The sequence below is a fragment of the Arachis ipaensis genome, chromosome B6 (assembly GCF_059453495.1).
Source record: "Arachis ipaensis isolate K30076 ecotype BB chromosome B6, ASM5945349v1, whole genome shotgun sequence".
Lineage (NCBI taxonomy): Eukaryota > Viridiplantae > Streptophyta > Magnoliopsida > Fabales > Fabaceae > Arachis > Arachis ipaensis.
This window is the reverse complement of record NC_142441.1, coordinates 109,252,481-109,324,569: the sequence shown is the minus strand read 5'-3', so window position 1 is coordinate 109,324,569 and position 72,089 is coordinate 109,252,481. Positions and strand designations below refer to the sequence as shown.

Genomic DNA, 72,089 nt, shown 5'->3' with positions numbered 1-72,089 from the left:
CTAGTCACTCAGTGTTTATTGGGTTTATTCACTCTATTTTTTCTTTTTATTCTTAATTTCTACAGCTTTGTTTTTCATCTAACCAATCAACACTTATAGAATATAGTCATACCAAAAAGTCATGAGGTCTTAATTAAGGTTGTAATGGGGCCAAGGTAAAGGTAAGGATTTATGTATATGGTTAAGTGAGCTAATAAGTGAATCCTTAATTAGACTAAGATCTCACCTAACATACATATTTAGTAAAATAAAATTTCTTTACCTATTTTCCCATATTTCCCACTTGTTGTTACATGCTCATGTTTCACTTTTTATTTTATTTTTTCTATTCCATGTGCATTGTTTTCATTGGGGAATTTCCTTTTTGTATTCCCTCTTATTTAGATGCTGAAAAATAACTCTTTTTTTTAATGCACATGATAATTAAATCACTTAGATTTTCTCATGAGCATGCTTCCCAAATTTTATTTTATTCCCTTTTTACTTCTCTACCTTTTGCTTCTATCATCCATGTTCCCAAAAGGTTTCCCACATTTAACTCTATTCATAGTTTTCTATCTTAAGCTAACTAAGGATTCACTTGGGGTTTCCTTTGTTTTTCTGCTTAAGGCTAGTAATTTGGCTAAATAGAATAAAGGCGTTTTAAAAGGCTCAAGGGGGCTAACAAGGGTGATGTAAAAGGTGGGCTAATTTGGGGTGAGTGAGCTAAAATCAAATGATGGCCTCAATCATTCTCTTGGTATGTATCTAATTTATATTCTATAATTGGACATATAGATTAAAGCAAAGGAAAGAACATCAGAATAAAAAGAAATGTAACACAGAAATGAAATTATAGTTTGAATACAACCATACAATTTAAGCTCAAGACTCACAGGCTGTGTGTTCTCTAACTCAAGCATCATATATCATTCATATATTGTATGCAGGTTTAGTTAAAAATTCCCATTATTCTCTTGAAAAAAAATTATTTAGGGTAGCTTTTAAAATTTTAATGTTCCTCCTTGATGAAATGTTGTCAACTAACATGTAATGCTATATATACAAGGTGTGGGTTGTTTTGATTCTGTTAAAATTTCTAGTTTACTTCCTTTTTATATTTTTCTATTTAAACTATACTATCTTTATGCTAAAAAAAGTAAACTATACTAATTAATCCACTAATGAATCAGAATTGCTAACTAAACTAAATGACTAAAATGAGCTAAATAACTAAAATATGAAAAAAAATGCAAAATACAGAAAATAGAGTAAAATACACAAGTAGCAATGTATACGTACTCAGAAAATAACAATAAAAGAAAAAGAGAAAAATACAGAAAAATATCCAAAATAAAAGAAAAAGTATGTAGTAATTCACCAAAATAAACGTCAGAGATGGCGACCTCCCCACACTTAAAATAAAGCATCGTCCTCGATGCTCAATCAAGCCTGGTGTGAAGGAGTGTCATCAATGGTAGGGATGGTAGCTGGGGTCTCCGTGGCGGTGGTGGGCTGGGGGTCTGGCTGCTGTGGAGGTGGGACAGACTAGATCGGGATCTCTGGATCTGCAGCCTCTATCTGGGGCATAACCTCCTGATGCGGGGCAGCCTGCTCTGTGGCTGCCTGCTGATGAGTCTCCGCCTGGGAATGAGGCTCCTCCTCGCGCCCATCCTCCTCCTCGTGGTCATCCTCTGATGGCTCGGAAGGGGTGTCGGGCTCGGAGGGGATGTCGGCGCCCTGTCTGATCATTAGCTTCAGATGGGAATAGCGTCGCCTACTGCGGCGCTCTAATCTCTCATACCGGCGCCTGTTATGGCGCTTCATCTGATCAAGCTGGCGGAAAAGACAGTGCACGAGGCGATACACCGGCTCAGAGGCGGGTGGAGGTGTAGTGGTGGCAGCAGGGGCAGCTGGGGCAGCTGTGGATGAAGAGGGTCCAGCAGACGGAGGGGCTGTCTCGTCAGTAGCAGTGACAGGTGGTGGTCTGTAGCCCAAGGCAAGGAAGTTCCTGCTGTGCGGGATGATCTTCCTGCAGTCCGCTGCTGGTGGTCGCTCATCGGCATCCGCCCAAGGTACATCAGCCTGACGGCCTAGCCGTGTAACCAGGTAAGGAAAGGGGAGGGTGCCTCGGACGTGGGCCCTGGCCATATAATGCCGGATAAAACGAGGCAGATAAATGTCCTTACCCTCCAGCACACACCAAAGGAGGGTGATCATGGTAGCCGGGATCTCCGTCTCGTGAGTACTCGGCACTACAAAATTACTCAAGATCTGATGCCATAGCTGAGCCTCATCATTCAAGTACACTCTCTTGATCCCTCTAGGCATAGTGGTGTTCTGACCCATCTCCCAAGGAACAGCAGGGGCGAGAGCTATCCTTGCCTTCACGGCATCCCAGTCAAACTGTATCTGGCCCATGTCCTCCTCAGCCTGTGCAAAACCATTCGGCTGATCGGACTTGGCTGGGAGCTGGAGAATGGTCTCTATGGCCTCCTCAGTGACCAGAATTTGCTTTCCCCTCAGGTTCACTGCATCTAGGGTAGTAAGGTAGTAGTTGCAATAGAATTCCCGTACCCAAGATGCATTGACCTCTGTCAGTGATCTCTCCAGGAAGAACCAGCCCCTTTGCTTGATTTGCTCAGTAGTGTATTGCTGGAGGGCTTCTGGAATATTCAAGGTACGTTCCAGGTATAGATTTCTGGAGTTTGCAAAAGTCGGGTACTTTAGCTCACAGTACCAGTTTGTAAATTTTATAGGATCAGTCGAAGGGAGCAGCTGGTCAGCTTTTTCCTGCTGTGTGAAATTCTTCTCCCGCCATGAGGAATCGTGCATTAGAGAAATGATGGACTGGGAGGAATATCCTTTCTTACGCTTGCCAGTAGCCTTGCCTTTACCTTTCCTCTGTGAGGCAGACATCCTGAAAAATAGAAAACTAGGAATGGATAAAAAATAGGAAAGCAAATAGGCAATGTAAACAAAGGAAACTCAAAGCAGTAAGGGAGGAATAGAATAAGGAAAATGAGTATATGAAATGTGATTGAATTTATGTTAAATGGAAAAAAAATAAGCAATATGCCATGGTTAGAAAGTTAGAGAAAAGTGAAAATAATCAGAAAAGAGATCAAAAGGGTTAGTATGGTTAGGATTTGAAAAAGTAATTAGTAAATTAAAATTAGTGAGTTAGGAAGGTAAGTGGCATAGAAAAATTCCATATAACAAGGATTCACAGGTAAGAATAGAAGTACTCATAATTGAATAAAGAAATCAGGGTGATGCTGATTCGAATAGAAATAAAGAAATCAGAAATTGGAATCAGTGAATCACAAAAGCATGTTATGAACCAGGAAAGCAAGAGAGGATAAGAAAGTGGCCCTTAGCATTCATGAAATGGTTTGGGGAAGTAGAGTAAAACAGAGTTGCCAAACCAAAACAAGAATGAAAATAATTTTCAAAAAAATTTGGGCAGCATTCCGGCTAAAATTGGACTGTCCTGGAAAATAAACAGCAGTCAGATCAGTTCATATGAATTAAAAGAAAGCAAGCTGCATGTACATAGATATAAAATAAACAGAAAAACTCAATGTAAACAGCAGCAACATACAAGAAAGCAGCATATGAATCATGATTATAGCAGCAGCAGATTTTCACATAGGATAAAATAGAAGTAAAAACAGTGCAAGTAAACAGACCTAGATCCACTAACCACAGCCTAAGCTACCTAACATCCTAAAAATCCACTACAACATGCAAGTCTAGCTATTCTAATCATGAACATAAACGGAATAAAAATACAGAAAAGTGACGAACGGATAGAAAGGTTGCGTGTCGCGGAACCTGGTAAGCGGAAGGGGTGGAACAGGGAAGAAGGTGGCTGCGGCAGCGTCCGGCGCGGTGGTGGTGCACGGCGACGCAGTGGTGGCTGAGGGGGCAGTGGCGGCGAGGGTTTTGGGTTGGTGATAGAAGGAGGGGGTGTGGTTGGGTGGCGGAGAGGGAGGGGGCGCGGCTGGGTGGCGGTGGTCGCAGAGGCAGTGGTGGAGAGGGGAGAGGAGGAAGGGAGAAGAAGGGAGGGGAGGGGGTGGGGCGACGGCATACGAGGTGGCGGCGGCATCTGGGTGGCCGGCGGTAGCAGCTGGCTAGTGCTGGGTGGTGGTTGGAGGGAGAGGGAGCAGAGAGGGAGGAGAGGGTTGGGGGTGGGACGGGGCTCGCGACTGATAGGGTTCGCGGGCTGGGGGGTTATATTTTCGAATCCACGCGGCCGCGTGGGGCACGCGGTCGTGTGGTTGGGACGAGAATGGGAGTGACGCGATCGCGTGGGGTGCGCGATCGCATGAGAGGGGGGGAAAGAAGGGTGAGGCGATCGCATGGGTCGCGCGATCGCATCGCTGGAAGTTGTGCTAAACGCACGACTCCAGCGCCATTTTAGCGCAAATCTCTGTCTCCTTTTGGGGTGATGTGAAATCCATGCGACGCGATCGCGTCGCTCACGCGGTCGCGTGGTATTGGTATTGGGTGAGTGACGCGATCGCATGTGGCATGCGATCGCGTGGGCTAATTTGTGCAAAACGCACAAGGGCCGCACGATTCCAATCCAACTTTCTGTTCGTTGGATTCTTACGCCTATATATATATCACGCGGCCGCGTGGGTCACGCGGTCGCATGGGTGGTGTTATCCGCGATATGACGCGATCGCATGTGGCATGCGGTCGCGTCGTGCAACCCCTTTTTTTTTAAACTGAAAAAAAATGCAGGATGCAGTGATGGACATGAATGCTATGCATGATTCCAGGTTTAATAAATTAAAATGAAAAAGGAAAAATGAAAGCAATTAAAAGGAAATAAGTTGAAAAAGAGGTGACCATACCATGGTGGGTTGTCTCCCACCTAGCACTTTTAGTTAAAGTCCTTAAGTTGGACATTGGAAGAGTATCCTGTTATGGTGGCTTGTGTTTAAATTCGTCCAAAAATCTCCACCAGTGCTTGGAATACCAATAGCCTCTGGGGTCCCAAACTAAGCATGTGAAGCTTTTGAGCAGCTTCAAACAAATTTTTAGGCTCCTGGGGTAACAAATGTCAGAATAAACCTCAGGATTCCAAGCCTTGCGTTTAAATCCGCCTCCGTCTTGGTCTACATGTCTCTATCCGGGCGGCTTAAAAAGTAGAATCTCACCGTGGTGACCAAACGTTCTCTGTGATCCGTGCAATTGAGTATGATACCAATCCGTGTACTTCGAGATGAAGCGTGGAACCTTATTAAACCTGGTGCACCATCTCTGAGTACGAGCCAATTCCCTCTTACTCTTAAAGCCGCAGAGAGCTCTAAGTTGGCCATCTGTTTCAAGCAAACCATATTCAAGTGAGTAAGTAAAATTATAAGTTAAGGATTGTACCCACTTGAAGCTTGTATTGGGTGGTAATGGCCTTGGGATAGGTGTTTTTGGTGGTTCTGCAAGTTCCGTTTCCTTGTGCTCTTCTGTGAATTCTTCCACTTCCTTGCAAAGATCTTCAATTGTATCTGTATCCTGGTCAAAGTCTTCTATGTCTTCCTCATCACTCGAGTCATAGATTGGAGGTTGAGAGAAATCTACCTCCACATCATCTTCATATTCACTTGGGGAGGATTCTTCAATCTCAGAGAATTCACTTGCGGACGCAAGTTCATCACTAGGAGAACTAGACTTGTGACTATCATCATCAAGGAAATTTGCTTCTTGGATTATTCCGTTTGATTCTTCGTAAACGACTCGCCTAGATCTTCAACCAACTCTTCTTCTTGAACAATGACAGCTTCTTCCACTTGTTCTAGTACGAATTCATTCTCTGTCTTGTCCACTGGAGTCTCTAGTATTTCCTTCATGCTACGCTCTTCATCGGGCTGTCCACATGGGGCTGTGGTTGATCTTTGTATATTTGAGCGCCTAGTGGCCCATTGAATTAGTGCTTGCTCCAGTTGTTGAATGGTTGTTTGAAATTTAATTACTGTTTCTTTTAGGCGATCCTTTGCTTCGCGGTTTGCCAGACTTGGACATGATTCAAAGGAATGTGGTGATGATTGGGGACGATTAGATTGGTATTGGGGTAAGGAAGGATCATATGATGACGAATGGTGAAGAGAAGCTTGTGAGTGTGGTGGTTCGAGGTTATGTTGAAAGGATGATTCATATGCATGGGGTGGGGCTTGTTGGTAGTTACAAGGTTGTTCACCATGTCTTTCAGCTGGGTATGCATTGTAGAATGGTCTTTGTCCAGGATATCTCGGAGGGTGTTGCTGCCTAAACGGTTGATTAGATCCTCTTGGTTCCATCCATCCTTGATTGGTCTGACCTTGATGCACATTCCTGCTGTAACTTCTATTTCCTTTAACAATATTAGAACCAAACTCAAAGCGAGAGGGGTGAGAGTTCATAGTAGCAAATAAAGAGAAAAAGGAAAAACAACAATAATTAAACAAGCAAAAGAAAAATATTTACAATAACCAATAATAAGGCACACGTTAGCAGTTCCCCGGCAACGGCGCCATTTTGACGTCGGGTTTTCTACCAGTAAAGAAATTCATAGAAACGGTTGCGTTGTAGATATAGTTTCTAAACCGGCAAAAATCTCTTCGTACAAACGTGTTGGGTGTCACAAGTAACAAACCCCTTTAAAAATTGTTAACCGAGTATTCAAACCTCGGGTCGTCTTCTCAAGGAACTGCGAGGAAGTATGTTCTTATTATTGGCTATAAAGGTTGTAATCGGGGTTTAGAAGGTGAGAAGCAAGTAATTTAAATGACGAGTGAATTAAATGGCAATTAAGAATAAATAATAACTTGTAAAGCAACTTTTAGCAAGGTAGGGAAATTAGAGGTCCAACTTAGTTATCTATCTCAACAATAATGAAAGTTGAATCTAAACTCCACTTGGTCAACCTTCACCAGGGCAAAGGAAAGTCAAGGGACTAATTAAATTGACTTTCGAATCCTAATTATTTTCTCAGAAAAGGTTGGGATTATTCAAGTTCAGCTCAATTAGCAAGATAACGATTATCAATTATGTTGAGTTTAATAACTGTTGAGTTACTAAATTCTTAACCAGAACCAAAAAGGGGAAAAGTAAAATTGCTGGAATGATAAAGAAATCCTTAGACGGGAAGCAATGGTAACTTAAATCAAAGAGAACAATCATAAACTGAAAATACCTCAATTATCATTAATTTAAATAACAGTCTGTAACATGAGAGAATTCATAAATCAAATTATAATAATCAATTCAAATGTTGGAATAAATAAATAGAAGTAATACTAAAATAAAAGAACATTAAACCTGGATCCAGAGTTACTCTTAAAACAAGAAGAAATCCTAAATCCTAAAAGAGAGAGAGAGAAGATCTCCCTCTCAACTAAATCTAAATCATTGAAAGGTAAAATTATGCGAGCTCTCCTTGAATGGAAGCATTCGCACACTTTATAACCTCTGGTCTATGCTGTCTGTACTTGGATCTGGGCCAAAAAGGGCTTCAGAATTCGCTGGGGGCGTATTCTGTAATTTCTGGTGCGTGGCCTCTGTCACGCGGTCGCGTCATTTGGAGCTTTTCCTTGCCACGCGGTCGCGTCAGTCATGCGACCGCGTCATATACGTACTGATTAAGGCGCGCGGTCGCGTCAGTCATGCGGCCGCGTCGCTGCTGATTCGTGCTTGGCACGCGATCGCGTCATCCATGCGATCGCGTGGATACCAGTTTCTTTAAAGCTCCGTTTTGCTTTCTCCTTCCATTTTAGTATGTTTCCTTTTTCATCCTTTAAGTCATTCTGCCTTAGAAAATCTGAAACTACTCAACACACTAATCACGGCATCGAATGGAAATAAAGGTAATTAAAATAATTAATTTTTAAAGCTTAGGAAACATGTTTTTCACAACATGACATAATAAGGAAGGAAAAGTAAAACCATGCAATTAATGTGAATAAGTAGGTGAAGAGTTGAATAAATCACTTTAATTAAGCACAAAAGAACTCATGAAATATGGGTTTATCACCAGCCTTAGCTGTGTCATCCTTTTTGGAGGGTAAAATTGATTCAGGAATTTGTCTATTAATTGTCTCCATGTTTTTATGCTTGCTGTGGGTTGGTTATTTAACCACCTCTTAGCTTGATCTTTTACAGCAAATGGAAACAATAATAATCTGTAGACATCCTGATCCACTTCTTTATCACGTACTGTGTCAGCAATTTGTAAGAACTGTGCCAGAAACTCTGTAGGTTCTTCCTGTGGAAGACCGGAATACTAGCAATTTTGCTGCACCATGATAATGAGTTGAGGATTTAGCTCAAAGCTGCTTGCTTTGATGGGAGGTATACAAATGCTACTCCCATATGCAGCTGTAATGGGGTTAGCATATGACCCCAGAGTCCTTCTGGACTGTTCGTTTCCACTTATGTCCATGATATGAATTGATATGAATTGCAATTAAATTATTTTTTTATTTTTTATTTAATTAAAAGTGACCGAAAGTAGTAAAATAAAATAAAATTTCAAAAACTAAAAGAAAATAAAATCAAAGCAAATTAAAAACTAAATTAATTAATTAATTAAAAAGATTTTGGAATTAGCAATCAAAAAAGATATGATTGAAAATTATTTTGAAAAAGATATGATTGAGAAGATATGATTGAAGAAATTAAAAAGATTTGATTTAAAAAAAAGATTTGAAAAGATCAATTTTTAAAATTAGAATTTTGACTTGACTAAAAAAAAGATATGATTTTGAAAATCTTTGACTAATTTAATGCAAAATTTCGAAATTTATGAGTAAAATAGGGAAAAGATATTTTTTGATTTTTGAATTTTAATGAGGAAAGAGAAAAACAACAAAATGACACTAAACTTAGAAATTTTAGATCAAAATAAAGAGAACAAATAAGAAAACTTTGAATGTCAAGATGAACACCAAGAACACCTTGAAGATCAAGATGAACACCAAGAACGAATTTTTGAAAAATTTTTAAGTAAATAAAAGCACTAGGGACACCAAATTTAAAATTTTTAGAAAATCAAACACAACTTTTCGAAAATTTAAAGGAAAAACACAAAGAAGACACCAAACTTAGAATTTTAAAGATCAAGAAAGAACTAAGGACATGCAATTTCGAAAAATTAAAAGAAAATAAAATCATGCAATTGACACCAAACTTAAAATATAAAACTAAACTCAAATAAAAGACTCTAAACCAACAAAAATAAAATATTCCTAATCTAAGCAACAAGAATAACTGTCATTTGTCCAAACTCGAACAATCCCCGGCAACGGCGCCAAAAACTTGGTGCACGAAATTACAATCACACTTTTGCAGCTCCGCACAACTAACCAGCAAGTGCACTGGGTCGTCCAAGTAATACCTTACGTGAGTAAGGGTCGATCCCACGGAGATTGTCAGCTTGAAGCAAGCTATGGTTATCTTGTAACTCTTAGTCAAGATATCAATAATTCTCAGATTTGATTGTAAAAAGTAAAAGAACAAGAAATAAATACTTGTTATGCAGTAATGAAGAACAGGTTGAGGCTTTGGAGATGCTTTGTCTTCTGAATCTCTGCTTTCCTACTATCTTCTTCTTCATGCACGCAAGGCTCCTTCCATGGCAAGCTTTATGTTGGGCATCACCGTTGTCAATGGCTACTTCCCGTCCTCTCAGTGAAAATGTTCCAAATGCGCTGTCACCGCACGGCTAATCATCTGTCGGTTCTCGATCATGTCGGAATAGGATCCATTGATCATTTTGCGTCTGTCACTACGCCCAACACTCGCGAGTTTGAAGCTCATCATAGTCATCCCTTCCCAGATCTTACTCAGAATACCACAGACAAGGTTTAGACGTTCCGGATCTCAGGAATGACCGCCAATAATTCTAGCTTATACCACGAAGGTTCCAATCTTAGATTAGAAACCCAAGAGATACACATTCAAGCTTGATTGCATGTCGAATGGAGGTGGTTGTCAGGCACGCGTTCATAGGTGAGAATGATGATGATTGTCACGGATCATCACATTCGTCAGGTTGAAGTGCGAATGAATATCTTAGAATAGAAGCAAGCGTGATAGAATGGAAAACAGTAGTAATTGCATTAATTCATGAAGAACAGCAGAGCTCCTCACCCCCAACAATGGGTTTTAGAGACTCATGCCGTAGAGAATACAATATGAAACGTGTAAAGTGTCATGAGGTACAAGATGAATCACTAAAAGTAGTTTTTATAGTAAACTGGTGACCTAGGGTTACAGAAAATGAGTAAGCTAGGGTGTTTAGTGTAAAAATCCACTTTCGGGGCCCACTTGGTGTGTGCTTGGGCTGAGCATTGAAGCTTTCATGTGTAGAGACTTTTCTTGGAGTTAAACGCCAGCTTTTGTGCTAGTTTGGGCGTTTAACTCCAGTTTTTATGCTAGTTCTGGCGTTAAACGCCAGAATTCTTGAGCTGACTTAGAACGCCTGTTTGGGCCATCAAATTTCAGACAAATATGGACTATTATATATTGCTGGAAAGCCCAGGATGTCTACTTTCCAACGCAATTGAGAGCGCGCCAATTGGGCTTTTGTAGCTCCAGAAAATTCACTTTGAATGCAGGGAGGTCAGAATCTAACAGCATCTGCAGTCCTTTTTCAGCCTCTGAATCAGATTTTTGCTCAGGTCCCTCAATTTCAGCCAGAAAATACCTGAAATCACAGAAAAACACACAAACTCATAGTAAAGTCCAGAAAAGTGAATTTTAAATAAAAACTAATAAAAATATACTAAAAATATACTAAAAATAATGCCAAAAAGCGTATAAATTATCCGCTCATTAATGGACGTGCCGGCAACGCTGACCAGGGTTGACGCCAACGACGGAAGAAGTCTCCAAAGACGAGGGTTGGGTGGCGCTGAAAGCGGGTGTTGGTGGATGAGACTGAACGGTTAAAATTAGCGTAAATTAGGTTTACTATAATAATTAGGAGAAATTAGATTTAACCTTGAATAACTGGAAATGTAAACTTTTTTTAATGAAATGAGTTTTGGGGTCTAACCCAATAAAAAATGACCGGAATTAGTTGAATTTTGTTGGTTATCTAACGAAATTAAATAAAAAATATTTGATTATATAATTCGAGAAGAGAATAAAAAATTTTATTTATTTTATTTTATTTTTATATGCATCTCAGTACGGATATTATTTCCGATATCAAATTCATATACCAATTACAGGGAATAAAATTAAAATTTTCCTAATATTCTTCCATTAGATGTGTAGTATATCGTCATTCGTAATTATTTCGTTTCGCTATAATGTAAAAGAAAATATAAACGCTAAAAAATGGTAGTTTTAACCCCCACCCCCCTCCCCTAAGTTTTTCAATTAATATTAATATATTTATTTATTTTTTAAAAAATAAGTATCATTGTAATAAAACGAAAATGTTTGGTAACCAAAGAAAATCAGCTAAAAACAGTCATAACTTGTTTTATTTAGCATTCATTAATTGTTGTAATAATTAATTAATGCTAAATAAGACAAGTTCTGACTATTTTTTTGTCTACCTAACATTACCCATAAAAAAAATGTACGAGGGAAAAAAAGGTATCGATACTGACATATTGCTTATCTCAAATTATTAATTAAGATTATATTACGAAATGCAAATTTACAAATGTGCTACGAATCAAGACAAGATAATGCTATCCATGAATTGCTTTTCGTGCATCCAACTAGCTCTACCTTTTTATAGTAAGCTGTTGCAAAATATATAAAGAAAAGAATAATGCAGACCGTTCGAGAATTTGCAATAACAATATTTAGGGTCTATGAGAAAAAACAATTAAAGTAACAATAAAAAAACTGAAACAACGAAAAGGAAAGATCAGAAAGAGGGTACTTATTATTTTCTATTTTTGAAGGAATAAAATAAATAACTAGACACAAAGAGGGTTAAAGAGCAACCTAGGTTGTTGGGCAGAAATTTATTGGGAGGAATAATTCCGAACGTTGATTTCATTCATCTCTTCCATCTTTTAGCTCTTGTTACTATTTTTGTTACGAGAAAGAAAATAAAAAGGCACAGGTGAATTTTTTATAAGTAATTCATTTCACCGTTAAAAAGAAATAGTAATGTATTTTTGTTAATTTTAAAAATGTAATTGATACAATTTAAATATTAATAATTATTTTACTGTATATAATTAATTTTAAATTCTTAATAATCATTTTAAAATTTAATTCAATAATACAAAATGGGATAAAAAAGCGAAAAAAAAAGTAATAAGAGAAAGGGGTGAATAGTTTCTTAGTATCTCATTGTTTTGCTCAAATGTTAGTGCAGACAAATAAAGTTTTTGTTATTTATTTTCTTTATAACATAATGACTTCAATTATGATGTAAAATTAATTTTATTAATTTCGCACATTCTTTTCCTTTCTTTAATTAAATGGGTCATTTTCTTTTTCTTTCACACAAACCTAATTTTGCAAGATTTATAGCCATTCTAGCTGCTTAGTTATATTATTTGTTTATTTATTTTAGTTTATGATTAATTAAAATATTGTGTTAAATGAATAATTCAAAAAGAAGCGGAACTACTGTTATTTTTGCAATTGGTGGAGTCTTATCTTTTTTTAAGGGATAAGTATTGTTTTGATCCCTAAAGTTTAGGATCAAAATCAAATTCGTCCCTAATTTTATTTTTTATTTAAAATTGTCCTCAACATTTTATTTGGTATTAAAATGGGCGATTTTACCCTTATATCACAAGACAGAGAGAGAGAAGCTAGGCTGCTTCTTCATTCTTCACTTCTTCTTAGTCTCATTCAGGGAAGAGAGAGAAGCGAGAAGAGACTCAGAGAGAGAGAAGGAGAGAAAAAAAAGTCTCTCCGTCGCTGTCGTCGTGGCCGACGCCCTCCCCCTCGACCTCGCCTCGCCACGCCTCGGCTTTCCCCACGCCCTTGCTTCGCCTCGTGATGACAAGAGAATTCTTGCATAGTTTGGAATCAATCAAAGACAAGAATCAATTCGTTATTAGCATAGTCCAAACCAACAATGAATTCTCAAGATCAAATATTAAATCCAATACAAAATAACCGAGAGTAATTAAACCTCGGGTCGTCTTCCCTAGGAGTTGCAATTAAGTATACAATTATTGGCTATGGGAGGAAAATGGAGGTTTGGATGCTTGCAAGAGAGGCAAGAAATGTAAATAGCAAGAATTGAAACAAGCATGCAAGGAATTAAGAGTAAAGCAATTAAAAGCAATGCAAATGGAAATCAAATAGTAAAAAGGACCCTTGGCAAGAAGTGTGTAATCTAGGTTTTCTATCCTAGTTGTGGACCACAAACATGGCAATTATGTGAAATTAATCCCGATTAGTCAATCCTACTTGAGAATTAGTCAAAAGGGCATAATTGATCTCAATCCATAAGTCCTAGTCAACTCACTAATTACTTAGTGAAAGATTAGCATCAATGGAAACCAAACTAATTAACCATTCTCACACAATGCGGAATGGACATCCACAACTCAATTTCACCCAAACACCCAATTTCTCAACCAAGGGTGTGAAAACTAAACATGCAAGAAATCAACATCAAAGCAATTAAATGCAAAGAAAGAAAACTTCAAATGCAAGAAAACATCTTGGAAAGTAATTGAGAGCTAAGGCTACCTATCCTAGCCATTGACCACAAACACATGATGATTATGAAGAGTTAATCCTACTTAGTCAACCTTACATCGAAGATAAGTCAAATAGGCATAGCTAATTTCAATCCATAAGTCCTATGTCAACACTAATGGTCACATAGAGTCAATGGAGACCAAATCAACTAACTACTCTAATGTATCAAACAAGAATGGACATCAATGACACAAGAATCACCAAAGTCATGAATTCCAAGCCAAGAGTGAGGAATAACTAAGTGAAAACTAAGCCAAGCATTTTATCAAACACTTGGTGTGCATGAAAATAAAATAAAGTTAAATTGCATTAAAAATAAATTCTAAAATACCAAAAGTAAGGAAATGACAATAACAATTAAAGAAAGCCATAAATGACATGGAAACATAAATTGCATTAATTAAAATTAAAGTTAACAAGAGTATCCATGAACATAAAAATAGCAAAATAAAGGAAATAACAAGAGGAATTAAGAAGATAAAGACAAGAGAGTAAGAAAAAATAGAGGAAACTACATTAAAACAAGAATTAAAGTGCTGAAATTAAAAGAAAACTAAGCTAAAACCCTAATTCTAGAGAGAGGGGAGAGCTTCTCTCTCTAGAAACTAAGAGAAGAACATAACAAAAGCTAAACCTAATTGCCCCCTTGTTTCCACTTGAATTAGGGTTGAAATAGCTTCAGAAATAGATCGGACTGGGTTCTGGAGGCCCAAAAATCGCCCCAGCGATTTGCATTAATGAGCTCACGTGATTCGGGTCACATGTACACGTGGGTCACGCGTACGTATTGCCTGGCAAAAATCCATCCACGCGTACGCGTGACCCACGCGTACGCGTCGAATCCCTCTTATGCGTACGCATGCATACTTGTGCGTACGCACGGGTGCTGGAACTTCCAAACTCCATTTCTTCATGGTTTCTTCCCTTTTGCATGCTCTTTCCTTCACTTCTTCAACCCATACTTGCCTTGGAAACTTTAAATCACTCAACAAACACATCAAGGCATCATATGGAATTAAAGTGGATAAAATTTAACAATTAAAAGTCCTAAAAAGCATGTTTTCACTTTCAAGCACAATTTAGGAAGAACTCATGAAACTATGCTATTTCAATGGATAAGTGTAGGAAAAGTTGATAAAATCCACTAAAATAGAGCAAATAAATATCATGAAATGTGGATTCATCACATCCCCACACTTAAACAATAGCATGTCCTCGTGCTATACTCAAGAAGGAAACAAGGGGTATTACATTTATTCAAAGCAAGTAAACTACCTATATGCAATCTATCTACATGAATGCAACTACTTAGTCAAAATAAATCAATTTCCAAGAAAGCATATATGAACATAAGGGCTAAAGCCATCTTAACCAAGTCAAATCAATAATTGATTAGAGTTATTGAAAAGCATATACAAACTTGCAAGAAGGAGATAATCAAAGGTGAAAACATGGAAATGAGTAATTGAACCCTCACCGGATATGTATCCGCTCTAATCACTCAAATGTATAGGGTCAATTCACTCAATGCTCCTTTAATCAAGCTTTCTAAGATTTGTCTTTCATCTAACAATCAACACTTTTTTAATGTATGCTTGCAAATATCATGAGGGCTTTCCATGGGTTGTAATGGGGCTAGGGTCAAGGTAAGATTGTATTTGGTCAAGTGAGCTTAAAATTTGAATCTTTGACTAACTTAAGCTCTCGCCTAACCTACATAACAAACTATACAACTCAAAGCAATCCTAACTACCCATTCCTTACTTTTCTTACACACTCATGCATTTTATTTTTAATCACCGCTCATATGCATTGTTATTGTTACTTAACTTTGGGGCACTTTGTCCCCTTTTTATTGTTTTCTCTTTTTTTTCTTCAAACTAAAATATATATACAAAAGTGACAATGCATATGGTTTAAGCATTTGATGCATGAGTATGTACCCAATTCCCAAGATTTTCAACAAGGTACAAAAATCTACTTTTATCTCAACCAAAGTTCCCAAACTTTTTCACACTTAGATGATACACACTCTCACTAACCTAAGCTAATCAAAGATCCAAATGAAGGATATTTATTGTTTTTCACTTTAAGGCTAGTAATGTGCTAACTTTAAGAACAAAAAGGGGATTGAAATAGGCTCAAAGTTGGTTAACAATGGGAGACAAAAGGGTAGGCTATTTGGGATAAGTGAGCTTAATAAAAAGATGGCCTCAATCATATAAATGCATATATACATCAAACAATGGACATAAAGAATCAAACAAATCAAAGATTGTAATCATAAAAAGAGAATAACACACACAAGAATGAAAATAGTGGTTAATATGATGTAACCACAAAATTAGGCTCAAAACTCACATGCTTATGTGTTCATAACTCAAAAACATGTTCCACAATATATTTTCAAGCAAGTATCAATCAAAAAGTTCCAACACAAATCAATTAGGATGTCAATGCCCCATCAAGAATATTTTTCTTGGAAGATTTTCATTATATTAACTAAGCTTATTATGTATATGCAAAGAAATTCAATAGACTAAGAGAGAATGTAATTAGGGTACTAAAATATATACAAACCAAGAAAGAAAATGCAACTAAGAATTCAAAAAGAAGATGAAAGTGTTAGGATTAGAGTATGTCACCCAAGATTGCCAATTGGTGATGACCTCCCTACACTTAAGGGTTTGCACGGTCCTCCGTGCACTTAAAGGTGAGCAACGGGGGGTATAGTGACTTCAGATTGCCACCTTTAGCTGGTGGATCAATCGGCTGCTGCGTGCTCTTTCTCCCGCTCCCTTTGTTGCTTATGATGAGTCATTCATGAAAAACAGAAATAACACCGTAAGACAAGTAAATGAAAAGAAAATAAGGATGCATGGATTGTTGGAATGAGGTAATAATCACTAAAATGAGTGAGTGAATAAGCTTGTGACATGAATAAAACAAGTGTGTGTATGTGTTCTAACCCACGCAACTTAGAATACACACACTGGCATGGAAAGCGATGTCACAATTGCACAAAGAAATCATGCACTTCACTCATTGTAGTGTGCTTGAGATACTTTAAAAGAAACTTGGAAGTTAAGATAAACTAACAAGCAATAAAGAGGCATGAAAGCATTCAAGCAAGTATTAGGCAATTGTGAATTGGATAATGAAGCAACACCTAAATGACAAGAAGTGGAAAACATGACGAGCATAGTCCACAAAGCTTAAAAGCTCAAAAAATGTCACTAGGTAAGCTTATGATCTAGTTCCACAATTCCTAATTTCAATGCATCAAATAGGTGACTTAAATAAAAATCAATCATAACAAGCATCACCTAAAAAAATGCATCAAGAAAAGAACAAATTGCATAACTTAGATAATGAAATCAAAATACATGGTGATCAAACATGCAATTTAGAAATCTAACAAGCATTCTCAAAGGCAATGTTATGAGTACTTGGTATTGACAAAATTAATTATGAAGAACCCAACACCAAGCAACAATTTACAATCTCAATAAATAGTAACAACAATAATAATTCAGCAGCAATATCTCAATACAATCAACAAATCAAGTCAATTATCTAACACTTAGCATCAAAATAGAAAATTAAACTAACAAAGCTAAATAACTAACTAACTAACTAACTAAAGGTGAGTGTCGTTGGCCGTGAAGTATAGTGGTGGGTTGTGGTTGAAGAAGGGAAAGAAGAGAAGAGAAGAGAAAAGAAGAGAAGAAGTAGAGAGAAGAGAAGAAAAGAAGTATAGGAGATGAAAATAGGGGTGTACGTACGCACAAAGGGCTGTGCACACGCACAGAGGGTCACGCGTACGCATCAGAGACACGTGCGCGAGGTGTGGCAAAAAATGGGCATCGGTGCATTTGCGTCGGGGATGCGTGCGCGCGAAAGGGCAAAAATACAAGGTGACGTGTACGCGTGGGTCAGGCATACGCGTCGATGGAAAAACTGAAGTGGGGTGTGCGTTCGTACTATGCATTCAAACACTGCGAACAGAGGCCATGTTTTAAGGTGTGCGTGGGCACAAATATTTTTTTTTGGGGTTGAATCATGTGTGTGCACGCACACAGGTCCGTGCCTGCGCACAAAGGCTAAAAGGGATATAGGTTCATGTGCACAGGCTGTGCTGGCACTGTGAACAGAGGGCATAACAATGAGTGTGCGTACACACAGGTCGGTGCGCACGCACAGGAAGTAGAAAATAGAAGTTGTGTGCGCACGCACAGCTGTGTGCATATGCCAAGGTTGCGAAAACCGGACCGGTCAATAAACCGGTAAGTTCACTGGTTCAATGGTTTAATGGTTCGACCAGGGTTCAACCAGTTTAATTAAATATTATATAAAATTATTAAAAAACTTATATATAATTTTGAATATATAAATTCAATAATTTCTAGCTTAATAAAATTCAAAATTTTACAATTTCAAATCATAAATTATCCATAATTTAATATTAGAAGTTCACAAATGACTTCAAACATCGAAGTTCATAACGAAAAATAACCAAAACTCAAATAATAACAAACACATAATGTTCTACTATCACAAGAAACATTAACAAACAAGCTTTCAACTAATCAAAGGTATCTTATCAAAAATCATAATTATCATTTATTTGTTATTTCTAATGTATGTAATGATTGATGTTGCAATAAAAGGTAAATTGAATCAAAGCACGAAACGACATATGAAAAGAAAAGAAACAATGACAAGGAAAAAAAAGACACCAAATGGTGAAATTGAGTAATAGAAATAGGTCTGTGTTGCAGATGAAAGGGAAATACCACAAAACATGGATAAGTGAATGAAATGAACTAGAATACAGACTGACAACAACACCAATAACAAATTTGGACAGCTAAAACACTAAAATTAAGAATAATTAAGGTTCAACATAATGGCCCCAGAAGCCATATCTCCCCCCAAACTAAATCACTATTCAACACACAGAAAATCAGAAATAACAAATAAATGATAAATCAACAGACAATAATCTCAGAAAATCCAATTAATCAAGTGCTAAATGCCTAAACACTAAACCAGCAAGCAGACGCCAAGGAGATGGCTAATCAGTGCTTACCGATTAACACAGAGAAGGCGAGGGTGGCGAGGAGGAACACGAGCGATGGAGGATTGATGAACGGGAATATTTGTATACCGGTTAGAAATTAGTAATGAATCCAATCGTGAGTATAGTCTAACCAACACGCAAATATTACATCAAACAATTCTAAAATCTATGACCGAGAGTATTGATCCCGGGTCGTTCTCCCTAGGAATTGCCTTAGAATGCACATCATTGATTAAAAATTCTTTTGTGGTTTTGATAGTTGTTGCAAGAATTCAAGCTAATAAAAGTAAACAACAATTAATCGAGATAAAAGCCTTGGCTAAGGGGTAATTATTGGAAGTTCCATCATTATAGTTTCCTTCAATTGTGGTAAGAGTTGATTATTGCTTCACTTAGTTAACCCCCTAATAATGGAGGAAAGTCAAGTGAGAGTAACTAACTTGAGTCACAAGTCCTAGTCTCACCCTAGGGAAGTCTAGCTTTAGTACACTCCAAGTCGATTAGCAATTCTCAATTCCTAGTCAACAACTGATATTCACTACTCAAGTGTCTCCAATAACACAACCCCTAAGCCAAGTGAGAGAAATCTACTCCATAGCTAGGGTTGTCATTATCACAAACAATTGGTAGGCAATCATATAAGACATGATGTAGTTGAGAGAACAAAATTGAATTAAAGCTATCTAATCCAAACAATCTTCAACAAATCAAGAAATTGAATGAAATTCCTCAATTTATTAATCACAATTTAAGGTAGCAAAGTCACAAATCTAGATCTAAGAGATTGAATCAAAAGAGCATTAATTGAGAGTAGAAGAAGAGTAGATCTACAACTTGTATCAAAGTAAAAGTGAATTAGCAATGGATCTCACCAAGAAATCAAAGGAGAATTGCAATGGAGAAAGTGAAATCCTAGAGAAGTTGGAGTTTCTCTCTCTAAAAACAAAATGTAACTAACTACTCAAAATATCTAGAGTTATGACTAATTGTCCTAACCCCTCTAATCCTTGGTCTTCTTAAGCTTTTCCCTCCAAAATTCAGCTCCAAAACTGGGCCTGGAATCCCCTGAAATCGCTGGTCACGTTTTCCTTTTAAAAAATTACGTGCGCACATCGGCGCGTACGCGCACAGTACGCGTACGCGCCCCTGGGATTTTTTGCGACCTACGCGCAGGCGTACGGTGCGCGCACGCTTCATAGAAAATATGGCCCAGGCATATAAGTGCGCTGGCTTCTCGTTCGGCTCCACTGAGCCGGCCCTAGGGGTGCTCATCCGCGCGGACGCGCATGGTGCGCACGCACGCCCATGCCCAAACTTCAAAACTTTAATTTATTCCATGCTCATTCTACTCATGCATGCTTCCTTCACTCCTCTTAACCATTTTTGCCCTATAACTTCTGAAGCCACTTAACAAACGGATCAAGGCATCAAATGGTAATAGAGGAGGATTACAATATATCAATTTTTTATGCAAAAAAAGCATGTTTTCATCTATGAGGCAAAGTAGGGAGAGGAACACAAAATCATGCAGTTTTATATGAATAAGTGTGGAAGATCATTGATAAAACCCTTAAAATCTACACATGATAAACCCTAAAAATGGGGTTTATCAACCTCCCCACACTTAAAGTATAGCATGTCCTCATGCTAAAAGGAAAGCAAAAGACCAAAGGATCACAAGAGAGTGAGACTCATGGGATGCAACCTACCTACATGAATGCAACTAGGGTGTGTGCTACTGTCTACTTGGTCAAGAGCAATTCAATCTTCCTAGGACACACACACACACACACACACACACACACACACACACACACACACACACACACACACACAGATATATATATATATATATATATATATATATATATATGCGCATATATATGCGCATAGGGCAAGATGATGGGCAATGTATGAACTCTACCAATTCTAGTTATCAATAGTGAAATATGCATAGCTTGCATGAAGAACGCTTGCAAGAGCCGGGAACAAGGAATCGAGCTTCGAACCCTTCACCGGAAGTGTTTACACTCTATTCGTTCAGTGTATAGGGTTGATCACTCAATCCTCCCCTATTTCATGCTCTTCCAAAATTTGTTCTTCTTCTAACAATCAACAATTATTCTATGCATGCATACATATATCATGAGGTCTTTTCTTTGGTTGTAATGGGGTTAGGGTTAAGGTAGGGCTATATATTTGGTTAAGTGGGCTAGAGGTTGAATCCTTTGATTAACTTAAGCTCCCCTCCTAACCTATATATCATCCTATACAATTATGTACTAACCTAACTACCCACTCCTCACTCTTCCACATACTCATGCTTTCACTTTTGATTATTATACATATGCATTTATTTGTCTTTGAGTCTTACTTTGGGACATTTTATCCCCTTTTATTGCTTCTCTTTTTCTTCTTTATATATATATATTTTTTTTCTTTTTCTTTTTCTTTCTCTTTTTTTCCAAACTATGTACAAGAATATTAATGCATAAGGTCTATATATTTAAAAGATCACATGAGTATGTATCCACTTCCTTATATTTTTAACAATAACATGCTTTTACCTCAACCGATGCTCCCTCTCATTTTCCCACAATGGCACACACGCACTAGCCTAAGCTATTCAAGGATTCAAATAAGGACATTCATGGTTTTTCACTTTTGGCTTGTGATGTGCTAAAATTAAGAATAAGTGGGTTAAGCGTAGGCTCAAAATTGGTTGCAAAGGTTGTTATAAGGTAAGGTCATTTGGGTAAGTGGCTAAGTGAATCGATGGCCTCAATCATGTACATGCATTCATACATATAACAATGGACATATAGAGTCAAACAAATTAAGGATCACAATCATAGAGAGAGAACAATGCACACAAGAAGGGAAGTAAGTGGCTAGAAGATGTAGCCACGCAATTAGGCTCAAGACTCACTGGCTTGTGTTCTTGGCTCAAAATCCATGTTCCAAATTACATTCTTCAAACAAGCTTAGCATTAAAAATTTTCAAAATTTTCAAAATTGGTAGGGTTGCCCTAAAGTTCTAGCTTCCTAGGAAAAAAAAGTCATTACTCTAACCAAGTGGACTTATTAAAAGATAACTAGCAAGCAAAGGATGTCAAAAAAATAAAAAACCTAATATGCAATCTATCCTAATTAATAAAAGGGATTTAAAATTTATTCGGGTGTTACCTTTGAAGATCGGTCGGCCGACCGACCTCCCCACACTTAGAAGTTGGCACGGTCCTCCGTGCCTTGAGTGAGACGTAGTGGTTGATCGGCTTCCGAGTGTCCATCATTATCTCCATTATCACTATCTTCATTATCGGTGCCGGTGGATGTGGAAATATCCGGTTCTTTCATAGGTGGTGCTAAGCAACTTAGAAACTTCTTGACAAAAGTGTATCGGCGTTGGTTGCGCCGCTCATGACGATCAAGCTTCTTGTGGAGGTCCTCTATGCGTTGAATGGATGATTTTGGTGATGCGGTTGAGGTGGTGGGAATGCTCGTGGGGATGGCCAAGTTTGGGTCCTCGGTGTCCGTCGGAGGGTAGAGATATCTCCCATTTGGAACAACAATGCCGTCTATCGGGATCATGGCCCTCCGGTCCTTGGTCTCTCGGGGGACACCGGCTGTGGCAACTAAGTCGGTCACTAGAGCGGGAAAAGGTAGGTTCCCCTTAGCGTGGATGCGGCCCATAGCTTGGTAAATGAGACGGGGAATATGAACCAGTCTCTCTGTGAGGATACACCAAACCAACGAGGCTAAATCGGCAATGATAGATGAGCCATGGGTGCTTGGGAGCACATAATGGGCTAGAATTTGGGCCCATGCCTGAGCCTCTCTAGTGAGAAAACGTGGGTCAATGCCCTTGGGCCTCGGCCTCATCCTCGCTCGAATCCAGAATGATTCAGGTATAGCAATGACCTTGAGGATGGCATTCCAATCAAACTCATATTCGCACCGTGTCGACAAAATCTCTTGATATGCATCAATCCCCTCCGCTAACGGTCCGGTCTTAAGCACACTTTGGATGGCCTCCTCTGTGACGGGAACTTGTCTTCGGCGCACAAATACCGATGTGAGGGATGAGGAGTGGTAATTGGTGTAAAATTCTATCACCAAAGATAAGTTTGCTTCCCATGGCTTTCTCAATAGGAACTCCCATTGCTGCTGCTCGATATGGGGCATGACAAGAGGGATGACATGAGTCGGAGGGGCTAGAAGGGGCTCCGCATGATAGTTCCTTACTTTGATCATGGGATAGGCAAGTTCACAATAGCGGTTGGGGAACTTGTTTGGATCCCTAGCCAGATTGTCCTTTTCCAAGACATCAATGTTAGCAATGCTCCTTGTCTTGTTGAGGAGGGGCTTGGCTCTAGGTGCTTGTTGTGCTTTTCTAGTGGACCGGGGAGGTGCCTTCTTGGATGCCTTCCTTTTGTCTTTCTTGATGACCATCCTAGAAAAGAGAGAAAGGTGGGAAAAATTAAGCACAAAGGGAAGGCATCCAAGAGAGACAAGAGATAATACTCATGCAAGTGATAAAGGATAAGAGAATAAGTGGCTTAGATACATGACAGCCGCAACACGTAACTAAGGCAACAATGAAAACCATGGCTAATCACTAGCATGTGATGTAAGAGTGGTATATGCATGCAAACATGAAGCATGAGAAGCATGCACTCTTAACGTCAATAACAAGAGGTGAGTGTCTAGGGCTGAGCATGTAGAAATGAAACAAGAAGTAAGCTCAATGCACATATGAATAAGCAAGTGAGTGAGAGAGAACACTAAAATAGAAGATACTAAGTCAAGGTAACTCCAAAAATCATGCGGGTCTTCCATCAAACACTTGGTGTGCATCCCTTTGTATGACAAAAATGAACACTTGGTGTGCATCCCAGAATTTGCACAACTCTCTGGAAAACGACACAGGAGCTGCGAATGTGTATGGGCGCGTACGCGCAAAGTGCGCGCACGTGCGCCCCTTTTTTTTTCAGAGACATGAAGAATGCCTAATTGTCATGAATTTAGTGGTTAAACAAGTCAAAGGGGTCAAAAGCACCCAAAACTCAATGTAAAACCCAAAGATGGGGTGTTCTTCTACCACACAATCAATTCATCCTTGGAGAAATCAATGCAAATCTTTATGAACAAGTTATCTAAGGTATGCATAATCGAATCTAGCCAAACAAAACTATAGCTAAGCAATCACAAAATAATGAAGAATTCAAGAATTATATACAAAAGGGTAAAAAGGATAGATCTCACCATGGTGGGGTGTCTCCCACCTAGCACTTTTGTTTAATGTCCTTAAGTTGGACTTTCACTAGCTCATTGTTCTTTGCCAAGAAGTGCATCTTCCAAGAGAAATACCTCAATCTCCTTGTTGCTCTTCATTTGCTCACAATGATACAACTTGAGACGGTGCCCATTGACCTTGAAGATATCCAGACTTGAGGGAAGGCGCAAATGGTAAACCCCATAGGGTTCCGCCTTCTCTATTTGATATGGGCCATCCCATTTTTACCTTAGTTTTTCGGGCAACAATCTCAATCTAGATTTGTAAAGGAGGACTAGATCGCCGGCTCTAAATTCTTTATCTCTTATGTTCTTATCATGCACGGCTTTCATTTTCTCCATGTAAAGTCTAGAGTTCTCATAAGCTTCAAGCCTCAAACATTATAACTCCGCTAGTTGTAGCTTCCTCTCAACTCCGGCTCCACCCAAACTCGGATTGCACTCCTTAATGGCCCAATACGCCTTGTGCTCTATCTCCACCGGTAAGTGGCAAGCTTTGTCATACACCAACCGAAAGGGGCTCATGCCAATTGGCGTTTTATATGCCGTTCGGTAGGCCCATAATGCGTCGGTAAGCTTAGCACTCCAATCTTTCTTATTGGGCTTCACAATTCTCTCCAAGATGCGTTTAATCTCCCGATTGGAAACCTCAGCTTGGCCATTTGTTTGTGGGTGGTGGGCCGTAGCTACTTTATGCATGATGCCATATTTTTTCATTAGCCCTTCCATTCTCTTTTTGCAAAAATGTGACTCTTGGTCACTCACGATTGCTCGTGGCGACCCAAATCTACAAATGATGCTATTCCTCACAAAGCAAAGGACCACATTAGAATCGTCCGTCCGGGTAGGTATCGCTTCCACCTATTTGGACACATAATCAACGACAAGTAGAATGTAGAGAAAACCAAATTTGGGAATGGCCCCATGAAGTCGATTCCCCACACATCAAAAATCTCACAAAATAGCATGGTTTGTTGGGGGATTTTATCCTTCTTGGAGATATTACCAAATCTAATGCATTGAGAACAAGATTTACAAAAATGAGAAGAGTCCTTGAAAAGAGTTGGCCACCAAAATCCACAATCTAGGATTTTTCTTGCCGTTCTTTGGGGTCCAAAATGGCCTCCTCCTTCGGAGGAGTGGCAAGCTTCCAAGATTGAGTGGAATTCGGTTTGTGGAATGCACCTCCGAATTACTTGATCCGCCCTATATCTCCAAAGGTATGGGTCGTCCCACACATAGTATTTGGATTCACTTTTTAGCTTATCCCTTTGATGTTTGGAGAGATTAGGAGGGAAGGAGCGAGATACCAAGTAATTTGCGATTAGCGCATACCAAGGAATGATTTCCGAGATTGCATGCAAGCCCTCAAAGGGAAAAGAATCATTAATAGGAGTGGTATCGCCTTTAGTGTGTTCAAGGCGACTTAAGTGGTCCGCCACTAGATTTTGCGTACCACTCCTATCCTTAATTTCCAAGTCAAACTCTTGCAATAATAAAACCCATCTAATCAATCTCGGTTTGGATTCCTTCTTAGCAAACAAATACTTTAACGCCGCATGATCCGAGTACACTACCACTTTTGAACCAAGTAAATATGCTCGGAACTTGTCCAAGGCAAAGACTATGGCCAATAGTTCTTTTTCGGTGGTAGTGTAGTTGGATTGGGCTCCATCTAGTGTTTTTGATGCATAGGCTATGACATATGGAATCTTACCCTCGCGTTGTGCTAACGCGGCTCCCACGGTAAAATTTGAAGCATCGCACATTATTTCGAATGGCCGACTCCAATCCGGCCCTCGCACGATGGGAGCTTAGGTCAATGCTACCTTGAGCTTATCAAAAGCCTCCATGCATTCCTTGCTTAGATCAAACTCAATGTCCTTTTGCAACAACCTTGAGAGAGGCAATGCTACCTTACTAAAGTCCTTTATAAACCTTCGATAAAATCCTGCATGTCCAAGGAAAGAACGTACTTCCCTCTCGGAGGAGGGGTAAGGCAAGCTAGATATAACATTAATCTTTGCTGGATCTACGGAAATACCATCTTTGGAAACAATATGTCCTAAAATAATGCCTTGCTTAACCATGAAATGACACTTCTCAAAATTCAAGACAAGGTTAGTTTTAGTACATCTTTCCAAAACTTTTTCAAGGTTATCCAAGCAATGATCAAAAGAATCACCATATACCGTGAAGTCATCCATAAATACCTCCATACATTGCTCTAGAAAATCCGCAAATATGCTCATCATGCACCTTTGAAAAGTTGCCAGTGCATTGCATAAGCCGAATGGCATACGCTTGTAGGCATAAGTTCCAAAGGGGCAAGTAAATGTTGTTTTTTTGTTGGTCCTCTAGAGCAATGTGTATTTGAAAGTACCCCAAATAGCCGTCTAGAAAGCAATAATGGGATTTACCGGATAATCGATTGAGCATTTGATCTATAAACAGAAGTGAAAAATGATCTTTTCTAGTGGCCGAGTTCAACCTTCGGTAGTCTATGCATACTCGCCAAGAGTTTTGCACCCGTGTTGCTATGAGCTCCCTGCTTTCATTCTTGATTGTGGTTACCCCGGACTTCTTTGGCACAACTTGAATGGGACTCACCCATTCACTATCCGAAATGGGGTAGATGATGTTCGCCTCGAGTAACCGTGTTACCTCCTTCTTGACAACCTCCAAAATGGTAGGATTCAATTTTCTTTGAGGTTGTCTTACGGGCTTCGCTTCTTCTTCCAAAAAGATCCAGTGCTCACACACTTGGGGACTTATCCCCACTAGATCCGCCAAACTCCACCCTATTGCCCTTCTGTTCTTCCTCAAAACACATAACAATTTCTCTTTTTGTTGAGGATTTAGTTACCTTGCTATAATCATCGAGAACTTGTGGGCTTCATCAAGGTATGAGTACTTTAGGTGGGGCAGTAGTGGCTTCAATTCTAGCTTTTGCTCTTGGGTTGTCACTTGAACTTCTTCACTTGGGTCTTCACTATTTTCTTCAATCATATGTTTCTCATCTAGCTTTGCATAATGCACTTTGGCCACAATGGTGTCAATCAAGTCACACCGGAATATGGAGTGGTTCTGCGGTGGGTGCCTCATTGCTTCTTCTAGGATAAAACTTACAACTCTCCCATTTATCTCAAATGAGTAGGTTTCTGAATGGGCATCCAACTTGAATATAGAGGTCCTCAAAAATGGCCTCCCAAGTAGGATAGACGATGTCCTTTCGGCTTTACTTGGTGGCATCTCAATGATATGGAAATCAATTAGAAATATAAAACCCTTTATGTTGACCAACACATCCTCCGTAATACCCGTCACGGTTATTATGCTTTTGTCCGCCAAGACAAACCTAGCCGCCGACCGCTTCAACAGTGGGAGCTTCAATGTATGATAAACAGAAAGAGGCATAATGCTAACGCATGCACCAAGGTCACACATACAATCAATGAATTGGACTCCATCAATGACACAAGAGACTAAACAAGGGCCCGGATCAACACACTTTTCCGGAATGGCTCCCATTAAAGCCGAAATAGAACTCCCTGAATGGTTTCTAACTCATGAATTCTATCTTTGTTCATACACAAGTCCTTAAGAAATTTCGCATATTTAGGCACTTGATGTATAGCATCAAAGAGAGGGATAGTTACCTCCACTTTCTTGAACATTTCCACCATTTTTGGGTCAAGTTCTACATGCTTCTTAGCCTTTCTTGCCAATGTAGGAAAAGGGTTTGGTTGAGCCACTTCCTCTAAGACTTGCTCCTTTCTAGGGGCTTCACTCCTTGGTTGAGGGTCTTCCACTTCAACTATCACATGTGCTTCCTCCTCCTCTTCAATTTCTTCTATCTCAACCCCATCCTCCTCTTGAGCAACTATCATTGGGCTAGGTGCCTTTGAGCCCTTCTCTTTCAATTGAATTCCGGACCTCAAGGTTATGGCGTTGATGCCACCCTTGGGGTTAGATAGAGGTTGAGAAGGTATGGCACTAGAGTTTGGAGCTTGAGGGGTGGAAGTGGAAGGTGGCTCCATGCAAGCAATGAGAGCTTGAAGGGTGGAAGTAAGGCCATTGAGACTTGAGTTGAGTGTATTTTGGAGTTTTTTTTTGCCCTTGGAGTATGGATCGGAGTGTGTCATCTTGATTCGGAGAGGTGGAGGGATAGGTGATTTGTGGTGTTTGTGATTGGTTGGGTGAAAGTGGTTGTCTATGAGGTGGTATGTAGGTTTGATAGTTCCTTCCTTGGTTTGGTTGTTGGTTTGGAGGGTTTTATAAGTATCGGTTTTATGGAGTGTTGTTGTTCCATCTTTGGTTGCCTCTATTGTCCCTACCTCCTTGTTGATAATTGTCCCGCCAACCTTGGTTGGAGCTATCCCTCCAACCTTGATTAGAGTTGTTACTCCCTTGGTTATAGTTGCCTCCTTGTTGGAGGTATCCTTGGTTGTAATTTCTCCCTTGTGAATGGTATCATTGATTAACACGTTTATAGTAGGAGCGATCATAAAAGTTGTGGGTAGCCGCTAGAGTGTTATCTTCTTGGAGACTTGGACATTCATCTGTGTAATGGGAGTAGCATGAGCAAATGCTACACACTTTTTGGGGGACCAATTGTTGGCTTTGTTGGTGTTGAGGGGAGGGTGAAGGTTGTGGTTGATTCACTTGGAGTTGCGTTAGACCTTCGGGACTCGCCCTGGATCTCCGAATAGCCTCACCTGAAACTGGTAGACACACTGAGCCACCACGTACCCCTCTCGCCCGTTGTATGCTATGGATGGTCACACTAGCCCCTCGATGGCATGGCGGGATTTCCCATTGACAGTTCCTGAGGTCATTCTTTTGGGAGATCCTTAATCCTGGAAAGAAGGAAAGGCATCAATCCAGACCGGCAGCACCCGAAAGGGAGTCTTAGCTTTACGGCCGGGGGCAGGGCTCTCTCATAAGATTGATTGGCCTTTTCATTCAAGCAGGAATGAGAGCCGATTCGAGATTGCCCTGAAAGGCAACTAGTCTTTAGGTTAGGGAATAGCAAATTGCTCTTTTTTCGAACGAAATCAAATAGTCAATCCCTCAACCACGGACAGAGACTAGGCTGCACCTTCTTCCTTCCGCTTATAGATTGACAGTCTCAGTCTTAGTCACCAAGTCGAGCAGGAAAGACGAACATCCGGTCATAGATCGGTAACAAAGCTAGTCTTTTCATCGCATTGGATTCCTATAGTAAACGTCACCAATCCTACTCTACTACTCAAGTAAAGCTGGAGGAACAAGGGCAGATGAACAGCTTTCACAAACCTGTGCTGTGCCAAAACAAAGGACTGAAGCCGGATCGAGCTGCATTTAGGCAAATCGGTTAGCAAATCAATCAGGTGGGAAGCTAAAGCACGAAAGCATATAGGTGGGATTCACTTCTGATTAGTGTCATTCATTCTCGGAAAGAGGCAAGATAGCCTTCGAAAAGACGAAAAGAAAGTGTTGAAGCCAGTCATTTCGATTAACATTCTTGATCTTGGAGTGTCACTCCGGGTTGACATTTCTAATCAACTAGTGGTTGGTGCCAGTCACTCACATTTCAACTCTATCTATCCAGGCCAGGGGAAAGTACTAAAGAAAGTAAAGGATGCCAGAAATCGTCTTCAATCTATCTGGAATCACTCACTCACGAGGGGTTCTTTTGAAAGCACCCTTTCTTTCTTAAAGCTTCAGCTACTCTTTTCGCCGCCTTAAAGGTAAAGGAAAGCCAAAGCTGACATTACAGCTTGTCGCTCTTCGAGCGGAGGGCAGGATCTAACTTCCTAGTCTCGATTGTTGTAAGGGTTAAGCTAAAAGGGGCTTTCAAGGCTCTCGTCCCCTCGGTACTCCAACTGGGTCCTCAAATGCCAGGTTCTGGACTCCATCCTTCTCGTATGAACTGCCCAAACAACGCTCGGGATGACAGACACACTTCGGACGGAGATGCTTTTTGTACGGGATCTATTGGTTCAGAAAGAGAGCTACTAAAAGGTAAACATTTTCCCCGATCCCAGATCAAGAACAAAGTCCTAAACAAAGTCTTTCTCCTCACCGACAAAGCAGAGTGCTAATTCCGATCAAAACAACCCCGAAGATAAGATGCTATATATAAGATTAAGTGTGGATCTATTCCAATAGTTTCTGGTAAGCCTGATAGAGCACAGTTGGTAACAAGGCGAAGCCGTGCCTGAAAGTGAGTTCCTTGTTTTTCTGTTCTTTCTTTTCTTCCCTATGTGCCCCTTGCGTATAAAGAGAACCTTCTCCACGCTTAAGTAGCTAAGACGCCATCAGGAGAAGTGGGAGATGGTCTGTTTAACTGTAGTTTCATCCTGTAAGGGAGTCTTCGACTTCGAGCACACCTACACCTGGGTGGTTCATATCCTATTTCTTGAAAGAGAGAGTGGTACTTTCATCCATGACCGGGTGGGTATGGTCTCTCTTCCCGAGCATCTTCTTCCTTCATGGAAGACAGGGCAAACCAATCTATCATACAGATCTGGCAGGTATCCATTGAAAGAAAATCCTTGCTGTATTGCCTTTTTTTTTGCAAGGTCAAGACCACAAAAACCAAGGGCATGGGGAGGATGATACTGAGTCTTCCGTCGCCTCTACCAATATGGTCAAAATTGATGAAAAAGATTCTGCAAGATCGAATGTAGAGGAAATGGAAACTTGATGAAAAGTCTTCTAGATTATCATGTTTGCTTTTGCGAAGACCGATTCTTGAGCTTCCGATGTTCCTAAAGAGCTAAAGGTGATGTGGTACTTTAGATAAGGATACCCTAGAATATTGGAGTAAAAAGAATCCTGGTGAAGACAAGGTCTAAGTGTTTTGGGGTGATAGAGTTGAGGTTGAAAATGAAGCTACTGATGTAAACCAGAGCTCTGGTGATTCAGATTTGGCATTTAGAAAGCAGATAGAGGAATTCAAGGCTTCGATTAAAGCATCAAAAGACGGGATCACTATCACCCTACGTGACTGACTTTAAGAGCTTCGGTATATAGAAATGAATTCTTTATCCAATTTAATATTCAATTGAAATTTATTTAACTTTCCCCAAGCACCCTCTTCCGCCCAATAACAAGAGAAAAGGGGTCCCAGCGTAAGGAGCCACTCCTCTCCCTCCTTAATGGCTCGAGCAGGACGAGCAATCTCCGGTTTCGTAGTACTACTATCGAGGCGGGCTAGCCGGACTCTCAAACCCAGACCCCTCATAGAGAGTCAAGTCGAGACCAAAGGCGAGTTCCCCCATGAAGTCTGGACTGCCCCTCCCCGTCAGAGGAGTCTTATTTACCTCAAAGATATGGATCGGTCAACCGCTGCAGGGGAAAGAGAAACAGATGGGAAATGAGCATATCACGATCATTCCTCTATTCCCTCTGGTCCACCCGATATCCATTCCTTATATCTCGGCTGGCCAGTACCCATATTTGCCTTATTTTCCATGCATCCCTCCTTCCTCGGATCCACCCCTCCACGTTGCATTCCTTGCCCCGCCGATGAATTACCCCTAGTGAAGACACTCTGGTTTGAAAGGGGCCACTCTCTAGCTCTAGCTATGATCTAATTTGCTATGTCCTCATTCCATCGGTGGAGAATCCGCTTTCTATTCCACTCGTCGATTTATCTATTTATGATTGAGCTAACTGACTGAAACCTTTCCACTGCGGTGGGATCTAGATGGATGGTGGATCAACGGCGAGCCGTTCAACCAGGGATCTATCCATAGTTTTGTGTCTGTTCCCGTTCTAATGAAGTAAGAGATCCCCTTAAGGACTATCTATTTGGCCGCTCTGACCTCCAGTCGAAGGAGGCGGATAACTGTAGCCCGCTAACGGTGATTCCTGTGGGAAGCACTTATCCTTATCTTTCATTACCTGAGCAGGCACTCTACTCTGGCTTAGTGACCAGTCTCCAGAGTTTCCATAAAATCTCCAGTTTTCCAGATGGAGCTACAAATAGGAGGATGGGAAGGTACGACTAATTTCACTGTGGCGCCCCTTCACTCACTTGTGGTTTCGCTACTCTCCTAAACGGGAAAAAGCAAGGGCTTACCTTAGAAGCTCTTTTTAAGTTTCCTTTTCACTAAAAAGAAAGGGCCTTCTAGCGATAGAGACTAACAAGGGAACTTACCAATACTAAAGGCGGATCGATCAGGCTGAAGTGTAGCATCTCAAGCTTATCTTTCTTTTGCACCCGCCTACCCTGTACTGCCGAACGTTTGCTACAGTTAGATTATTCTAATATATATAATAAACCGATTCGATTCAAGTGATTGAAACACAGGACCCTTTTCCACAGTTACAGGACCGTTGCGACAGTTGTTGATACCGAAAAAGTTTCCCTCAGACATCTCGACCGGGAAGTAGCATATCTTTCAAGAAAAAAATTCGGAAAAAACCAACCCTAAAAGCTATCTTGAATAAAAGAAGGGAACCTTATTCGTGGACAGATGAGCATTTGCGACCGTTTACAAGAGTTAATACCGAAACAGACAATTCCAGATGCCCTCAGACAGATACCACTAAACAAGTAAAGGACAACGGACAGTATTCGTGGATATAGCGGGAAGACCTACTATCATTCAAGGAAGCGGACCGTTGACGACAGCGGGATGGACAGATGCTACTCAAAAAGCCGATTATCGCATGTTTTTAGAGGCGGTACTTGACCCATCCGACCCCTGTAGTTGCGATTTCGCAAATAAAATAGACCTTTCCGGACCTTTTCCTCATGGAACGATAAGACCGATGCCACTATCGCCTCTTGGCTTTGCTTTAATAGATTCTATTCGACTGGCTGGAAGGAACGTTATACGACTTTTTGACTTTGCAAGAGTAGTTTCATCGGTGGAAGGGAGGGAGAAGGTTGTTCGACTGAAGCCCGACCTCTATGATCTGAAATGAGTGCGGAAATGTCCCTTTAAGAAAAGGATCTTTACAGAAAAAGAGCTCAGAGGTTTAGTCAGCTATTGTCCTATTTTCTTTTTTCTTCTCGATGAGAGGCTTCCCCAACAGCACTGGTTTGTCAACCTCCATGGTCTTTCCCAATCCAATCTTTTTCTATTACTGACACCTGGAGCCAGCAACAATTGCTAAAGCAACTCCCGAACCTAATTCCTAAGGTCACATACCTGTCGCATAAAAAGAAAATGCATATATAGTTGGAATCTCCAATAGGGCAGGCATTAATATGAAAAGGTTTACTTTCCAGCTGGGACATCATCCACAGCTAGATCTTAGAAAGAAATTGCCCATCATTTGCACATCGATACGTGCCTGCTACGCTTCCCCTTTGTCGGACTAGGAGCTCTACTAGGCTTAACCGTGGGAAATTACTTTAGTAGATCGAAAGGGCAAAGAGAGCCACCCGGTTATCATGGATAAAACTACCACTCTTTCAATTGGCGTCTAACCATCTTCTTCTCACTAGGGCCGGGGTTGGTCTTTCTAATCAATCAGAAAATTCACCGGTGGATTGATTGATCTAAACCAAAGACTTGATTATAGGAGAAAGGCGTTCTCATACCCTGATACCCCTTTGTGGAAACCTAGAACAGAAGAAAGTCTCTTTAGGATTAGGATGGCTCTGTCCTAGCTAGACCGAGTCACAACTACTTATTATATTCTAGAAGACTCGGGCACACTTCCCTATACTTCTCCTAAGTGACATCAAAATCCTCTTTCAGCCGATTCGAAAGCAGCAATAGATGAGATTTGGAATCAGACAGAGGGTTCACGCCTCACCCTTCAAAGGGGGGACTGGGGAGTTAAGACTTCCTTGCTCTTAGGCCCCTTTAAGGCTTAGGGAAGGGGCCAATAAGATCAGGAAGAAGGAGATTGGATCCCTCCCCTTCCATATGGTTGTTATCTCTTCTGTGTCGTGTCAAGCCAGTTCATGAATGAATGGCAATCATGAGTGTAAATCGGCTTGTTAGGGTCCGGTCGTGGCCAAGCCTCGAATCGAATCCTGGATCAACGCCCTTTTTCGCTTAACCCATTCGTTCAGAGTCGACAACTGCAGATAGGCCTCTCCCCAATGCAAGGCAAGGTGAGTTTGTCGGGCATGACGTGCTTGTGCCTATCCCTTTTCAGAAATAATAGATTGCAGCTAATCCAGTTGATCCTGTATAGGCGGAGGTGAGGACGGGGGGCGAAGCAAATTGAAGTTTATCCTAAACTAAAGAAGTCCAAGTTTTCATTTTTTCCGGGTATGAGGAAAAGCCAGAAGTGGTTTATCCAGGCTGGTTGAACCCCCGAAAGAAGCACCAATAGCATAAATAGCTATCATGGTTGGAGCGGAGCACAGATAGCAAAGGTATGGGTAGAGGTCAAATGCACACATCTACCAGGTAGGTGGTGAAAAGAATTCCATACCCGCCTAAAATAACTTAAGCCTAAAACGAAGTAAGAGGCCAGGTCAACAATCTAATAGGTTGCGTTCCCCCCATTCGAGAAGAGGAATCCTAGCTAGCTACTGGATGGAGGGCGGAGTAGAAAAGTCATTGCACAGGGGTAGCATCAAGAGAAGAGCGACTTCCACTTCATAGTTGCTTTCTCCAACTGAGAGGTAGACTGCTTAGTTGGGGCGGGAACTCATACTGCAATAAGAGGGTCTGCTAGATGAAAGATTAGCCTCGGACCCTATTCGCTCACATGCATGGATGAGAAGAAAGAGGATCTCGGGAGGGTCAAACTTTGGACCTCGGAAAGGGCCTCTAAAAGTGGGTATAGTCCCTCTTAGGAAAGGACATCGTGTGGTACTCTTTCATTGGCTAATGTGAATAGTAGGGGCTAAAGGCGAGTGAAGTGAGATCCGAGCTAGGTTAACTTCTTCTCTTATGAAATGGATAATTAGAGGCGTGATCTATTCTATAAACAGATATCGGAACAGAGATTGAAAGCAGAAACCAGAGATCAAACTCCATAGTGTGAAATCCCATGATTTGAGCCTATCAGTATGGGATATCATAGGCTTCCCTTGGTTCGCTCGGTGTAGGTATCACCTTGATGTGCGTAGCTATTGCCTTGATCCTTTGGTCTGCTCGGGTCATTCCATTGATACGCTCATCGGGCTCGTCGTTAGGGCTGACAAGGAGAGGAATCATTCCCATCGAATCTCTTCTCCCAGATCTTCTTTGTAGTCCAACTTGGTATATGTAAGAATTCATGCTCAGTTGGGGGAATAGTGTGACTTGGCTGCTTTCTTCGATAAATTTATTATTCTTTTTTTCCTCTGTTTTGTAAGTGAACGAAAGGCTAACATAAGCTAGAGTGGAACGATTTACTTTTCTATCTTGATGGCTAGAAAGCCGTCCGGCCCTACGTTCCGGATAAGCCGGATAAGCAGCATCTCAGAAGGAAAGTCTCAACCCTTTGCTACGAAAGTAGGCTATTCTTCCCAGAGAAAAGGTTTCATATCATATAAAGGTTTGACACCTAGTTATCTTTATTTAAGTCGGCCTGACTCGGCCTAAGTTAACAACTAGTTGACCTTTCCCAAGGAAACTTCTTTCCCTGGAGCAGCAACTGAAAAAAGACCGGCTATGTCTGAAAACCTGAAACGGATTCGTTAACAACATATAATAGATATACCCCAGATACCATTTGAACCAGAGCTGAAACCTTTCGCTTCGCTCTAGTGACTACGTTCCTCGAGCCTGGACTAAGAAAGATGTGCCACATATACCACCAGTGATGTAACCTGACTCAATTACCATCCTATTACTAGGAATCGATCGAGGAGACTAAATCGCCACAGACGATCGAATTGAATTAGTTCAGGATCACTCTTTTGAGCTTTCCAATGAGTCATAACCGTAGGACCTTCGAAGATTGATTCTATGGTAGCATCCGGGTTGCTAGTGGTAACGGCGTACCAACTAACATAACGTAACCAACTCTGAATCCGGAGGGATCACTCGAGAAAATCTCTTGTGCCTTCCGATAGGTGGAGCTCCTCCGAAGCAAGCTTAAGCTCGCGAGGACGAAGCTCATGTCTTAGGTAGTTAAGAATAACACCCTTGACATTAGGATGAAGAGGTAATCCCCTTCCTAACCATAGGTCAAGAGGGAGGTTGGCTTACATAGCCCGAAGCCTTTCGCTTCGCTCGAGTAACTTCGTACCTTTCGATCTTTAAGCTACGGGTATGGTTGAGCTCGGAAAGTGTCCTAAAACCCACACCAGCAAGCCGAGAGATCGTTGAAAATCTCCGACACTGATACTTGAGTTGAACGGCAATCGCCCCATACCATAGGGATGATGCGCATTCAACAGGGCCAACGATGAGACAGGAGAGAAATCCTTAGTCAGACCATCAGCAGCCACCAAGAGGATCCTTTTCAGGACTCCCATCATGACCGGCTGGTCTTCGAAGACCCGCTGTCGGGTGAGACACGAATTAGAGAAGGAAAGAGTCAGGTTCTAACCAAATATTCACATAGACCCTCTTTACAGTTGATGCCGTTTTCTCCGAAGATAGACAGGGGTAATGGGTATACCACCCAACAAAGTCAACTAGCATAGGATATATCATTCTAAATCCTATGTTGGTGGCCGTTCCTTGCCCCGAGGCTGTAACCTAAGTTACGACCTCTCCTTCTATAACTGAGCTCACCACTGTGAACTCCCCTAGATGAGAACCCTCATTGCCTTTGGAAGGCACCTTGGTATGACCTAAGGAGTGGACTGTCACTGAATTCCATCCAAATCAAATGAGCAACCGTTACAACAATCATGTTAGACTAAGAAGAGCCTTGGGTTCCAGTCCCTCGGACAGACCGTCCGGAGTCCAGACCGCTGCTGCGAAACATACGACTCGATGTTAATCAAAGTTGGTACGCTCGGAAGGGTATGACCCTCTCAGCCATCGGGATTTCATTTCTCCCGTGACGTCCAATAAGAGCACCTGCTTTCCTAACCTAAAGTTTTTCCATCCTTTTTCAAGATGACCTGGAATGGCTTGACTGAATGGATTGAATGGACTGCTATCGTGCTACTGGCTTGAGACTTCCTGTTCTATTGGAAGAGAGATGAGATTCCTTCGGGACAGACTCCATTCCGAATGCCAATAAGACCACTTCCTCAATCCTGAGCATCATTTAACTCAAGAGCCTTGCGGCACTCCCACTTCTACTGGATCTCAAACCGGAAAGAAGAAATAAGGAAATCATTTAAAAACCTGCAAACTTGTATCTCGGAACAGACACTACAACTTCCATTAAGCCATCTTCCTCAATGAATTAAGCTTTCTATCAATGGATGGCAGGCCCTCAACATCCATGAAACTTAGGAAAAGATCTAGGTTTTCCCATCGTACAGGGACAAGGAGACCTTCCAATTCATTTTTGAAAAGGTCAATAGCCGGCTTTCGGGGTGGAAAGCAAACCTGCTCTCGGGCTGGTCAACACACCCTCATTCACGCCACCACCTCCGCCATTCCCTATATGCAATGTGTTGTGAATTGGATTGATGATCTTGATAGAGCTCATAGGAAATGGAGATCCACAGACCAGAGTAAGCAAGCGATTGCACCTTGTAAACTGGGAGACGTTTAAAAGAAGCAAGTCTCAGGGGGGCTCTTATGGGTATGCATGACGTGAATAGGCTTTCTATGGCTATGTCAATTGCAATTGGATACTCCTACAGGAATTGGAAGCTCAATGGAACCAGATAATCCGCGCCCGCTACCACATTGGAAAGGGTTCCCTTGTATTCCTATGTATAGGTAGAATAGGTATAGGAAATGACTTTGTAGGTCGAGTAGATTCAAGTCCGGTCAGAGGAAATAACTTGCCTGTAATGAAGAGTCTCCGGGGCGGGCAAAAAATGACATTCTATCTTAAACAGAGCTCGATCTAAGCTCTCATACACACGACTGAACCCTTCCTCTTCTATCTACTTGAGAACATAAGATAGACAGCCCCGCTTGTAATAATCCTCTATACAGGTTTACAATGCCCTTATCTATTCATGCTATTCTTGTATTTTTTTAGAAGTAAAAGAAAGCCTTAGCGTCCAACTCTAAATAATTTAATACATAATCTTAATCTTATTCGCACTTGTCAGTAGTAAACTAACTCATTTTCACAGGGATTTACCAGGAGTTTTAGTCCTACTTCACCGTTTCGTCGTCGCTTGCACGACCCATAAGACTCGCAATAAGATTGGTTATACCTCTCTCGATTGATAGAAAGACATTCGGGAGCTGTTTTGGCCTATCGTGAGAAGACACAATATCTTACCACCGGAAGGCTGGCCTACCGGCCCGCAGACGTAGGGAGCCGCCAACCGAACTGCGTAACCAAAGCGACGCCTGTTGGCGGAAGATAGATAGAAAAATTTAGATCCGATTCATTCACCTATGCCAGTTCGAGTCTGGCGAGTCGATCGTTCGTGAGTTCGATCCATTCACTCAGGATTTCTTTTTCCTGGTCAATTCGACGCGTCGTAGATAGAAGCCAGAACCATCAAAGTAGGATTCTAGGTTTGGAACATACACCTCCTAAGAGTTAGTTGGTAGTCCAGGAGAGTCGCCTTCATCGGAGAACCTGTTTTGAGTTCAATAGGCAGATTCTCACGAATGAAGAAGGACATCTAGGGATCGGGCAGCACCAGGCCTTTTTCAGATTTCATGATAGACGCGCTCGGGTATGGTTCGGGTTTCGGGTACGACGAGAGCGGGACTGAAGAACCTGCTAATAGTTGGGCAGGGGGGTATAGGCGGTATGAGCTGGAAGTTTTCTTTCTCCCCTCCGGCTTTGCGCGCATTTGGTGCGCTATTGAAGAAAAGAACATTTATATCTAATAATATTGTAGATAATCACAGAACGCTTCGCATTGGCTAGCTTGCTTGGCCGCACACATATAGATTCAAATAGCCCATCCAAGTCGATTCCGTGGGTTGGATTACTTCTTTTTTTTTGCGATTCTTCCAAAATGTCAAGCTTCACAAGGAAATATCGTATAATGATGATAAACGACCAAGTCGTCACTTTCATCTACATCTAGAAAGTGCAATCGAGCAACCAGTCTTTTATGTAGTGCAATCTATCAAGCCTAGCGCTGATTGCGCGGCCATTGATTTTACATTTTTTTCTTTTACTTGATTTCAACTTGATTGAATTTGCAGTGATAGGTTAGCAACTGGTAGATGGGAATCCTACTCCGACATCGGGTCTAGTTTTCTGGGCGGGCCCTCTTCCGGCTAGATCCGATCCCAGTTGATTGATCTCGACTTTACCGGCTCATGAACGGCATTCGTCAGATTGTTGCAGTAGGTTTCGACTCGGTCAGCTGTAAGGATGAAGATTGACTTCAGCTTTAAACGAGCTGCTGCTCAAACCGAATGGTCAAAGGCTGGGAAAGAGTATTCTGAGATTGGTAAAGCTGTACCCGCTACTCTATCTAAAGAGGTTTTCCTACTCCTTATGATTATGAGGCTAACCTTGCGCTTGCAAAAAGGAAAGGTAGACCACCAAAGGAGATTACCGGTTAAGAAGATGCTGAATGTCCGAGTCGGGGAAAGGAATTGCTAGTCTAGAGGCGGCTCGATTCAAGCAAGGGAATTGATTTAGGTAGGGCTCAAGGCCGAGCTCTTAAATAGTCGAATATTCAATCAAGCAAGGCCGGACAACTGCGAAAGAGCGAATCTTTCCACAAGAAAGCGAGCCGGTGAAGTAAGAGAAGCTCCTAGCCCGGTTGAAGCAAAGTCATCGAAGCTTGAAGTAAAGGGAAAAGGGATCAGTAAGAGATTTGGCATCTGTATGATAGCATGAGCGCTATAGGGCGCCCACTCGAGAATCTGCTCCTTCCAGGGTGAATGAATAAGCAGTTTGAATCCCTGCACGCCAATCCTCCGCCAAGGTAACTATCAGGTAGGGCCGGGAGGTAACTAAGCTAGCCTTTCTTTTCAGGCGGGTTTCCATCAAACAACCAAAGGAAGGTAAGCAAGCTCGGGTAAACAGATGAGCCTTCACACAGATTCCCAGAAAAGCCAGCCAAGTCAGACTATTAGCCAGGAAAGCCAAACTTCAAGGGATTGGGCAGAGAGCAGCTTCACCAGAAGAAGAGGGACATGATGCTTAGGGGGTCGAGTGGCAGTCTCAAGCTACTAGACGTATAAATAGATTAGTGCCAAAATAAAGGAAATAGAAGTTACCTGGGGCAAAGCTTAGACTCTTCTGTGGTGAGGTTGACCTTGTTCCAAAATGGTTTGGTGTGTCCTTTCCTATGGTGTCTGTTCTGTGCTAGCTAGGGGCTAAGTCTTGGTGCTTTTGTTTGAGTAAGGCCAGTAGGATTAGGATCCGGATTCAATGGATTTAGGAGTTTACACCCGAAACTAGCTGCCAGAGATGTTAAGCTATAGGATATGTGGATGGTCGGTTATCAATCTCTTCTCTCAGCTCAAGCATGGAGTCAATCCCATACCAGTTATCCTTGCAGAGACTTTCCGGTCTTTGAATCATTGCAGAACTGAGGAAGAAGGGCGATTTGTAGGATGTGCTCCATTATTAGACATCTGGATGCAGAGCCATCTCAAGTGTATCAAAGACAGATTCACGACACCCTACTTCCCAGAAAATAGAATTCAAATCAAAGACTTTTTCTCAAGTCAGTGGCCGGGACCTTACATACAGCAACCAGGAGTGGATTGAAATCCTCAGCCATATGGGCGATCAGAGTCTTGTGTGGAGAGCACCCTGGATGGCTCCATGCGATGTGATATACAGATGTGGCAAAACCTAAGGGTTCCTTTACTCAGCATTCTATCTATATAGGGGGGAGCCATTAGCTATGCACCTGCAATGGTTAGGAGGCAGATTGGATCTAAGCAATTCATCACTTCTGGTGGAGGCCTGCGAGCTACTATCTCTTCCTGCCTACCTGTACACAACGCCTTTACGCAGGATTCCACCCTTGATCTTGATATTGAATTCCGGGATTTAAGCTTTAATTCAAGCATAGAGGACAAAGATGAAGACTATGGAGTATGCTGAATTCAGGCGACAAGACAGGAGCAGACATAAGAAAGATCAGATCAAGGAATAAAAGCCTTTTTTCTTTGTTTGTGCTTTGGCCTCCAAACAAAGTTCGCGTCTTGACGGGAAAAGGATGGACATCGAGTTCTAGCTTTTGAGATCAAAGGCTGGAGCCGGCCCGGCAGACTACGCAACTCTTTGAGGTTACGGGGTGACGACATAGACTCACAATGGCTTTCACCTTAGCAGGATCAGCCTCAATTCCTCTCTCACTCACGATGAAAGCTAAGAGCTTGCTCGAAGACAGCCTTTACTTTTTAGTTGTAATCTATCCTATCCTTTAGGGGTTCATAGGAGGACTTGGTTACATAGGAAGGAAAGGCTTAAACTAGAAGGGATAAGAAAGGAAATTTGCAACACTCTTAGTAGAAGGCCCGGGTATTGAGTTGAAAGTCCCTCTATCCTCAGTTATTGCGTAGAGGACAAGCCTGTTATTGTGGGCTCTTTATGCAAAATACTTTTACACTACAGGAAGAAATATCATAAGAAAGATGTTCCTCTTGATACTAGCACTAGTGGGACTGGGACAGGCTCCCGGGCAAAGGGAATTAAACTAGATCTTAGCAATGGCACTCCAACAAGCTCGGCAGGGAGAGAAAGAAGAGAAGGAGAAGAGGAAGTACGACGAAAAGGGTATGAAATAGGTTGCTTGTAGCGATTGCTTATTCGGTTGGGATTACCAGCCGACTTGCCTGACCAAAGAATAAGAAAAAAAGAAGGTTACTAACCACCCCGAACTACTAGTCGCCAATACCTAACTGTTAAAAAGAAGAGTTCCCGCCTACGGCTACATGCCTATTAAGAGCTATACCTGGAGTCGAGCTAACTGCATAGGAAGAGGGGAACTTACCTAAAAAGCCTAAAAGCTATTTACCGCATTGGAAACGACAAATCACACTCTGAAAAGGCCCAATAGATGTCAGAAGGGATCAACGCATGATTGCTCTGTCATCCTCCGACCGCCCCCTTTTCCACCTCTAAGTAGTGGTGTTGGTGTGTCTCGTTGTAATCATTCCGGTCAATCCCTTTCCATGCTCTTCTGTTGGGGTTCGGAATCTCTTCCCATTCCCTTTCCTGAACCATAGGTAAGGGATGACAAGAGATTGCCCCTATAGCAAAATCAACCAGCCCCTCATAAGAGAGAGTAAATAGAATAGTGTCGGGCTTACGTACCTATTGGTAAAGCCGGCTGACTTTGGAATGACTAAGCAACTACTAAGCTCCCGCCCACCCCCAACTAGGGTAAAGTGTTCATTCATACCTTCAACAGCACCGAGATATTGGCCCATGACCATGTTTACTTCATCTTCAAGAGCAAGCATCCTGGCTCTCAGGGCCTCAGGCAACCCTGGATCCTTTCCTACCTCCTTAGTAATTACAATAATATGCAAAAACCCCGTTAAGTTTTAGCTGGCTATCATAGGGCCTTGGTCCAATAAAGATTTCCATTTTTTTTAGAGCAGTAGGTTAAAGATAACCTCCTTTGAAGTTCCCTGTGTGGATCCGAGCTTCTGCGCTGGCTTTGCTAGCTTGCTTGACTGGCTGTAAGACGCTCAATCAATCGGGTGCTATCCCATAGCTCCCTTCTTGCTTGATCTACACATTCACGCCCTTTAGAGTTAAGGAATGATGGTTAAGAGTTCTTGCTTTTGAGTTCCCACTCTTACTATTTAGATAATAATTCCTTATTGAATTGAAGCGGATAAAGCTCAAATTTGTCTAATTTGAATAGAAAGTCGCTTTTTACTCCTCCGCCTTTGAAGGCCGGTTTGGGGAAGTTAACCTTCAATTTAATAGAACGGTGAAAGAGTAAGCGCTAAGGCTTTGAATGCCTTAGCTAAATTAACCTGTACCTAAAAGGAAAGATCTCCGCGTAGGGCGAGGGTCAAGCTCAACTACTGGGCCGGGGGAAGAGTCTGCAACAAAATGAATTGAATAGCTCGAAATACAGAAATGGAAGTCCGGTAAGCGTATCGATTCAAGCAAGGGAATTGATTTAGGTAGGGCTAGTTAAGGCGCCGCCTTCTTCATAGAAGCTGCCGGGTGGTATGAACTCCAGAGCCCTATTCTGGTTACAGAGTGCGGGTAGCCGACAAGTAGGTTAGCAAACAGGTGAATCAATAGGCTTTGCTCCTGCCTTCGCTTCCAGTAGAGAAAGAGTACTGTCCTTCAATCGATTTTTACACAAGCTAGGATGTCTGGTAGGTAGTTCTTTCATGGCGAATCCCTGTATTGAACTCATACCCGTCGGTAGTCTTTCTTCCCGCTTAAGATAGACCCGATTCCAGTGTATCGTCGAAAAGGAACTTCGCTGCTGGTTTGGAACCCTTAGCAGACTCCGGTGATATTGAATCAGCCAGAAGGTTAACTCCTCACCTTTGAAATGGAGCTTGAGCTGCTAATAAGTCCCTCTGTTCTTATTTCACAGAATCCAGGAACTTCCATAAATAAGGTAAGAAGTCTGTAGGAAGCTATCCGAAGATAGGACATTCTTTCATCTAAGGCAACCAAAGCCTTTAGCTACTCAACTACTTGAGCTCATTTGATACCAGACAAGCGCTCATTAGCTACCAGGGTGCTACCATAACCACTCAGATCAGAAATGGGCTTCCTAACTCCTTTTATAGGAGTGCGTATGAGAGAATCATGTTCCAGAGAACTATGAGGAAGCATAACCCAGTAAGAAGAAGAGCTAGCTGCAGAGAAGATCCCAACAACGGCTATTTGAACACCGCTTACAGTACCAGCGGTTGCTGATTCAATTGGCTTAGATTCAATAGCTGCCGAGTCGATAACCGGATTCTTCAATACGGATACAAAAGCTCACTCATTCCGGAATGGCCGAGTAGATTCATGAGAGGCAAGAGCAGGAACCACTGCTTGACTGGAAAGACGAAAGGCGGAAAAAGGAAAAAGGCTCCTTAACCCACTCACTCTGAAACCCAGAGAAAGAAAATGAGCCAAGCCCGTAGGGTGTAAATGGATAAGACCAATAGGGAATCAAAAGGCAAGATTGAGAAATAGAAGGCCAGGCTTGTCGCCAAGGGGCTCACTCTGAAAGAGGACATCGACTACCAGGTCTCTAAGGAAAGAGGACCTTCTCCCCACTTTCTATTCCTTATCCGTATGCATAGTAAAAAAAGAGGGTGGACAGAGGTGCAACCTTATTGGCTTAAGCATCCAATTTTGTCCATGAGGAGGAAGAATACCGGGTTATCGAACCCCCAGCATGTGAGGGTTGGCTTTATGCTAAAAAGAATCCCAAGTTAAAAAGTAAATCAGAATAGGCTTTGCTTTCCTCTTAAGGAAAAAGGGAACCTGCCGAATCAAAGCAATCCTCTCTTGGCATAGCTGAAGCTCCTTTCCTGGATGACTCTTAGTGGTTCAAAATAAGGCTTAGTTCAAAGTCAGTCTAACCAAGGCCTATTTTAGAGTCAGATCAGGGATTTTGAAACAAATTCATATCATCTGTCCTTCAATCCCCTTCTTATTATAGGAAAAATCTGATTAACTTGAAAACAAAACTACTTCTTCTTCTTAACTGTGCACACCCCCTAACCTTCTGATTCCACTTGCAAACAAGACCTCCGAACCTGGGGATTAGCCCACTTCTCTTCCCTTAACTTAATAGGGGTCCTACAGCATATTCTGTAACAACCGATTCAGAAACATTTCCTGAACCCGCTTACGGCTATTTGAACAATGGATATAAGACCAACTGCGGTTACGTGGAAAAGACCATCAACAGCGGACATGTATCTCAGTATAGCTACTCGAAGAGTAAGAGCAGATAGGCCAAGAGCTGATTCAATTGCAAAAGGCACCAGCTCTTTGCCTTCCTTGCTTGCCTTTCCTTCGAGTCTGGTGTGCTTCTTTGGTTACCGGGTCAAGGCGACTTGCAATTGTAATTCTTCTTTCGCGCTAGCTCCTGCTTCTACAGAAGATCGATTGGTGGGAACCAAAGACGATCGATTCTTTATTCCCCCAAGGGAGTTGCCATCATAAAGATAATCAAGATATCCCAGGACGGATTCATGACTAGCGCAAAAGCATCGATAATGTAGAATTTCTTTCTTAAGGCCGGCCAACTAATGCCTTTTCCCGGTCCTCATGTCTATGATTCGAGAGGATTGAAAAAGCTCACTTATTGGCTCACGAACTCCAACTACAAACTCAGAACTACAGCTCCCTTCTCTATCTCACTTCTCTATTTCACTCTCAGGCCGGATCGAATTCATTCAGGAATGCATTTTCTTTTCTTTTAGCTAGAGTATTGTTCTTCATCAGTACTGGGTCTGGAAGGTATTCAATTGCTAGAGTGGCTACCCTTGGCTTAGTAGCTCGAGATGAATGACTCGCCCCTATTCGATAAGTTAAGGAGAGGGTAGGGGGTTATTCTTTAAGGGCCTTCGCCAGCAGTTGCTGTCTTAGGATTGAGACCGATAGGAAGAGGTATGAGATCACTCTTTCTAAGCGAGATACAAAGTTTTCCGATAAGGAGTGAAGGAAGGCTCCAAGTCAGTCTATCTATACAGACTAATTCTGCTTCATTCCGTTAAGCTATACCTTGCCTTGAACCAGACCTCGTGCTTGCCCTAGAAATCTTCACTCCTTTCCTTCCCTTCATTCTATAGGGCGAGTGATTTCATACCATCTGTATCGTGCTATTACTCCTCGAGTAAGTTCTTTCAAACCTTCCTCTAAGAAGGAAGCAAGTTGACTTGTAGCAAGCAATTGAATACCTTCGTATGTTCCTTAGCTTTAGCTATATGTAGGCTTTAGCACTAGTGCGCCCCTATCCCACCCACAACTAGCTTAGATTCTGCTGACTCAGATCAGATGCAGGTGGTCTAACTTGAATGGAATATCTCGATATAGAACAAGACGAAAGTGCCGATTGACTAAGAAGCTGGGCGTGCCCGCCGTTTGGTTTGAGGGCCTACATCGACTAGGCCCCCCGTTGCCCCCGCTAACTGAGGGTAGCGGGGGAAGCGATCTGTCTTAAACAAGAATATTGGCAGGGAATGATATTAAATGTGAATGAGTGATATGGGAAGAAGGGAAAATTTCTTGTACGTATGATATGGGGTCGAGATCCGTTATTAATGAATCTCTCCTCTGGCCGCTTCTTTTGGGGATTGCCCTTCTATTTCTATCTTAAGGAGATTGCTGCCTTCCTCGTTCAGTGGGGATGTCTATTCCCTCTCAATCAATGCCCGGGAATTGAAGATAAATGGACTTCAAGAATACATACATCCGGAGATAGGCCATTTAGATAGACCGATTCCAATAGCGTCCCGCAAACTACTGGGAAGCCGACTACATGGGTAGGGGGCGTGCTGACATGCTTGACTTTCTCAATGTTGGAGGTCCGCTAGCTGCTTGAGCCATAAAGACTTATTCATTCAACGGATTTCATTCATTCACTGGCTTTACTCTCTAAGAAGTCAGGTCGATCCAAAGCCATTGCTTGAAGCGATTTCCTTGACCGAAGTCTGCTACCGAAGCGGGATTGCTTGACACACAAGCATACCAACCCGAGGGAAGGTCAATAAGGATGGTGGTCGATCAAGCTATTCAATTAAGAAGTAGGAATCCGCTTCTCCATCCCCTTCCCACAAGACCGCTTATTCTGCTCTCTCTTATATAAGTTCATTTCTGATTCACTTATTCCCATTCGTTCCGAGTCGCCCCACATTGACATTGGGCAGAAGACTTTCTTCTTATTTCTTTGCAAGCATTACGGAAGATTCGTTAGCTAATTCAATTCATCCTACCTCTGGGCACTTTACTGGGTCACATCACAGCCTTCCTGCGGGTGAGAGAAGAGTTCCTGTGCCAAGCCTAAGAGGCTTAGACCGCTACCTCCCTTCGACTATCATTATTCCCCCATTCACTGATTCTCTAGCACCGTCGTCTTCCTAGGCTAAAAGCCCTTACTCCTCCAACACCTAAATCGCTGGCACTTTGGATCTATCCTAAAAGAAAGAATTGACTTACCTTGCTTTGCTGCTTTGATTAGGACTTTGCTTCTCTAAAGAGATTTTCCCGGTGAGAACTCCCTTCTAGTAGCAATTCCGAAGCGGAAATAGCTACGGTTATTGCCATTCTTGCTTCTCCTGTTCTTCTTCTATCTAAGGACAAGGCGGAAGGTAGACATACTTATAGGCTTCTTTCTTCCTTCTAGTCGAGGTGAAAGCTTTCAAAGAGCTGAGTCGTACCCAAACTCTATCGAGTCAGCAAGTAAACTACCTCGCTGAACTAGCTTTAGACTAGGCTAATGAGTACGCAACTGAAGAGACAGCGCTAAGAGTGATGGCTTTTCTTTATATTGATTGAGACCTAGCCTCGGGGCACTTACTTTATTAGAGTAGGGAACCCGGTTCAAGCAGAGTGCAAGTGCCACGCTAATCCTAGTCCAAGCCAAAAGGCTACGCATGAAACTAAAAGCTACGCCTTTAAGCCACGCCATTATAGCAATCCTTGTGAACAGCTGGTTCACTGTAGGCTGTATTTTAGTTAGATGGGTCCGTTGGTATTCTATTATAAGTTCTTTTCTATTTGATTTTCTTTCTTCTCCCTTTGTTCTGTGAGAAACTTTCTCTAATTCACTCCATCCCTCATCTACTACTCGTGCGTACAATGATTTTTGTGGAGGATTGATAGCACTCAGTTCTCCTCCTTGAAAGTGGGTTGATACCTTGTTGTCGCTCTTCTCTCTTTCCTGTGCGCGCTACCTATAATAGAATAAGGAATTGATTTCTTTCTTTTGTGAAGCTGTCTCTTGTTTAGCGAAAGTCTTCTTTTGCTGTCTATGGATCTTTCTTCTCTTGCAAGAGCCGATTTGTTCACAGACGATTCTTTTCTTAAACTTACTTAGATTCGAGCTATGCCCTGAGTGAGGTATAAAGGTTTAAAACCGTTAGCAAGGCTAGGCTACTTCCCGCTACTGTTCTTGTTCGAGAACAATGGAAAGCCCGTATTATGTATGGTTATTTCGGAGGTAACTTAAAATCCTAAAGTGGCACGAACTTGCTTTTGTCTTCTATTCCTTCGACACCTTTCCATGGGGAATTGAATTACTAGTTTGGATAGGCGAGGCTGCTAGTCCAGCGCTTGTGAGGGTTCGGGGCTTTATTCACGGGATAGGCTATCAATTCGATTCCGTAGTTCGAAACATTTCCTTTGCTGTAGCAAGGAAGTCAATTGTCCGAGGTAAACTAAACAGCTTCCTATATATCATCCAGCCTTATTCAAATAGGGGCAGCCATGTTCAAAAACACCATTCTCTATCCAAACCGGGAAGGAGGAGGACGAAGCTTTTCTTTTAGTGTAGTTGTACAAAGCGATACAATGCGAGAATTCGATTTGCCTTAGAAGAGGCGGAAATCAAGTTAGTTGTACTAGATGGAAGCCATTTCAAAGCCAATTCACAAGCAAGTGAGGAATGGTTTTGAGGGGCTTTATTTAGCTGTATGTTACGAAGCGTAGGATCTACCATTCAACAACTAGAGCGGTCCTCTCGGAAGGATGTTGACCCCGTCACTGATGCTCTTGGCTTTCACGTGTCACTGATTTAGCTTCCTTCCGATTGGGTCAGTGTGAAGCATTGGCTTTCTGCCTTAAGCTCGCCTGTGAAGCTGGTGTTTAGTGGACTCTCCCAAGTCAGTTTCGAATCTGGATGACCTACTGTTTTGACTAGGTTACAGCTGGATCGGTTAGTTCTGGGATAATTGATGCCTTCCAGACATCCGCATTCCAGAAGTACAGCTTTTGTTATGTGGTTCTTATTCCTTCTTACTGGAGCTAGACTCAATGGCTTACAGATACAGGGCGGGACTCAATGGTTTTCACTTGCCTTACCCCCCTTCCCTGACTGGGCCTGCTATTAACGTCGGCTTCAAAGACGAGTGTCTTCCCTGCTCCCGGGATTCTCTATTCTCGCGTTTTCGTTTGAAGTAAATTCTGGAACGGGCAGAGTCCCAACGTCAAACTTTCTGATGGCCCGGAGATTCAAGTCAATAGCTTGCATAATATCCATATCCATTGCTAGCTGGATTGAGAAGAGTGCTTTTCCGGCCACCTAGGCTCAAAAGCCTAGAGGGATGCTTGGACCTACTTATTATATGGACCTCTTCCCTATCCCCTTCCTGCGGGTCCTTCCGCCTGGCTTGAAAAAGAAGGAGACTTCTAGACTTGCTCACACTTGGTTAAGGAAACTGGCAGCCAGGCAACTCTAACTCGCTCTCTGTCTGGCAAGAGTAAGGTCTTAAGATAGGAAAGCATTAGCTATGGCTATTATCCTTGGGACCTTAATTTATGCTTTTGGTAGCGATGCTTCAACTAACTCTCCTGGAATGACTATGGAAGAGAGGGGGCACGAGAACTGAAAGGGACGAAAGAGTCACTTTATAATACGGGACAGGAACTGCTATTATAGAGAAATCTTACCCAGAGACTGAAATAGGATCTTCAAGTTCTGATTCCATCATCACCTGCTTGCCTTGGAACTGATGTAAAGGCGCCAGCTGACCAGAGGAGAGTGATTTAAAAAGGGCATAAGCTAGGACACCTGTGAACTCGGAGAGCTTTTAAGCATACCTTGCCTGGAATCTGCCCTAGGCTAACCACTTTCTTCTCTTATGAATTTTTTTTATAGATGATATGCTATTTTTGCAGCAAGAAGCGCCCCAAGCGGAACCGTTACGACAAGTTCGCTTAGGGTGTTTTTAGTGTAGGAGTACAACAATCGGCCTATAGACTACCTTACCTGCCTACTTCTTAAGCGCTTTAAGGTTAAGGCAAATGCTTATCTAAATATTTCTAATTAGCCTCATCGTCGTTGGTCCTTCGTTCACTCCCGTTTCCAAGAAAACGTCATTCGACTTGCATGTGTGAAGCATATAGCCCAACTAGCATGATTGAGCCCTGCAGTGGTAGAACCTGGTCTTTGCACTCATTTACGCACACAAATAACATATATATCTTAATAGAGTAATTTCTTGATATGGAATGCAATCTAGATGAAACTGATAGATTAGACGGAAGAGCTGACTGAAGACATTGAATTCGAGATGCAAATGGAATAGGAATTTACCCACCCAATTTGGATAAAAGGTGGACAAATTCATAGCTGCCGCAGGTTAGACCATGTCGCCTAACCTCTCTTATGACATCCTCATGAATAAACACTAAATCTCATCCTTTGTTGTCAATTTCTGCCTTATATTGCGAAGAAGCATGAATTATTTTTTAAGTCTAACCTGCTGTACTAGTTCAGGTATAACCAGGTATGGAGTAAGATGATGATAAAAGGACTTCTAGCTCTGAAACTGAGTCGCCGTGAGCGCATCTTCCTAAGGGTACTACGAAGGCAAAAGTAATTGCGGACTAACTGCGGCAGCTTGCCATCATACTAAATGAAAGTTTTTTGATTAACAAGGGAATTGCCAAACCATTCTAAGTGAACTTACTTAACGAATTCAAGCTTCTTCGCAATATCAGGTTGGGATAGTAAAGGAAATCCTTTATCATAAGTTGTTCAATCTCGCTCAAGGAGAGAAAAAGTAGTAGTTGCGCTCTTTCTACATTCGTACTTAAGGTAGAAGGCTTTCTCGGCTTATGCAACGTGACTTCAAGGGCTGTATCCCAAGCAAGTGTAGTCAGAGATAGGGACGATATCCCCAATCTGAGTATTTGGGGGGTATCAGACTACATTCCAGAATAGGTGGTTTAGCCAAAGATAGGTGTTCAGTAAGTCTTTACTTCCTTTCTTCATTTTTAGAGCTAGAACTTTTTTTGAATTTCTCTTTCTTTTATATAAGCCCTTTCCTTAAGGTGATTTTGGAATTGTGTCCACTGCAGTACTCTAACTCTCTTATAGTTTACTACATTACATGAAATGTAGTTCATGATTTTCCCTTCACTCTCTTTAGCATTTTGGTTTAACACCACGCAGGCAGCTGGTACCCTCCCAGCTTCTTCATCAGGTAACCTGCCAATTCAACACATTGTCAGCGGCATTTTGCCTGTAAAAATTCATTAATGAATCAGTATCTCCTTTACTTGAACACGGGTTTCGACTTCTCCTCCGGAGGACCGGTGGGTGTAGCTCGCTTCGCTTACCACCTTCGTCTTTTGCTTTGTTTGATATGCTTAGACTTCATCAATGTCCTTACTGCCTTTCACGCTTTTCAGGACCTCGATCCAAGCCCTTTACTAGGTTGGGCTCCATTCAGCATGGATGGATAGATGCCATACGGCCGTTAGCTATTAAGTATTTCGTATATAGCAGGAATGTTACCCTCCTCCCAAAAGCATTCCGGCATCTGTGTTATTCCTGGTCTCACCTCTCACCCTGTGAAGCAAAGCTTGTTAAGGAAGGCGGCAAGGGGGAAAGAAATGGAATTTATAGGGAACCGTAGCCAAATGGCTAAGGCATGAGTCTGCAAAACTTCTATTCGTCGGTTCGAATCCGCCCGGTTCCTACACTACAGCGCCGCGCCATTCCACCCATCATTTTTTTACATGGTTAGTGGATAGAACGGGGCCGGAGCTTGCTCCTTCGTACTAGTGTAGTGGCTTAGCTGCCCTAGTTTCCCTTCCTTACCGGTATTCCTTAGCAAAAGCACTAAGTAAGCCCTCAAAGGCCTTCACGGGCTAAAGAGGAGGATTCCGGACAGGGGAATTGACTTGCAAACTGTGGCTACGCACCTAAGAGCGGAAATGCCGACAACAGCCCCTTCTTAGTCAATGGGGCTAAGAAGGGGGTAGGAGCTTCACCTGGCGAAACCCCATGCTTTGAGAGTTCCTTTCTGCCAGCACTTTCTTTCTCTACCCGGGAGTCACTTCATCAGTACCTGGGGCTACGGTCCCAGGATGCCAAAGGTATGATCCATACATGGAAAGTGTCAACTTTGACTCACAAGCGCCACCCTCACCGGGTAAATCCGGAGAAGGGCAACCGCTTCTGTAGGTAACGACTCAAATTAAGATTTTCATTTATAGAGTCGTGAACCAACGAGTCTTTAAGTAAGTGGGCGTTAAGCGTAACGAGCTTACATTACAGGAGGTAGAAAATCTTTGCCGTTAGTCTTTTAGAAAGAAATATTCAAGCTAGGCTAGTAAGAGAAGGAATACAGGTAAGAAGTCGAGAAGTCAACTAACTTCTAGTGCTTTCCACACCCCGCCCCTTAGAGGGAAATTTACCTGTGAATGCGGTGCGGGCCACTGCTCTCCCTTTCACTCGAAACAAGAGTTCCATGCCAAGCATAAAGATTGAATCAATAGGACCATATTCTAATCCTAGAAATGCCAGAACTCTCTTTCTGAATGTCTCGACTTTCTTTCTCAAAAAACCGGACAGGGGTGCGGAAATAGCAAGAATAAAATGAATAGGCTCTTGTCAATAGGTTGTTTGGCAGCTTTACGCGAATCCACACTAGCTAACTTTACACAGAAGGACCACCACCATTGATACATTGATAGTGGATTAAGTGGCATTGTATATTTATGCCCAAGTGCGGAGAAACTTAAGTAAGGGTATCCTATTGCCGGCTACCATAGTTTTTTGGGAAGAAGCCCATGTCTGGAGCTATGCCACTTTATAATCATTAATATTCGCGGACACAACCACCAGAAGCCATATCTTTCGAAGGAAATGAAACGGAGAATGATATATAAATATGAAGTAAAGAAATATAGAATTAGAAAAAGCGGTATGGTATAAAGGCTTACGACCTGGAGATTCTTAGCTTTTTAGACACAATCTATGTTACTAGCTATTCAGTGGATTCCTAGCCCTTGACTCATGGTAGAGAACACCTATTGGCTCGCTTTCTTTCTCTTTATGTGGGGACGAGAACAAACTGACTATAAATCCGCGGAATCCACTACCTGCCCCTGCTTCTTGGTCACCAGAATCCACTGTCTCTACCTGTGCTCTAGCTTCGGGTTCACCTAGGTGGGAAACTAGCTCTCTTTATGTGTAGATATGGCTGGTGAAACTGTTGGACGAACAGGACTCGTCTTTAATTCGGGCTTTCTACATACCACAGGGATTCTAGAAGTGTACTCTGATTTAAACGACCTGGTATCTTGATTGCTGCTATTTTGATTTACCCCGAGCCGGTTCCGGGGCCAGCGTCTATTAAGAAGGGGATAGCCGGCTTATTTCGCTCCTAAATACATTTAATTTAGCCTTTCTCCAGAACTACTTTGAATACCGATCCTTCCCAAATCAAATGCAACTGATTAAAGAGCAGCAGCTCACTCGGTCGTAGGGAAAAGACTAATATATTAGTCATTCATCGCCTTGAGCGGAGCCTGGTCTGGGATCGAGCCCTTCTGCCCTTCCTAAGGATCATATTACCGTGTTGGCTAAACTAGCTTTCTGGCTTTGAGCTGGAACAAGGTATGATCCAACAGAAGGGCAGAGCCCGTTTCCGATGTGAGATAGAATACCTGGGGATCACTAAATAAAGCGTTCGCCTCTATCGCCTACTTACTCGGGGATTCCGTCTTAGATCTCCCGATCCGCCCCTGCGAGTGCTGGGACTTTATCTTTTTTTCCTTCTAACTATGGGCAGGTTTTCAGCTCATTCCTTTGATGAGTCTGAGACAACTCCATCTCTTCCAATCAAATAGAGTACATCAGAGATTGTGACCTTTTTGCTTAAACGAGGTAGCCATACCTAACCTACTAAGGGTTAATCAAATAAATAGCGGAAGTGAAGCCCTTAATGCAAGCACTAAGTAAGAAACCTACCTTTCCTCAACTCTTGGGCTTGAGGCTTCTTTTCAAGCTGAATAGAAATGGAAGAAGAAGACAGCTGGTAGCGCAGGTTGGATCAACGCGTAGATTCCAGCTGTCCTTGTTGAATGATCGAGTAGCTTCGACTTCACCTTTTATCGAAATTGGGTGGGTGAATGTTCAGTCTATCTGAGTATAAGATCGAAAAGAATGAATGCATTGATTGCATTTCAAGTGAGATGTCCAAGAGAAAGGGAACGAGGGGAAGAAGCGACGAAGAAAAGAAGTGAATGAAAAAGCATGGCATGACGAGAATGGAGAAATTCGAGATGTTAGAAAGTGCAAAATCTATAATAGAAAAAATCCGAGAGGATTACCTCGTTGTTCTTTGTCTCATAATAATTATTCAGCTTCTGATCTTCCTATACTATTACTTTGACCAATCTAACAAATTGGCTTTAGAATTAATAAAAAACGAAGATGTCAAATCTATCAAAATCGGTATGTCAGGTTTCGAAATTCAAAAGAAATGAGAACAAGCATGGCATGACGAGAATGGAGAAATTCGAGATGTTAGAAGGTGCAAAATCAATGGGTGCCGGAGCTGCTACAATTGCTTCAGTGGGAGCTGCTGTAGGTATCGGAAACGTATTCAGTTCATTAATTCATTCCGTGGCAAGAAATCCATCATTGGCAAAACAGTTATTCGGATATGCAATCCTGGGCTTTGCTCTAACCGAGGCTATTGCCTTGTTCGCATTAATGATGGCCATTCTGATTCTCTTTGTTTTCTAAGTTTATCCTTTTGAAAGGTGTAGTCTCTCCTACCTGAGGAAGAGGACGAGGCCACCCCCTTTCTTATTATTAGGGGTGTGGGAAAGGAGAGAGAGAATGCGGGCTCCTTTCACTTGAGTGAATTCTTTTCTTCTTTCCTTTACTACGATACAACAAATGAATTGAGTCAAATGAATGTACAATATTCACTCAGAAGCGGCAACTGCTTTCGCTTCTTCAATAGTTTAGGGCGGGGTCAATTATGGGGCAGAAAGGTTCTCAGTAGAGCTTTTTCGGTACTCAGAACATTCTCAGTCGTCAGTCGCGGTCATTCTTTCCTCCCGAGTCCCAGGATGTCACTTATAGTATCCTTTCCCTGAGCTATTTCATATCCTCATCCCTCTAAGACACTTCCGGAAGAAAGAACCCAGCTTACCAAACGAGCGAAGCGTATGTCATAAAGCAGCTTTCCAGTTACAATCACCTTCATAACCTAAAATGAAAAGACCCGGGGAAAATGGTATGTTTTGACAGAAGTTATCTCTGTTACAAACTTTAGGATGCTGAGCTAGCTACCAGATGATCAGCCAGCATGCATTAATAGAATAGATTGTCTCCTTGCAAGCGAGCGATTTAGTGAGCATATAAGCTCTACTGATAACATCTGTGCCATTCATGCCAACTCGAACGACTACTCACCGGGAGAGTCAAGATTGCATGCATGGGATTTTACATGCAGGTAAGATCTCCGGACAGCTGACTCTTATCCTGGGAGTGAAATTCTCACTCACTCTATCCCACTACTTCCTTCCCTAGCTCGACTTATAGGGATAAGGAAGTGAACGCTGAAAGGAAGCCAGGGGACTCCTACCTAAAGCGAGTCGACTCTCTGGCACTGGCCACTAGGTCATCGACAGAAAGACTTCCTAGTTCATCCTCTACTTCGACCAGCCTCACTGGCCATCGATCCAGCTCAGCGTGAAGAGGTGCAACCCTTGTATTGATCGGATCCTCCCCCCTACTAAGCAAAGTGGACAGCCGGAGAGATGCTTTGGTTGATTTCCTCAATTATTGATGAACCTTGGACAGCTTTCTCTGAAAGCACCGAGGAAACATCTCTGTGGGATTTGGAGATCGAGGATAAGTATAAGTAAGGCCTTTATGCGGTCCAGAACAGATCGAGCAGGGGCAAGTAAGGCATCATGCTTTCCCGGGGAGATCCTTTCAATATATATAATAATAGTGAAGCTTCTCGCGCATTCGTGCTTACTGTGAAAGTGATATTCGTAATCAAGAGATGGGGCTGCCTACAACACTAAGAAGCAATGGGGACAAAGGCCTCGAATCCTGTCTTTGACGGTGATCATAGCGCTGGAAAAGTAATCGAATGTTTTCATCTTCTATTTGACTTACTACGGGCATCACATGATTACCATAGTATATGGAGATCTCAGTCAGCTCCCCCACCACCAGCGACAACTAAGGCTTCACCCGCAATCGAGTTCTCGGTCTTACCTAGCATAAAAGAGAATCGAATCCCTTGAGTTAACCGTTGGAGAGGAATCAGAAATGGAACCTTTGGCGAGATTCTTCCCACACCCGTTCGGTAGTCTACCTCAGTTACAACACTATTTCCCCTCCGATCCGGGCTTTGCTTGCTTCCCTCTTCCTCGGGAAAGACCTTGATTAAAAGGAAAGGAATAAGAATAGGCGAATCGCTATCTCTGAAACCAAAGTCGTACTATCTTTACTAAAGTCCTAATGTAATACCCTTTAAACCACCAACAGGTCCTATTCCGACAACACTGAAAAAGGGCTCTCTCCGTCTCAGTTAGTCAGTACCTTAAATTATTTAGTAATTTCCAAGCTGCTCTTTCAGAAGCTGTGATGGCTCTTTTGAATATCTAGTTCCGTCTGGTAGCGGTTAGAGCAGGTCCCGTTTCCGCTCCTAGCGAGCTAACATCATAAAATGAACTTCAAAACTCTCCTGCTATTCATTCCTCTGCTTGCTTGCCAATAACCTCCATTCGAAGCCCAGCCGGGAAGGCAAAACAATGATTTCCCTGCCTGCATCTAAGGAACCCCCTCTCCTGCTTTTCTGCTAGCCCATCTATTGATAGATTGATAGAAAGTACAAGCCTGCAAAGCCCTTCTTAGCTATAGTGGTCGAAGCCATCTCTTTCCTATTCCTTTTCCAGTGCCATGCGAGGAAGCTACGAAGCTGCATCTGAACCTCCCTGCCCGGGAGGCTCCCATCGCTAGGCTAGCTCCATATAGGCCCCATAGAACCATCCGATCTAGAGCGAGCCTCAAAGAAAGATCTTTCTCCTACCTTTGCCTTTGGGATGCTAGCTATGCTTCTCACGGCCCTCGAACTATCAGGACGGCATGATAACAACTCGAACTCCAGATTGAAATGTATCTGCTAAGGCGTTCTTGGTGATCCCGCCCGGGGACGACTAGATAGAAGGAGGAGAGGGGCAATGCTGGATCGCTAAAGTTCTATATCCCTAGAGCGGGGATGGGAACAACCAACTGTGTGTCATCACGTGCGTGCCACATGGAGGCGGGAGACAGGAGCACCGGTAGAGGCAGTAGCTTACCTTGAACCAGTCCCGGGGGCGAGGATAGCAGCGGAGGATATTCTATAAAAACTTCTTTTTAGGCTCTAAAGCTCCTCAGAAGACAAGACTAGAACAGCCTTAAATAAGGAAATACCTAGCTACCTTAACTATAGGAATTGGGCTTTCAGAGTCATAAAAGGAGAGGTGAAAGGGTCGGTCGAGCTGAATTCCCCTCTCCAACTTGACTAGAAAAAAGGGGGGTCGGCCTGGAAAGAGAACGGATTAGCAGTTAGCTAGTGAGAAGCTAGGATTCCACAGCATAAGATATTCTCTTAAACCAAAGCACCACAACAAACCAGAGCTGCACATATATATTGCCATGAATTCATGAACGTGCTTTCCCTTAGATCAGGTAGAGCCTGGATGTGCTCGCTAATAGCTCCTTGAGCTCATTCGAGACCACTGCAAACAGAAGAAGCAGCGAAAACACCGATCTCTCTTTCTTCTTATCTAATCTTTTCCTTCCTTTTCTTACTCAGTTCTAGATGAACTCTGAATCCAAAGCTTATGCCACAGCGCAATGCCCGATCTTATATAATTAAGTAAAGAAGGAATCTGCTTTCTAGAGCCGAAAAAAAAGGCTCAGAACAACCTATTCAATGCAAAGAGCGGCTATGCCGATATTAAAGCAGAATGCCATTCAAGCAAGAATGAAGGTATTTTATTCACCCTCGGCTTGGAGAACTTCACTACCTTGAAAGGAATGCTTTCCCTCTGGCTTCCCGTGCCAAGCTGTAAGCATAGCGAGTTAGGTATGGGCTCCGTTAAAGCAGATACAAGAAAGAAAGCAAAAAGCATTCTCCTTATAGGAAGAAGCTACCCATTCTCAGAAGAGAATGAAAAATGAGGATAGGAACGAATCCAAGACTTGGACCTGAAGGAGATGAAAGACCGGTACAATCAATTTAGAAGAGGGAGAATAGGATTCCAGCTGGAGGCTGCACCCACCTACTATAGAAGACTGGCTGCCAGCCTACATAAAAAAACTAATAAACTTACAACATGGACTGCTAAGGTACGAGATCTTAGATGGAGAGAGTACGGAATGGACTGGTTACGGAATAGGGGATTACCGACAAAGAGATGTACCGATTCCAATGCGTACGAGATAGAAAGAGAAGTTAGCCTCCAGGGGCGGGGCAATTACACCAACAAGGAAATTTACTAAGACGATAGGCGAGGACCTTGAATCAATCAAGCAATGACTTTCTTCGAGAAAGAAGAGAAGGCAATAGCTAGATTTCTTTCTGTTATGCGCTATAGGCCTAAACCATATCATCAGTTTATGGGCACGCCTTCAGTTAACCCTCGCTGCAGGCTCTTGCGGACTTCCTTACCGTGGGACTTTCCCTCGTCAACTGGGGAAATGGGCTCCGATCCTCTTGAGTTGACTTGCTTTATACAAGGGATTGATATAGGAAATCCTTCCCCGTCAACCGGACGTTCATCCAATGCTGACTTTGATGAGTTCAGGTCAATGAAAGTCGATTGAACCTCGCCGGTCAAGTGTCTCTTGCTTCAGCTTGATTCAGTTCAAGACAATGCATCATCGAGGGACAACTCTTTTAATGATTTAATGAGCACAACCCACAACGGTAGAACGGTAGCTCGGGACAGTTAAGACAAGACGGTTGCCTCTCCGATAAAGGGTCAAGAAGGCCTAGGCCTACGATTGGAAAGCTAAAGCCTTCCCTTAGAAAGCGCCGGATTGAGATGAGACTTCGGAGTCGGATACTAGGACTATCAAATGGAACTTGACTTATTTGATTCTTCTTTCATGGAGGCGAAGATGCAATCTGAGATGTAAGGCGTGCAACAGCCTGAGCTTCTGAGATAATAGCGTTCACAGCGGAGGAGAAGGACTTATCTTCTCAAAACCTCCGGATCGATGGGATAGTAGATACTAGAATTATTCCTCCATTAGTTTCGACCCTTTCTCTTAACTAACTTCTTCTCTCAGAGAGAGGATCGATGGCCTACAAGTGACCGGCTTCCGGGAAAGCAACTGAGGGAAGAACGAAAACACCTTATTTGACTGAGGAGTTAAATAGTCTCAAGACTAAGCCAATGCTCCTTCCACGACTAAGACACAGACGAACCGGGCCACTAGGGGTTCTTACACAAGAATTGATTCCCTTTCGGCCGACTAGTTGCATTAGTCAAACCTACACGCTACCTCTCCGCTTCCTCATGGAAGAAAAGAAGGAATAGCAAACAAATTAGATTAGGCAATTACCGATTCGACTGCTTGAACTGCTAATAGAAGGCTTGCACGAGGAGAGAGCTAGACGGACTAGGGGAATGTGGCAAAGGCTGCTTCATCAAGGAAGTGATAAAAGGAAGAAATCCTTGATGAGGGGCAAAGCTCTCCTTTAAAAAGCCCTTTGCCCTCGCTTCAATGAATATGCGGAGGGATAAGTTAGCCTACGGGGTTACCTGCGGGACTCTTAGAGGATTTCTGCCCGGCGGGGCCGGTTACACTGAGACACTACTTCGAATCCTTACGGGATGAAGAGCTAACGGAATGATTACCGAATCGACTGATATACGTAATGCAAAGCGGGCAGAGAAGCTTAGACCGCTGAAGGAACTTTCTTATAGAGTGGGGAAGAAAGTCAACTTAATCCACTCCCTATACGAAAGAAATGAAAGAATGCGGGAAAGAGATCAAAGAGTAGTCAAATCAACTTAAAGGAGGTTAATGTGCCAGGCAAGAAGCCGCTTACCAAACAAGAAGAAGATCGATAGGGGTTCACCCAACAGAAACCCGCGCTACAACCCAACCAGAAGAATCCATTACAAGACTTCCAAGACTAGCCGGAAACCCATACTCTCGCTTAGACGGGCATACAGAAAAAACTACCATACATACGTAATGGAGTACTTTTCAGACAACAATCTTTCCCACTTTGACTGATAGCCCTAAAGGATTAGGCCAGGACTCATACGATTACAAGGAGTAGGATGCTTGAAAGGCTGGCTGATGTGCTTTTCCCCAAAGATGGAATATTCCTTGGGGGCCCAAGAGAACGGAAAGATGGAAGGAATCAAAAGATGGGGATGAATGCAATACGGAGAGAGGTAGAAAGGCAAGCCCCTGCATTTCTAGGCGGGGCCTCTCTGATGCCTACACTTCCCCTTAGGAAAGGGGGAGAGGATGATTGGTAGGTCCGCTTACAACAAAGCCACATACCTAATGGAACAAGTCAAGCTAGAAGGAAAGCACTTTTAGATCGGTCGTGAACCAGAAAGAATGAGCCGCTTCAATACCAAAAGGAAGAAATCAGCACTTGAGGCTATCGGTCCACGAATCATATTTTATTTCATCCCAAGCCAGCAACTGAGAAAACATCGGATATTGGTGCTACTGTCGCAAACCCATAACATTGAAGGGTGGCGGTGATAAAGAGGGGTCATGCATTTACAGAATTCCTCATTGGTCTCGCAGCGCAAAAACAAATGGGAATTTTACTTCAAAGGCCTTCTGGGATATTGAATGATAAAAATATTTCTATTTTCTCTGCAAGCCCTAATGCCGCTGCAACAGAATTGAGTTGAAAGCTAACCGTCCCACCTTAGAAAGGCCTCGCTCCACGCTTTCTTTTGAGTCAACTCTATCCATTCTTGTTTCAAGCTAAAAGCTTGACTTCTTCAACTCGAGTTCGCCACAGAACCCATCTCTGGAACTGGAACCGAAGTCAAGGCCCTAGTGTGGGTCAGGGGAGACCCAGAAAGCCACATCCGATCTTGAGGCAAAGGAAGTGAAGATCTGAGATTGCATTACACGATCTAAAAGAGCGAAAGTACAAGCCTAGGAAGAGTGGTCGAGATGATTGTTGTTAGTTCTAAGAGGCTTCCAGGCCGTCAATAGAGGTAGTCGTACGAATCCATATCTTTTTCTTGTCTGCTTACATATAGTCAGTAGCATAGGGCAAATCTATTCATTTGTACTCGTCTACTAATGCCGGTCGGATTAGCTACATCGGATTGACTACTACCCTAGGAAGGAGGATTATAGGACCAGTTGGAACGGCTTCTTCTCTTTCTACCTACACATCTCAGAGCTCATACACCTGCGCATCTCACTAGCGTATCTCCTCTCTGTCTCGTAAGCATTTAGAAAAAACCCATCACTAACCTACTAAAAAACATCAGTACAAGACAGCAGTCATTGATGGAATTGGATAGCGGGCCTTTCCTTACAGCAGGATAGGAGGCCTATACTGCTTCGGTCGCTGCGGGCTTACGAATTCCTTTCACTTCGTTCGATGCGACTACGTACCTTTCACTTCGTTCAAGCTCAATTCACATCGACCCTTTGTTAATGTTAACCTGAATCGGCCATTGTCTTTTCGGATTTCCCTCACCTGGGTGGGACTTCTACTAGAGCGACCCTCATAAGACATACCCACTTCTCCTGAAATAAAAAGCACACCAACTCTATGAAGAATTCCTGGCCTTGTTACAACAATACGCTTAGCTTCAAATACCCGATTAATGCTGAATTGGGCTGGGCCAAAGACTAAACCAAACGTTTGCGCCCTACGATAGCAACTGTGAAGCTTACTATTGCATAAGAGAGAGCTCTTTCTTTAGCACTGGCTTTTTTTCTTGTATGAGGACTCTTTACGCACTGAGACTTTCCTCGAAAAAAGCGGCTTCTACTTTCTTTTATCGTAGATAGCTAATATGAGTAGGAAATATTTCAAAGAAATTTATTGAATTTTCCAATAAATAGTTTTAAGCTAATTGATTTAGTACGTTTAGCTTGGAACTATTAAACTTTACCCGATGACCTAAGAAAAAACCAGTCTTACCTTAAAATTTATTCTCTGATATCTATATCTGTCTTTTGCCTTAACCACATCAAAGAGGAATTGAACCTCTTCTAGTTTTTTGAAGACTAGAATTTGATGTCCTAACCCTCCCTCCCCCTTTGCTCAAAGCACTTCCTATAGCGAACCAGGCAAGGAACATCACGAGTAGGCTGGTACCAATTTCTCCACATCAGCAGCAACCGGAGACGAGTTTGAGTTTATCAGCATACCCCCCGTAGTCGATTCTCTCAGAAAAAGTTGGGTAGAAACTGAGCTTGTAGAAACGTTGAGGCTGGCCTAATCCTTTAGGGCTATGGGAAGAATGGTGTCTCAGAAAGTTGTTGAATGCCTCAACTTTGGATGATGACTAGCTAGGATTAGGATCAAAACACCATTTAAGGCACATTTTAACCTAATTAACTGAAGCAGATGCAGGATCCGAAGTCTTCGACTCAGGCTCAGACGAACCGAGAGTCCTGTCTATCCTTAGTCACAGCGAAAGCCTTATACTTTTTAGCTATACCTCCGCCCATAAAAACTTAACTTTTTGATCTCCAAACCACCCACTATCGGATGGACTTATTGCTAAGTTTCGTAGTGAAATTCCACTTACTTAATTTTAGCTATTATGGAGGAACCCCTTAAATCAGTTAAACCTCACTCAATTCTAAGCTCGAAATCTTGACCCAATCTGGAAATGCTTATCTTATATGGCACCATAGGTCTTAGTTTCGTTTCCTATATGCGCGAAGGCTTGGTCTTTATACCGAAACAATTTCTTTACATATGGTATGGCAGGGGTGAAGCTATCTAGGCGATCGCGAACTGCAAGAAAAGACCGTAAACAGGATTAGGAAAACTAGATTGAGGAAAAAAGAAATAATAAGATGCGGGAATGGTAAGTTCCCTATTCATTAAAAATACCTATTTCATCGAAGTTGAAGAATCAAGGAAACTGCTGCCTCGGGGATCTCTTGGTTGCATCCTTTTCTCGCTTAGAGCTGAACCGCTAAACCATGTGAAAGGAAGATCGTTTCTATTTAGGGAGTTTTCTTCCGGCTTTCCCTCCGGCGTGAAAGACGAAGCCTGATTCGAGATCGAAACTAGCGATTCGCTAATGAATTTGATTCCTTATTCTATTATTAACCGCAAAGCTTTCAACCTCTCTTTCTGTATCGGCTTTATCTAGACGTGTAGTCCCGCACTTTGACGTACGTAATGAGTATAACGGCCGCTAGCGCTTTACTAATAGAATAGAAGACGCTCTCCAACTATCTATCGCTCTTCGCCTAAAGCCGATCATCGTTTCGGGATCTTCACGAACTTCAGGAATTATTTGGAAGACGAAGCGATCGACTGCAGAAATTCTTGGATTCGTTCGAGGGACGACCGCTAACGAAGAGCCACTTTCAGTTAGTAACCGGGCTAAATCACATTTCAGGCTTCTTACACGTATTGTATGTGCGGCTATTAAATAAAAAGCCTGTCTACTACGAGATTAGGATTAGGAAGAAAAACCTTGCTTTTGGCAGATTGCTTACTACTAGACTAGGTTGGATCTACTTCTCAGTCTCATCTATAGAGAGTAGGAGAAGCATTCGAGTTCTCGCTTTTCTGCCCTAGCAATCTCGCGTGAGTGAAGAAATTGTAACCTATATATACTACCGATATCTCTCGTCAAACTTCAACGGGAATCGATTCTATGATTTACTTAGATTCCCTGACCCGCTCTGAAAGAACTCTCCTTTTTGGATTTAGACTATAGTAGGTTTCGACTTGGCAACTATCGGAAATCCGCTCCAGATTCTTCTATCGAACAAGGGCAAGGATTTTATTTAGGGCCCGCGATAAAGAAGAGGTTTTAAAGTGAATTGCTACTTGATTACCGCCTCGTCTATGAAATCGCATTTTTTGGTAATCGTAATTTTGATAGTAGAGGGAAAATTCTCGATCCCAGACCAGGCTCCGATCAAGGAGCATCAACCTCATCCTAAAAGGACTCCTTGGCTCATTTTAGTCAAGAGGTCAGGTGTTAAGAAAGGTGGTGATTCGGCATTGGCATTTTCAGCAAATTCATCAGATAGCTTGCCTTCTTTTCGTTTACGTGGCTACATACTTGTAGCGATCAAAGGGCATATTTATTTAATATTTATTAGATAAGGAAAAGGGAATTGTATGGGCCTTTGATTCGAGAACAATCGCTTCGCAGCCTGCCTTTCCTGTGCTTCGATCTCTCATCGGGGGATGGGAATGCAGATTTGGAAGCCTCCTACCCTATGATAAAGAAGATAGTCTCCCTAGAGCGTAAGTACCCTTGAAGATGGGCTTGGGGAATAGGATCTCTTTCTGCGTCTACTGATGCTTTTGCAAAAAGGCTTTGGTTTGGCTTGTTGAATAGATTCTTACGTAATCCGACGTGGGCAAGGAAAGTCAAGAGAAAGGGTGGTAGCTATTCTAGCAAGTCTTTTGTGGAGGAGTAGCACTAGGCTAGTCACTTATTATACTAGTTTAGACTAGTCTCGATTCCTCAAGGTTCTACGAGCTGTAATAGTCATTGAAAAACCTCCCGTCCCGAGTGGGCTTAAGCCATGCCTTTACTAAAGAATTCTCGCCATCTCAGATAAAATCTAGTGTGGAGCCCAGGCTAGCCAACAATGAGAAATGCCTTCCTCTTTTTTGTTGATTTAGGTGACGTAGTCTTCTCCGATGAATGGAAAAGGTCGTAAAGGGCTAAGCTCAGGGAGGTCAAAGTAAAGTGGGCTTTTCTGGTCCTTTCCTACGCATATGCAACAAGCTCTTCCCTAATCTAGAGGGTTGCCAAGCTTCCTTTCTTTCGGGCAAGTCCAATAATTACAAACAAAATAGAAGGTCGGTCCCGTCCCACGGGTTAGGTGCTTAGCTGAAGGTGGAAGTCCAAAGCTTAATAAGGCGGAAGGCGAAGCCGAGGCAAGAGCAAGGGTTGAAAGAGAAGAATTCAATCTCCCCTATTTGTTCCATTCTCAATGGTTGGAGCCCCTATAGAGGCTCTGGGAGATTTCAACCAATGGATACGGCAAGACATATCCATGCAAACAACTATTTTCCTCCCGATAAAAAGAGGAGGAGTTGGAATTGACTGTTGTAAAATGTGAAAGGGTCCTATAATTGGTTAGGTAATTCTGATCAACTCGAAACTTCTTGTTCGTTTAAGAGGCAGCTTTCGTCGGTCTGATTCTTGAGTAAGCAATTGGTCTTGAAACAAAAGTGGCTTCCGGCCCTATTTCTTAACTACTTCGACTGCTGATTCTACTATCTTCCTAGTGTGATCTCAAGCCTGACTACGCTTCCTTCCCTCAACAAGGCATTGGTTCATCTTCCCCCACTTGCTGAAATTTCGCTCCACTCCTTTCAAAAGAAAGTAGGAGTCCCAACAAGGATCAGTCATTCGATTCAAACCCTTGACACATAGTTTCAATAAATAGGTCGAGCGGCTTTATCAATTAGATCTATCCTTATTGAAACGGTAAGCCATGCTTCAAGCTAAGCCTTCTATTGATTGCTAAACTACAGGTGTAGAAGATTCTCATTCTGAACCTGCCTAGCCCCTTTAGAGGGATTATGATCGGCATCATATCACATACAGAGGTCAGGAATGCGTAGCCTTGCTAAAGGAATGCCTATGATTAGGTTTTCTATCAAGTATACATACCAACATCAACTCTTGAGTATTACCCTAGAGAGAAAATATCAGAATTTTGACGTGAATATATATAAACATGTATAAGTGCCTAATGACACACTTAAAGCGTTGCGATATAGCTATATCATTTTGTCTCTGCTATATGCTCAGCCACAAGTGCGTGAGGATGGAATGTCCTCACCCAAGATTTGGACAGATGATCTTTCAAACCAAGGCCAACTCCTGGGCTGAACTGGCATAAGGGATTCAAAACAAAGTTGGATTTACCTAAGGAAGGCCGGGTCTTTCGAGAGAACCAGCACGGCATGCACTCGATTATTGAAGCGATTTAAGATAGAGAAAGGTTCGTAAGACCTTCTGAAAGGTACCCTGACGATGGATCCTCTGACATATCCCCCCAATCAACAAACGCTACGCTACGTTTTATGAAACTGCAAGCACCCTCGCTTCTTTCGTTCTATCTATTCTTTCTTCAGTATCGATGCTTGAGGCTACGAATTGAAATTGAGAATAAGTTGTGATAACCGTTCGATAGAGCCCCTTGATATGAAATCCTTTCAGTCGAGTCACTTCGTACCTTAGTTTCACATAGTGAAACTTCCTATCTCACACATACCTTCAATCATCGAGGAATAGATATGGCTGGTAGACCGAAGACCTTCTGAATCAGCGTGGAGGTAACATGCTTGCCCCTTGAGTTAAAGCATCCATCCTAGTCAGAGAGATTCTCCGACTCACTACCACTGAAAGCAAGTAGACAGATAGGTTTTTTTCGATGAATCCCCTGCTTGAGAATAAGCTGTTCGCCTTAGAAGAAGCCCGGCTCCCGTCTAAACTATACTAGTCTTTACAAAGGCAATAAGACTAAGACGAAGAATTAGGCCCTTAGCTCGGGTCCATAGGGAAGGCTAACATCTCATGCTCTACTACCTTAGAGCCATAGAAGCCTTTGCTTAACCATGGCTACCGACGAGGGCTTTCGGTGACCAGGCGAGCAGCTCCTCTATAATATAAAAGAATAAAGAATATAAAAGGCTATGCTATAAAGCGCTCAACTAGACTAAGCTATATATCTTTAGTTATTTAGTTATAAGGGCTCACAACACTTGCTTAGAGGTCTAGCAGCACTGACCGGAAGTCCGGTCATTCTCTTGAGATCTGAGTTCCAAAGGTAGGTGAAGTAGGATTTCTAAAGACCAATAGGTGAACCTCCGATGAAAGAGTCCATCTCGCAAGCACTAGGAAGGAAGGCAGGGAAAATCGAATCACTATCTCAGTGCAAGCAGACCTTCAAAGGACTTCGGCTAACCTGTGAATGAAAGCGAGAGGCACAGGCAGAAGTAAAGACATCGGTCTTTCGCAAACCTATCCTATTCGCATGCCCTTCCTCATTCAATCAAGGCAAGTTCAATGGGATCTCTCAGTCTTACTTGTACATGAAAGGCAGTGAAATACTTACATAATAAAGTCCATATCACTAAGTGTTGCATTACCATAGAGTACGATTCTCATTTGGTTTGGTCAGGCGCATCCAAGAGAGCATCGATTGTGACGAATTCTGACATAGCTACGGTAGAATACCAAGATAGACAAGATAGATACTATAAATACATTTCTACCCAATTACGAGTAATCGTGTATTCATTGAACCATACTTGGTCATCAATCAGCAGACTTTCAGGACACAGACGTAACTCCTTAGGTCTAACCTTCTTACGAAGGTAGGCAACTATCTTGCCCTTAAGATAGGGATTGAGAGGCTTACCTCTTCCAATCCATCATTCAGAAGTTTTAGGAAGATAGGCCTTACATATGAAATTGGAGTGGCGAACTCAAAATAGAAGAGAGAAAAGACAAGGAAAGATTCTTCCCCCAGCCTAAGGACACCGATACCAGGGCAACGCATTCCTAACACTTCTTTCATGGAGGATCGGTATCAAGAGCAGGATTTCTTCGAGTTGCAGGTGCCGCTGAGGAGCTCGGTTCGGGGACCCCATTCTTTTAGAGCCTTTTCAAATAGGTTCGGTGGGAGGATTAACCATGACGAATTTTGAATTTCATTACCACCAGCAAGACCACTAACTAGCAGCGAAAGTTGGAATAGCAACCTTATTCTTTTTGAGGAATATGTTACCAGAAAAGCGCTTTAGTCACCGATTCTTCAGCCCTTTTCATATTCGATTTCTAGTTGAAGAAGAATCGCCCGTTCGTTGGCACGTCTATTCTATATTCTATACGGGGTCGCTATTGCCCATAAGGAGTGGAAGAGAGAGGTCAAATCTCCTATTCCCGGGTTGTTGTTCAGTCTTTTGGTATGCGGCAGTTGTTTCGGCACCTCTCACTTCTTCTCCGTAGGTAGCTAGCAGTTCTTCAAATCTTTCTTTTTCTTTATATATATTGTAATAAAAGAAAGATTTTACTTTATTTAATCGAATGTCGTGGACCAGCCTCGCATCAAGGCATGTCACAGCAGGGTCTGCACTACTAATGTCAACGGGAATAGTGCAAAAATAGTAGTAAAAAAAGAAGTAGGGGAGACTGAACTAACAAGCAATTGGGGCTTCGGAGTTAGCCGATTTTATGAAATTTTAAAAGGAGATAATCTATCGATAAACGAATGAACAAATAAGGGGCTTTTTTAACTCTTAGTAGCTGAGATCTTGAATGTAGGAGCAAATCAGTTCTCCACGAACGGCCCTAAAGCCGAGCAAGGCCCTACCCCTTCTCCTTGCTCTCCAGTTTAACTCTCAACTGGTTCACCATCTTAACAACCTCGATTTTGTAAACAGTTAACCATCCTAAACAAACTTTTAAAAAAATGATTCGGGGAGACAGAACAAGAAGAATTTAATATCCCCCTTCCCCTTATCATAAAACCAAAAATAAACCATGATACGAGGGCCTGCCTCTCAGTACATGAAACCGGCAGTGAAACTCTTTCACTGTCTTACTTTGGCCCCTCTCTAGCCAAATCCAAAAATTGGAACAAACTCCCGAGACACCGCCTAGAACTCATGCATATACCATGTCAGCCTCCACCTTCAGATCCTTACTGTCCATTTTTTCCATCCGTCATTTTTCATTTACTCATTTACTTTACTCTGGGCTATTTCTTGGATTTGAAAATTTTCATGGATAGGGAAAGGATAACAAGAATCATACTTAGGGCTTGTATCTGTTCTCTCTGAACATCTGGGAAAGCGTGGCATAACACCCCACTATGGCTATGAAAATAGACAAGAAGGCGTTATACAGCCCCAGATTCGATGTGAGCAACTTCAGGAAACCTAAGTACAGGTAATGGAAAAGTCTAAAGCAAATTATAGCAAGAAGTAAATAGAGAATATTCTCAAACAGACCTAGGAGATAAGAGATAAAGCAACTGTTTATAGTGAAGGCGATGCTGCACACCTCAAGCATCCAAGGTTTAAACCAAGGTGTCTCTGGGAGAACTAGAAAGAGGATGGCTGCACTCCCACCCATGGGGAATAGGCATGAGAGTTTTAAGTCATTGCTGATGGGTAGTAAACAAAGAAATAGATGGCTAAAACTAAACAAACTCATTAATAAGAACGAATCTCTATTGATTTTACCAATCGTTCGGGCATAGACCGAACACTTCATATCCATATAAATACAGAGATATACAAGTGAATGAAAAATGAATGAAAACAGGGCAGAATAAATAAAGTGCAAATCAAAGGACCCTGCTGTTCCCGGCAAAATCAACAAAAAGATGAACCCTACCATACTGCGAGTAGGAAGTGGAATTAATACAATAAATTCAGAAGCATCAAACCTCTCCTGCTTATTGATTAGGGCGAGTCACTTCGTCCCTTTCTTTAAGAATCCCACACCTTGCAAATTCCTTTCCAAAGAGGCGAATCACCACTTTTGGCCACGGGTTGAGGAACACCAACCTCCTCTCTCATGTATTTACTACGTAACACCTTAACCCATAGCGCATTAGGAAGAGTCAATATTCCCCACCCGAGCTTCATGAGAAAAGCTTCATTATTCTTACTCATCCTCCGTATGCCTAAACCCCCATTAACCTTTGGTTGGCAAACCCGCTCCCACTTAACAAGATGGGGCTTCTTCTTCTCATTCGTAGACCCCCAAATAAAAGATCTACTGTGAGCTTCAATCTCTTCACAAGTCAATGTTGGCAGCTTAACCGTTTGCATTGTATACGTGGGTAGGGCCGAAATGACTGACTGAGTAAGGGTGATTCGACCCGCCAAGGAAAGCTGGTTGGTTTTCCATCCACTCAATCTATCCCGAACTCTATCAACAATTTATTTCTAATTTAGGTAACTCGCTCATGGAGTAATGGAACACCAAGATACTTACTTACCCAGGTTAGATGTAAGAGAGAACCCAAACTCCCGCTTGCTTATTCCTCTCCTTTACTTATCGAATAGGGGCGAGTGGCTCCGCTCCTCTGGAAAGATTTTTAGAACAATAAACCCGTGTCTTCAACTTCCGTCCCACTTCTCTATCTGTCAAATCCCCTTTCTACCTAGGTGTAACCTTTGAGAATCCGTCTTCCTAGAAACTTCGATCTGAAACGCTTCGACTTCGATCGGCCTAAGAAGGAGGATCGTGGTCTTATTATCCTCCCGTCTCTGGAACTACAGGAAGGCTACGCCCCTTTCTGGGTGAGCGCCTCTTGGCATATTCGACTTAACTCCGAAACCCCTCAACTCATGAACTCTAGGCTGGCTTGAAGAAAGACCTTCCAGGAGCTCTACATCACCCTATATGTGATATGGGATTGATTGAGCCGGCATTCATGCTAATTCAATGTGGGCATTCCTACGCACATACCATACATAGACAAATGAGCGGCTACCACATACAAAAGATTGAATAAAAGATCGAAGAGAAGGCCAATTTTAAGAAAGACCGACGACTTGTGTATTGATTTCCTACTATTAATTCCGCTCGGGATCCTATTCTGGGATCCCAGCGCTCCCTACGCTTACTAAAAGATCTCATTTCTTCATTCTCATACTCAAAAATGGCAACTCCAAGAACGACAGATACATTCTAAAAAGAAAGAACTCCATCCGATCCCTATCTTTTATGCCGATCTCAGCAAGCAGTACCGGAAAAAAAGGAGTGAAGGTTAGCAGACTTGGTTGCCTGCCACGGGCCCCTTTGAAACCAACTAAGTCAAGCTCAATTACACAAAGCTAAAGGTCAAAAGAATAAGGATTAAGTTAGTGTTCAGTGAGCTCGAGATAGCTGAGTTTAATGGTCGGGCGAGAGGAAAGGACACCCGGTACAGTCTTTTTTTTGCCTCAGCCCCCAAAGCACACCACACCTGAAAAAACTTACTTTACTTACTATAGCTTGCTTATTGGTGAAATAAAAAATTTCGTAAGAAAACAAAGACCTGAGAAGGCGAAAGAAATAGAAAAAGCTGCCCAAGTCTTGTCTTGGTCTTGTGTTCATTAATGTCCCCCAATCCCATGTCTTTCTTGGTTGGACCAACCCAACCGGTGATTTACAATTCCAACAAGTCTCTCTTTTTTTGGGGGGAGCAGAGCACGTTTACAAACAAAGAAATATATCATGAATGAGCAGGCCTTAGTTCTCTATGGACATCCCTTTGTTAGGTAGGGCCAGTGATGTCCAATTTATGCTATCGGATACTATGTCTTTAGACAGTCTGTTAAGTACCTCTTCCACTAGGTCAGATGCTGAAAGCGCTCCACCTGACTTTGAGGGGGGACTTAATCGAATCTCTAATGAATACACTAAGTGGGTGAGGAGAAGCGGGAGGCAATTACCTCCCGAATGGATGATGCCCGACCTTGTTCGGGCTGTTATTGGAGACGATCGGATTGCCCTCTGTATGCCGGGCTTTCTGACAAATGACTATTATGATGTCATGTTACATGGCCAAAATGCTTGGTTATGCGAACAGATTTTGAACTTTATAGATCTCATCAACTATGTCTTCTAGTTCCGAAAATGTGAAAAAAAAGTTTTTCGAGAAAAGGTCCCGTCCTTCAATCTCATGATTGGGTCGACCAGGCCAGATCATGAGTTAATAGAAAATTGAAAACGTACATAGCTGTTCCAGCTGAAATACTAGGAATAATTCTACCACTTCTACTAGGAGTAGCCTTTTTAGTGCTAGCGGAACGTAAAGTAATGGCTTTCGTGCAACGTCGAAAGGGTCCTGATGTAGTGGGATCATTCGGATTGTTACAACCTCTAGCAGATGGTTTGAAATTGATTCTAAAAGAACCTATTTCACCAAGTAGTGCTAATTTCTCCCTTTTTAGAATGGCTCCAGTGGCTACATTTATGTTAAGTCTGGTCGCTTGGGCCGTTGTAC

The 72,089-nt window shown here is 42.2% G+C and overlaps 1 protein-coding gene across 1 annotated transcript; it reads left to right on the top strand.

The window, feature by feature from the left end:
* The first annotated feature begins 39,804 nt into the window (after positions 1 to 39,804).
* Positions 39,805 to 54,702, top strand: LOC107648304 (ATP synthase subunit 9, mitochondrial). Its single transcript, XM_088490307.1, has one exon. The coding sequence runs from the start codon at positions 54,324 to 54,326 to the stop codon at positions 54,636 to 54,638; it is 315 nt and encodes a 104-aa protein (XP_088346433.1). The 5' UTR covers positions 39,805 to 54,323; the 3' UTR covers positions 54,639 to 54,702.
* Positions 54,703 to 72,089: the final 17,387 nt, after the last annotated feature.

Coding starts and splice junctions, on each gene's coding strand:
- LOC107648304 (XM_088490307.1), top strand. CDS start 54,324: ATGTCAAATCTATCAAAATCGGTATGTCAGGTTTCGAAATTCAAAAGA.